This window comes from Saccostrea cucullata, unplaced genomic scaffold, assembly GCF_032062105.1.
Source record: "Saccostrea cucullata isolate Sc308-1 unplaced genomic scaffold, CSIRO_AGI_Scuc_v1 ctg926, whole genome shotgun sequence".
NCBI classification, from domain to species: domain Eukaryota; kingdom Metazoa; phylum Mollusca; class Bivalvia; order Ostreida; family Ostreidae; genus Saccostrea; species Saccostrea cuccullata.
In genome coordinates, this window is record NW_026940428.1 from 1 (window position 1) to 72,089 (window position 72,089).

Consider the following 72,089-nt stretch of genomic DNA (forward strand, 5'->3'; position numbering starts at 1 on the left):
GGGTCAAATACCACTGAAATTCTGAGCAAAGAAAAAATTAATTTGGTAATATATAAAATAATAGGGGCATTAACATGGCATTAGATAAATAAAGTGAGTGAGATTTATAGACTTTCTGCCTCAGCAGACCTTGACTGGCTGTTTTATTACACGGCTGTCGTTAAGCTGCCAATATGCAGCTTCTGTTAAACCCAGAGTTAGCAACCAGGTATAATCTATCAGTAGACCACAGAAAAACAATGGTCAGAATCACATCTGACTTGCAGACAAGAATACAAGATAATATATCTGTCTCTTTCTACCAAATGTTGATCAACCTTCATTAATCCTGGCAAATTATTTGGAATTTATAAACTCTCTGGATTTCTTGAATGGAGCCTTTATAATTGGTTTACTCTTTGTTTTGTCTAGAAGGTCAAGTTTCTAGTTTTATTGGTGTTCATAATAAGAAGGTTATACTGTATTTCAGAGCAGGTTTGAATTTTCACATCAGTCGCAAGGAATTTGAATCTGAATTTTTATGGAGTTTGACTGTGTTCTTTACATATAGATCAAGTGCACAAATGTTAATCCCAAGAAAATTATAAATAATTTTATTTTGTAGTAATATTTTATGATAAATTCTGCAACACTGCCAAAAATTAAGAGCTTCTTTATGCTCATTATTAATTAGTACATAATTAAGAATTATTAATGACCCAGAAACCTGATGATTGTTAATTTCATCTAATGCATGCAAAACATTCCACTTTATATGGGTATATTTATATTACCTTGACAAATAACAGAACAGTGTATTTTGAGATGAGCTGGCTCTCCTTTAAGACTGATTATGAGCTCTCATGTTGTGACCTTATGCTTTTTCTCACATTGAATTGCTTCTAGGGTTCCCCCTTCTTTGTGACCCTGAGAGACTCGTTAGCAAGGTGTGCTCGACTTTTAATTGTTAACTGCCTGTTAATTCAGTCGTGACAGTAAATTTGACAATGTCATCCACAAAAGATATGGCGTTTTAGTGGAAGAATTGACATGAAAGACATTTTTTTGTTCTGTTCATATGTTACTGTAAAGTACATCTGTGGTAGAAAACGTGGAAGAAGTGTTTGAAAGAGGTAGGATATAAATCTAAGTTAAATTAGGAATTCTGGAAATAGGTTAATTTGTAAAATGTATTTTTTCTAATTTTATTATACATGTGTAGAATTTAGTAATTTAAGATCATGGTCATGTAAGAAATATGATAAAAATTAATTTGATAGAAGATACTGGGTGAGTATAATCTTGTAATTTTTTTGAGTTTTGATATACTGGTAAGTAAACTTCTTGGGAGGTATACACAGTTTGACACAATAATCCTTTCCGTCAGTGCTGGATTAGTATAGACTAGGGATCATTAGACCAAGTTTAGGCTGAAGTGACTTATTAGGGATTATTGGGCCAGTCAGACCTAGATTCAATGTCTGAAGTCTCACACCAGCCTTAGGACAGTCCGAGTTCACCAGAGTTCCTCTAGGGAGTCTCCATACTATACACTATATGACTAGCCTATCAGTGGGGCTTTATTTTTGTTCATTCATTCATGATTTTTTTTATCAAAGCTTAAAAACTACACTACATTTCCAGACAAAGATCTTAATTCATTGCAGGCTCGGTGCTGTCATTATGTGATATATACGTAGGGGCTCATTTGTTTGATTTTCCGCGGTAGGGACGTATGATTGTCATATTTTGCATTAGATATTATAAATGTTCATAACTACCTAAATATAGATTTTGAAGATAACAAAGTTTAAATAAGGTGTGTGCTGGTAAAACTTGAGACTTATGACAATAGCCTGGGATCCATTGATCAATATATCCTCAGTGGTTCTCATGTTCTGGCATTACTGAGAATTATATATCATTTATAGAAGGTTTTATTACCTCTCCTAACAAGGTAAGTAAAAATTATGTTAAATGATCACCTGTATCTTACCTGTAGGTTGATGGTCGGATGATAATGAAACTTGATGAAAGTTACTTATGTTTGTTTAGAGGGAATGGAAAAGTGGTGGATGTTAGCATATTAAGTCATTTTATTTCAATGTGCTCTTGTAAATGGTTAAGGTAACTAATAGTCCACCTAATTACATTGAATATAATTCATCAAATTGTCAATAGTCTAAGTCATTTTTTGCACTGAGTTAAGTAATTAGTGTATTGTGAACTAATGCTTCTTGTTAGACATCAGTTTCAATCTTGAGATTCATATATTGCCTCTCGGTAATAGAGAGATTAACTGAAAAAAAAATTCCGAGGTGGGATCAGGTGCCCTGGAGGAGTGAGTATCCCTTGTTGTCCGGTCACACCCACCATGTGCCCTGAATGTATTGATTAAGTAGACAGATTATTCCATAATCAAATTTAGTACAAAAACAAGGGCCTAACAATGATATGAAGCAAGTCAGCCAAAAATGTAGTCCAGTGATAGGTTAATCTGATAATAAAGGCATTATTTTGGCTGTTGAGTTTAGAATGCTGACTTTGTAATCCTTGTACCATCAACTTAACTGTCAGTAGCCTGCCTCAGATTGAAATTTGTCAGTACTCAAGGCAGGAGAAAGATCAGCATTGGAATATCAGTAGACATAGGGAGGTAGACATACTCAGGTAATTCTTTGTCAGTATTTCTAATTGGGTATAGATCTGATCAGTTGGAGAATTGATTGTTGGTATTCTGACCATGGCTTTGTTTTGTTTTATTTGTTTCATCTTTAAGTTAGTATTACACCCTTTGGATCATTGCTACATCAGATTAATAAAATTAGGAGTCCTTAAGTTTTGGATGTGTATACCCCAGGTATGATAATCATACATTTGCATCAAATGATAAATTTAGTTGGTAATCTTTTTAGACCCATGTTTTTCCATGTTTTAAAACTTGCATGTCAGAAATCTGTTTTATGGTATTGTGCTACTCAACATTTGCACGGAATAATAAACCTTCTCGTGGGCCTTGAAATGTTTGAAGTTCTCAATGGTGCATTAGTGGGGCAGGTTTCTCATTCAAAAGACATAATTCACAACCGCTTAGGAAACCAGAAACCATCTGGGTCACAGATTTCTCTTTGTTTGTGTAAAGCAATACATGTTTGTCTAATACGTGTATTAATGCTTCCAAATGCAACAATTTATAACATATATGTAATCCAATTTATGAAGGAAAACAAGAGTAATTTTAAAGTTCTTGAGACATAAGGTGCTTACATATATGTATGGTGTATAATCTACTTGTAAAGGTTGTGATCTCAGGTTTGTATATATGTGTATTGATTTATTTTCAATGGATCCAACTCATTGCTGAATGGGTAAATATCAAGAAAATCAGGAAATTTTTCAAAGTGAATAAGATAGTTGATATGAATTTTGCTTGTAAGTAAAATTTCCTCCTTTGCCTTTTGTAAATATTGCAAATTCTAAATCTGAAATTGTGTCATTTCTAATTTTATTGACTTTAACATTTCCGTGTCTTGTTTCTACACTGTTGACTTTTATGGAGCACATATTTTTGTTTCATGACATTGTGTCAGAAATTGGAGTTCTGGCAGTTATTGACAAAAGTGTTTATTATTAAACTGTCATCTGGTAAATGTAAACATTTTAAAGTTTTCTGAATGTATTCAGTATGAATACTTTGACAGACTTGCTGCTCCTAATGATATTTACAAACTGGAGGTGTTAGATAGGTAGTCTAGTACATATTAAATGATGTTTTGGTCTCAATGTTGAATTAGATTTAAAACATTGGTGGCAGTTACAGATCTAATCTAAAGAACATCACAATTTAGAGGTAAGGCATTTGTGTTTCCTGAAATCATATTGAAATTCTATGTATGAAGTCATTTGTGTTATACATTCATTAGTTTGACATTTATTACCAAGGGAAATATGCTTTGATAATTTATCTAATGAACAGTAAGCATTAGGAGTTGTTTTATATGTAACACATAAAGAACTAGTGCTAATTGTAACGGGAACCGTTACAGATGTTCCCCAAACGCTCCCCAACTTTCTTTCGGTGCCATATCCCCTGTAAGCTTCATTAAATAAGACAAACTCTGTGCATTTTTGACTTTAACAATGTTTTCCCAGAAGGATATCAATTATATTCAATTTTTAGCATTGCACCCAAGCGCATGTGAATGCATGTGCGTTATGACCATATTATCTTGTCTACACTATTTATATATTTCAATATACTATATATTAGAGCATTCAGTCCAAAAGTAATAAAAATCACTCATTCTAGAGTATTTTTAAATATACTCGTTTCAAATGCACGCACGTGCATGCACGTGCATTATGATAATACCTTCTTGTAGGAGTCCCTTACATCTATCTATGTTCTAAATCCCATCCTGTTTGGTTGAAAAACAAGGGAGTTATAGCCATTTAAAGTTTCAGCCAATCAGATTTCAGCACACGTGCATGCGCGTAATTTCATGATTTTTTAAATATCATTTTGTAGGATATCCTAATGCATGACTATATTTTAAATTTCAAAGAATTTCGTCAAAAAACAAAGGAGAAATAGCCATTTAAAGTTTCAGCCAATCAGATTGCAGCACACGTGCATGCGCGTGATTTCGTGATTTTTTTCTATATCATTTTGTAGGATATCCTAATGCATGACTATATTTTAAATTTCAAAGAATTTCGTCAAAAAACAAAGGAGAAATAGCCATTTAAAGTTTCAGCCAATCAGATTGCAGCACACGTGCATGCGCATGATTTCATGATTTTTTTTCTATATCATTTTGTAGGATATCCTAATGCATGACTATATTTTAAATTTCAAAGAATATCGTCAAAAAACAAAGGAGAAATAGCCATTTAAAGTTTCAGCCAATCAGCTTGCAGCACGCGCACATGCGCATGCTTTCATGAAAATTCTTATATATCATGTGGTAGATCTTCATAATGTAGGACTATGTTCAAAATTTCAAAGGATTATGACAAGAAACAAGAAAGTTATTGAGACTTTAATTTCAGCCAATCAGAGCAAAGCGCACGTGCATGCGCGTGAGATCTTGCTATTTTGACCATGCTATCTTGTCTATACTACTAATGTATCCTTACATTATGAGTTTCAAAAAAATTCATCAAAAAATAGAAAAGTTACGGCAATATCCATTATATTGGTAATTTCACATGTTGCACGTGCGCGCTCTTGCAAGCACGTGCGCGCAAAATGACCTTTGTTTGGCAACTCTACATAACATGCCTACTGACCCTAAAAAGGTTTCACCTAAGTCGGATGTGTAGTTTACAAGATCACTCGTGGACAAAATTTTCCCAGGAAGAAGAAAAATAATAATAATAATAATAATAATAATAATAAGAAACAGAGTAAAAACAATATGTTCCCCAACTTCGTTTGGGGAACTTCGTTTGGGGAACATAATTAACAGCAAAGCATAGTATGAGAAGCATTAATTCTGATGCTTTTACAAGGGATTTTTTGGGTTTTTCACAAAGAGGGCAATTAGGATGCATAGATTTTACTAGAGCTGAGTAAAAACGGAGAAATCTTTCTGTGTTTTCCAGTACTTTTTTTGGGACTTATGGACAGTATATAGCTACATTTTGAGGTAGGCCATTTGTTAGTTTTTGCACTTGAAAACAGTTTGTTAGATATATTGGTCAGATAGATTCATTGGTCTACTGAGGTTAAATTGTAATTGCTCTGTTTGGTACATGTAAAAAACAAAATGGAGTAGGATTTTCAGAAAGGGAGGGGTTTGCTAAAGAACTAAAATCAAATGAAATTAGTCCAGGGTTTTCCTCTGTGTCTAGTTAAATGTAACCATCATGGTCTAATACCACAGGTGAGTGTAGTGGCCCAGGGAACTTAAGGTACATAGGACATGTGGTCTTTAACTTACTGATTCGAGAAATCCCCATCTGTTACATACTGACAAGCTGTATCAACATTCTTACCCTCTGTTCCATGGAGTCTATTCCTCCTAAACTTAACAAATCACGAATGGGTGAGTAATTGTTTGATATATGATTTATATTTAGGTAGAGGAGGTGTTATATGGTTTAGATCATGTGCTGTATCTTCTTCATCAGTCATTTTGTGGAAACTCCTCTTGTCCTGTACCAGGAGTATTCTACTAGACTTTTTAAAAAATAAGAATTTTATACTTAAAATGATTTTTTTTCAGAATATCAAAACTTGATTCTTTTTAGATTAATTGATAATTTATTTAGGGATGATTGTGGTAACACATTTCCTACCTTTTTATGCTTGTTATAAACAGGTCACACTCAGTGGGATCATTATTTTAAAAAGTTTTCTTTGAATTGATCTCAGTTATTAGATCAATTACTCAATAACACCTGCTGCTACTTGCATAATATTTGAAGCTTTTGAAATATAATTCCAGTGGATATTTCTGATAACCCAATGATTCAACTTCTGGTCAAATCAGCAGTAACCTCAGGATGATGTCTTACAAAAAACTTCTGTGGTTCAGTTTTGACTGCCTTTTGATGTGTTATCTCCCTGCTTCGACAGGTGGTTGCTCTAGGTTGATGTGGTGCCGTGCTATAGGTGGGTGTCTGTTGGTGAAATATTGAGGTAGCTAACGGAGATTGCTGACTGACTTAGCGTGACTCCCAGTGCTCCGCTATATCTGTAGGGAACCCCCCTATCTGACCAGTGTACCACATCTTGGCACCGTTTGGGGAGGCACCCACTGATTTATATAAATTATCAGGAGCCTTCTTCTATAAACAGGATGCTGATTTCTTGGGTCTTCATCAATCATATTTTTTACTTATTTCGTATCAGCAGGAAACATGGATTTTTGGCAACCTGATATAATTAGTAAAGAAGTTATCTCCCTTGACACAGTGTTGAAGAGTTTGCATGTTTGCTCAATGAATGTTCTGATGACCAAATTGATAAAAATGCTGGTGAATTTTGTAGGAAAAAAAAGAATAAAAGAAAAAAAGAACCTGTCAGAACAGATGGCCAGATACAAGTGTCCTGTATTCCGCATTCTTTACCATGGGAGATGTAAACTATTTAGAGTATACTGGCCGTTTTTATTTATTTTCATTGATCTGTTATATATTATCCTTACACAGATTTCCCTGGGGAGGTAGATTAATCCTGTATAGTGTTGTCCAGCTCTTTATGATCTCTCTATTTATCTGCCCTAACAGGACATTATGAGGGTCACAGCCATCTGAGATTTGATTAGATTTACTCCCAGTATTGTCACAGAGCCGTAATGAACATCAATTTAAATGTAAGGGGGCTGTTTGAAGTGTGATTGATCTCTTGTATTTTCTAAGATGTATATAACACAAGTTCCTTTAGAATATTTAAGAAAACATTTAAATTATTTGTGCCTATATCAGAATCTCAAGATTTCAGCTGATCAAAGAGATATGGAATATTTTTATAGTTCTAAATATAACTTTAAATCCTTGAGATTATCAATCTAGTTTCAGCATCAATGAGTATATATAAGAAGTTTATGATGCAATCAGTTCAAAAAATTGGAATTGGGAGATTATTTCATTTGATGCATTATGCTCCCTGGGGTGTTGGTGTTTTGAAACCTGTCGGAGTCGATGACTGATGATCGGAGATAAAATCCTCCAAGATCTGATCACAAGGATCTTAACCTATTCCTCCAGACTCCCCTGTCATTGATAAAAAAAAACTGCCGAATTCCATCTTTTCAGGCAATTTTTTACTATTTACGGCCGAGCTTGTAAATTGTGAATTAATCAGGTGATTCTAATCGTAGGATTTGTTATTCAGAAAAAGATGTCAGGCATTGTGCTGAGAGATGTATTATTTGACAAAGTGTAATTTATTTGTGTAAGAAGTGATGGAAAAAGTAAATATTTGGAGTAATGTTGATTTGATGGGTTGGACAGCATGGTACACCATACACAAGACACCTGGGCCAGTTTTTTCCCTGGACAGCTGATTTTTTGTATTTAATGCATTTGAGTGGTAAAAGAAAGAAGATCTTTGATGTAAAATTATGGACAGGAGGAAAGGGAGGAGAAAATTGGAGGAGATAGAACAAAGTTTGTTAAGGTAGGAGGAGGACTTCTAAGGGGAGGTAACTCATGTCATTGATTTATTTTTTATTGGTTTTCTGAGTGCCAGAGGAGCACCTGTGATTTTGGCATTATAGGTCAAGAAAAAAAAATCACAAGAGAGTATGAAAACTTATACATGTATTAATCAAGTGAGAAATACATGTTAAACAAAAGTAAGCAAGGTGGAATTTATTGAATGAATTGGGACATTTTTTTGGAATGTCTGATTTCATAGTCTTTTTTTTTTTTAGTTGTTATTGATATAATCTTTAAAACCTTTAAATAAAAGATTAATTGTCTCTTATTCAGATCATCATTTGAGAATTTAATCAATTATAAAATAAGTTTATTTGATTCACTGTTTAGAAGAGAACTGTATAGGTTATGGCCTGTTTAGTTATAGCATGTAATTCTATGCTCCTCTTTAGTTTTATAAAAACAGGAGAAACATCTGCCGTATGTTGATGTGTCATCAGAAATATTATAAATTACATGCATTCATATCGAGCTGTTGAAGCATTATAAAACATTGATTATGTTGAACAATAAAATGTTGTTATTAAATCAATCTCTGGAGTTTGACTGTTTGTTTCAGTCCAATGGACAGTTTTGACAGACTTTTATCAGCTCACCTACCGGTAATCTGAAAGTTCAAGTGAGCTTTTTTGGGTACATTTTGTCTCAAGGTTCTGTCTTTCCAATCGTCTGTCTCTCAGTCTGTCCATTTCTCCGTTTGTCCATCTTTTCACATTTTTGATTGTGACTTTTTTACTTTATTGTAGAATTGCATTGGAGAGACAACAGGTGATGACCTCCACTATCTGTCCGTCTCTCCACCTGTCTGTCTGTAGACTTTACACATTTTTTATTACTGTTTGTTTTATTGTAGGATTGTGTTTGAGAGACAACAGGTGATATCTGTCCATCTCTCTGACACGCACATCTAGACATTTTTCACTTCACTTTGTTTTCATTCTTTTTATTTTATTTAAGAATTGCATTGGAGAGACAACAGATGATGGCCTCAACCTATCTGTCCATCTCTCCACCTGTCTGTCTGTCTGTCTGTAAACTTGACACATTTTTTATTACTATATGTTTAATTGCAGGATTGTGTTGGAGAGACAACAGGTGATGGCCCACAAACACATACCCATAGAAACCTGGCTGGAGGCCCTGGGGCTAAGAGAATACGAGGAAATATTCACCGGCTTCAGTGGGGTGGAGGTAAATACAGGCATTAACTATAAACTGTATACCGTATTATCCCTATTAATTGCCCTGGGCGCTTAGAAAATTGCAGTAAGGGGCGGTTATTTTGGTATTCTCTTCATAATAATTAAGGTCAGATGATCATATATCATAAGGTCATATTTCTTATATAACCCTTATGTGTAATCTCCTAAATGTCTATAACACAATTTTTGGTGTACTTATGTTTAAAAACATTTTGAAAACAATGTAGAAATCACATGAGAATGACAAATGTGAATAATTTTTTCATATAATACCAATTAAGAGATACAAAACATATATTTGAGGAACGTGTCGTCTGACCTTAATATCATATTTTAACTTCAAAAAATATCTTTAAAAAAAATTCAAAGAATCTCTAAAATATTATAAATGTCTAACTTAGTGTTTTATATCAAGATAATCCACCCAAATTATGCTAAATGAATCCTTTTCCATCAAGAAATTGGATAATAAACAAGTTTCATTTTCACTTTCTTTGGCAAACTTTTTATACGATTCTAGATAATTTTAATTACTATACAGGGGGCCCTTATTTCCTGACAATTGAAAAAGACCTAAGGGGGCACTTATAGGGGCAGGGGCGGTTAATAGGGATTATACAGTAGATCATAAAGCAGTTCAGGCACTACATCCACTCATCAAAAGTCCAAACATTTCCTCTATATATCTAGAAGGCTAAGTTGCTGAACTTGTGTCAGATCCTTTTGACTTTTGTCAATAAAAGATGTTTAACTAAATTTACTGGTACATGTATTCGTTTTCTTCTTAATCATATATTATGCTTTAAATGTTCATTTTATGGACAGATTCTTTACAATTGTGTTTATTTATGAGGCTATATATTTGGAAATATCAGCTAGTTCAAGGAAAATCTTTCTTAGATGTGGTTAAAGTATTATTACCGCTACATGTAAGAGAATTTTACTGTCAGCTTTGTTTGTAAGAGTACAGTACATTTTGTGCGAGAGAGAATATGGCACAATAATTATATGGTTCTACATTTTAGAAAGTGTATATACATGTATGCTGTAATTTTCTTTTACAGGATTTGCTGAATTTGACCGAGGCTGATGTCCGAGACCTAGGGCTGAAGAACAGTGCACACAGAGCCAAAATTGTCTCCAGTCTGCGCATACTCAAAGAAAAATATGAACGAGGTAACAATTAATCTTCATATCATTTTTAGATGTCTCTCTATGGTGAACTTTTCACTAATGTGCTGGGTCAGATCATTAGTTTTGTTAATGGCCAGGTTACTCAGTTAATAGGAGAGCACATGTCTTGGAGGATATAGGGCATCCAGGTTTGAATCGGACTCTCTGGGCTGACATTATTTTCCCTTCATTATACACATTATATTTTCATAAATGATATTTTTGATAGTATTTCTTGTATATTAATTTTAGGCTACCGTAAACCTCGGGTAATACAAAGAAGTCACAGTGCCTCTGCTCAGTAAGTAACTTTATCCTGTTTGAGTTACCTCCCTTTATGCATTCACCTGTACCTCTGCTATAAGGACTTTTATATTCTTCTCCTAACCATTCATCAGGATTAAATCTATTGTTTGATGTGAAAAACAAAAGAAGTGATTGAATATTATGTTATTAATCACTCAATACAAAAAAATTAACATATACCTGGTAGAAAGAAACAAAAAGCATGAGTGGTATTGAAAGCCCACGGAACAAATGACTAATTAACTACTAATTAATGCATCAATAGCTCAATAAATAAATCACTCAGGGATTGACAGCTGTTGACACAGTACTATACGGCTCTGTAGATCTGATCTGTGACTAGTGTAGGTTACAGGTAAGTTCTGACCCCTCGTCTTTATTGTGGTATGTTAATTAAGTTGTATTGTCTCAGTGTGTTGTCTCTGTGTGTTGTATGAGATTCTGACTCCCGACTTTTCTGTAGTGGTCGCCGCTGGCCCAGCATGTCGACTTTCCCCGTCTCATTTTGTAATCCCAGGATTCAGTGAGTAGCCTTTACTGTGTGTGGTAGCATTTGATGGAGAAAAAGTAAACTTAAGGCACTTGTGTTACAGTGTTTTTGTTTTGAAGTCTGATTTTCAAATTTTGTGTCACATTTGATCATTTTATTTTTTCAGTGTTGATTTATTCTAAATTGTTTTGATTTATCACCCTTTTGTTTTTGTTATGTTGTTTCTTTTGCAATGTTGATCGATTTGTTGAAATTTTGCATGCACTACTGAATTGTCTATTAATCTGTGTGATTTTGAAACCACAAATATTTGTTTATATCAAGAAATATGTGTATGATCAAGTTATGAAATATTCAGTACAATATAAATTTAGATCTGAATCAATGTAAAATTTCCTTTAATTTTTCCAGAAAAGGACTGACATAGATATAGTCTACTTGATACTAAATATTGACTGAGTTTCCGTAGAAACATACTTATTAGGTTATTCACTGTCCCAGGAAGTATTTAACTGGATCGTAATGGAGGCGCGTGTGGCTGTGGTCATTCGAATCTCTTCATACGAGAAGTATCCCTAACCATCCCTTGTACACATAGTAACAAACAACTTACAGAACGACCACAAATACCTCGCAATCTTATATAAAGGGGACTCCTTCATATGTACATGTACATATTATATATTTATTTCATATTCAGAAAACAAATTCTTTTTCAATATTAAAGATGCCATGTGTTATTTTGTAAGTACAATTTTTATTTTGAAAAAAAAAATTAGTTATTAAATAAAATTTTACATGTGCAAATTTTGATGGCAGAAATTACGTCAAAAGGTAATATTTTTACCTTACTCGTTTGATATTATAATAAATATTCAGATATTCGCAGTAATCAGATTTCCAGATCTGTTAATATAATACAGAATGGAGCCCGCTCTGTGCTATGAACACTGGACCGTAAAATCACAGCGTGACAGGAATATCAAATTTTTCTAATTTACTTCAGGTTATTTTTAAAAGAATCCTAAATCATGCGAAGGCATTCATTTTAATCAGTCATTTAAAATCCATGTCATTCATAGTTTCGATGGGCAGAATAGAATTAAGGTCTGGAGAGTCATTGCAGGGGAAAATTCTACCCAATGTTTATGGATATACCTCGGTTGTATTAGGATCTTCAACATAATGTAGATAACCTGGGACATATTTACATAGGTGTTATACTTATATGGAGTGCATGTACGCCCTTTTGACTGGATCTTAAATTGTATGTGACACGCACTTTCTTATAACGACAATGACTTAACAAGTCCCACTTGTGCATTCTTCAGGAATTCTGACATTAGATTGGGGATTTTACAATTAGATTAGTAAGTATTGGACAATTCTCAGGTTTTATTTACATGTGGACAATTAACTGGACTTAATTACCTGTATTATATACCTGAGGGTGCCCTTGATAATGGAATGTTCTATTATAACCTGTTATCTACCTTGACATAATTCCTGCTATTTCACACCTGACATTTAATTACTACACGGAGTTTTTCCTGGCATGTTTTAGTGACATTACACAACTGTTGGCAGTGCCTTGGTGTGATACAGATAGGAGACATTAAATCTCTAAGGTCAACAACTTCATTTCTATTAGTGTGGATACTTCATGCATAAAATGTGTTTAGACTGTCCAGAATAAGTCCCTCATTGTGTACACGGGAGAGAGGTGGTGTGCATGTGTTTTATATCAGTGCAGTAAGGTATTTCAGGGTAAGGTCAATGTGTTTTTCTCCTTTTACAGAAATAATTTGATACCTGCTCGTGTTGTTATCAGTAGCCTGGTTTATCTTGTGTGTCTTTGTTTACCAGACTTATAAGGTGACGGAGAGTTTGTGACATATTTCTGGTAAGATTATGTCCTGTGATTGATAAGCCCTTTAACACTTGCTCACTTCCTACATTACAGGCTCTCCTGCTCACCGAATAACAACTTTACGGACTATCAAGTGGTGAACATATCTCCGGAGCGATTGGAGCACGATTTAATCGGAGAGCTTCAGGCCGACCCCTCGGAGCTTAGACACTGGCCGTGGTATCATGGGAGTGTAAGTCGTCAGCACGCAGAGAAGACCCTCAGTCACAATGGAGACTTTCTGGTGAGGGACTGTATCTCACAGCCCGGTGACTTCGTACTCAGTTGTTGCTGGAGAGGTGTTCGTTTACATTTTATCATTAATTCTCAAATCACAGAGAGGGACAGTCATATTCCTGAGATCACATACTCCCTGGAAGAGGATAAATTCTGTTCAGTGCAGGACCTTGTGCAATTTTATATGTCCCATAGGAAGTGTGTGACTAAAACATCAGGTGCTTTTTTGTTAAATCCTATTGGAAGGACAATGCCATTAAGTTACTATGACAACAAATATGGATATTCAGGAGGAAGTCCTGCGGGGGCATTGTTGACTCCTGGACATGGTGCAAATGAAAGGGGAAGTCCCTACAGTTCTCCACACACATCTCCGAAAGGTAGTCCTCGATTACAGAGGAAACCGCTCAGAACCGGCAGCCAACCAATACTCAAAATGGACAGTGCTCAAAATCCCACTGCTGGGAGTATAGACAGGTCTGAAAGTACCCCCAGTATTAAACAGTTGTCCCCTGGTCCTGGGGGTAGCATGTCTCCAGCCCCTCAGATCCAACATCAGAGGTCAGGGAGTGAACCCATGATGAACCCTGATGGTAGTGTGTCCCAAAATACTCCAAAGTCCCATTATCTGTCTGTACAGCCTCGAATGGCTCCCTCAACATCAGACAGTCACCTCAACAAACCCCCACCCCCAAAACCCAGCAGGATCCCCTCCGTTAAATACATTGGAAAAGACCGTCCGAAAATCAGCATCCGAAATAAGGAATTATATGAGGACGATGACAGGGATTATTCTGATTACTATCAGGTGAGGGAATCACCGAGCTGGCTCAAGAAATGTCAGCCACCCACATATAGCGGCAATCTCAACAATAATTACCAGCCCTCGGGCAACGAAGGGGATTATGACAATAATTTTAATAGTGTTCATTTTGAAAACAAACATGCAAAGGACAATCCGGAAACACTTACCATAGAGTTACCCGAAAAAATCAAGAAAAAGTCTGAAAGCCAGTTTTCTGGATTGTGGGGTAGGGACTATGCTGAAATTCCGTCTCCCCTCACCCCAAAGGGGAAACAGATCGAAGTGATCGGGGAGGAGGAGGTACAGATGAGGAAAAAGACAATAAAGGTCCCAGAAATTGACACTCACACAAGCTTAAAACCCACTGAGTTCAAATCCTCATTAATTCAATCGGACAATAAACCCTTGGAGCCATCCGTTCTGTTAAAAGTGAAAGAGATACTGTTGGATAATAATTCTCATAGACTGGCGGAACACATGACTAAGGTGGATCTGGATTATCTGAAGGTCGTCAATGATTCGGATCTCGGATTAGGTGTAGTGTCTGGATTAGAGTTGATTACTCTACCTCAAGGGAAACAACTCAGACAGAATGTCATTGAAAGGTACATGTAATATTATGTTAAATGTTAACTTTAGCATGCTTAGAATAAAAATTTTAAATATTATTCATATCTTTACCAAGAGACAAGATTTTTTCATGGATTTTAAGGTAGGAATATAAATTTCAAATATCAATATTTACCTAAAAACAATTTTCTCAAAGGTGCTACTGTATGAAAGTGTTTGTCATGGTGACGACCTTGACATGCAGCACAGTGACAGAGCGAGCTAAAATACTGAGTCAGTGGATACAGATAGCCGTAGATCTGAGGTCAACATTTGGAAACTTGTTTGGCTTTGCCAGCGTTATGGAGGGGCTTACTTCAGAACATGTAAGTAACACACTAATAGTAATTGTTCAGCACCTCAAGGCTCCTAGGAGGAATATTTTTGTAAATGCCCTTAGCTTTCATAAAGGACATGTCAAGTATCAGTTATATAAGGCGAATTCTTGATGAAGCAGATTGAAAGATGTGGCATTTTTTGAAGACTATTTACTCCAGCATACACAGTACATTATTGTCCTTTATATTATGAGTAATCTACTTGTTTTTAAGTACTTTTATAAGCAATTATAACTGTGCCAACTTTTTCAAATACAAAGAAAGAAAGCTGCTATCAAAGACTGCTACATGGAAAATTGCTTACAAACACCATTATAATAATTAAAAATTTTGCTTTAACTGACCCCACCCCCATCTGTTATATAATCTTTTATGAATCATGGTATGTGAATTTTAAATATGATTTGTTGTTCTTTGTACACAGTGAATGCTCCTATTCAAATGCCTGTGCAATAGTCACCTAAACCTTCTTACTCTAATTTTTCCAGATTTCCCGTCTGCGAGACACCTGGCTAATCCTGCGTAGGAATCACACAAACAGTGCCTTTCAATTTGACACGAAGCTGAAGTCCGCGTACAAGTCCCTGATGGATGGCAGCGGGCTCCTCCCACTACAGAATGTGTCTGTTCCCGACATTGCACCCCTCGTGTTTCTCCTGGAGCGGGACGAGACCAGTCTCACTAGTTACCTCCCCTGGGAGTTATCGGACCAGAACAGTGGGTTGGACATTCTACTGACACATTTAGACACGGCCCGCCTGATCACCGCCCAGTGTGGACTGTACAAAGTCACGGCGCAAAACATGATGAAGTCTGGGAAACTGGAGGACATTATCACTGATGTCTTCCAAACGGAATTCCATCTGAGGATGCTGTGGGGAGCTAAAGGTGCTAGTGTGGAGAGGAAGGAGAGACAGAATAAATACGAACAGTTACTGTCAGTGTTGTCTAATAGGGCAGAGCCGTCAGGGGACGACGGAACTGCCGTATAAACCACAGACAGACAGAATAAATACGAACAGTTACTGTCAGTGTTGTCTAATAGGGCAGAGCCGCCAGGGGATGATGGAACTGCTGTCTGAACAACAGACGGACAGAATAAATACAAACAGTTACTGGCTGTACTGTCAAATAGGCAGAGTTGCCAGGGTACAACGGAACTGCTGTGTAAGCAGCAGCAGAATAAATACGAGCAATTAACTGGCAGAACTGTCTTGATAGGGCAAGCTCCTTCATGGGGACAACAGAATTGCCTTATAATCAAGAGACGTACATACATGTACTCTGGTTTTACATGGTATCACTATAAGCTAATCATCCAAAGAATTACATAATCGTTATGTATGCAGCAAATGTTAATGTTTGTTGATTTGTATTTTTCTTGTAATAAAGTATACAATACAATTTTTCTCCCTCATTTACAACACATTTTACAAAAAATCTCTTAGTGTATTCGAATTCATGAATCAAGATCATGACTACCACAAACAATAATTAGTTTCCTAGGTGTTCCTTCATTTCTTGAACATTGTGGTGATGTTACTGTAAATACATTTGGCTGTGTATTATATCTAGCTTTTTTGGCAGAAAAAAAACTTCCACTAATTCTAGTACAAATGTCTCGCACATTTAAGGAATGACTCTAATTCTTGACCAAATTATTTGAGTATAACCTGGTTTGTGTCAGTATATGCTTTATAATTCACGAAGAACCAAGTAAACATTTTATTACATATTTTTCTGGCTGAGTTGAGTTTTTGCAACTGACCCCAACTATTTCTTTAGCTTTCCCCCAAAAAAGTTATTTTTATTTAATAAAACTTGAATCCACAAAACTCAAAATTACTTCAGATTAATTATTTTTCTCAAAATTTTGAAGTTGAATTTGGTTTTTTATTACAACTTATGCAGTTGATAATTATTCTGACATAATGATTTATATATACAGTGGAGCCTCATTTATCCAGACGCTTTGGTTCTCAGTCAATTTGTCTGGATACCTGAATCACCAGTTAAACAAGTCAAAATAACATTAAAAAATTCTGTTCCGATGAAAAATCGTCCGGATACTGAAGCATCCGGATATCTGAAGGTCCACTGTATTCAATATTTAGTGGAGATTGATTTTTAAGCAAGTTAGCTTAGATTTGATTTAGCACATTTCTTAATGTTCTAATTTATGTATCAATGTTTAAAACACTTAGCATTGTACTTGAATTAGAGGAAGTTTCTTTCCACCAAAGAATGCACCATCAAATGTAACATGTTAACAGTAATTACTGATCCAACAGTAAAAATTCTCTCAATCCATCCCCAATCCACAAGGGAGGATTTGGACAGCTCTCTCATCTGAATGTAGAGCTGATAGATCAGTATGGGCCAATCATCCAAAGCGGCCACATGACATAGAAATAAGCCCAGTATGTATATGTAGGTATTTATTAATGACAATTATTGCAATGTACAAAGACATACATAATTTTATACATATTAACAATGTTATAAATTTAGCTATGTACCTGTATAAGTCTGCATTATTGGATTAATGCACGTAAGCATCCATTATTTTGAGGATTTCTGGAACTGGGAATACGGCATCCCCTATGCATGATAACTCTGTCGTTAAAGACAATCAGTCAAGCAGCTTCAAGGTCTGATAAAACTCTCAGTACCCCGTCACACAAATTCTGACCAACTTTAAAAAACTAGTATAAAAAATGGAATTTACAATGTTTTATCTATTTAAAAAAAATCACAAATACAATCATGATAAAACTTTTGATTGTACACTTAGTGTTTGAGAAAATCATTTATGTATTAAAAATACAACTGTTTAAAACAAACCAGGTTTCTTTCTTTGGTATCTAGTCCTATCCAAATTCATTATATTGAGCATTAAAATAGCATGGCAAAGTCCAACCTTTATTCACAAATACACTGAGAAATGATGTCTCTGCTAAGACAGTAGCTCTACAGGTTAACAGCTCAGTGTATAATGTTAACCATGACTGCAACACCCCAAACCTGAGGATTACAACATCAAAGTAATAACTAATGATTGTAAGGATGATGCGAGATATTAAAATGGTCTGTAGTTACAGAAACTGGTGGTTTTAAAAAGGTAAAAGAAAAGGCAAAAATTGTTCAAATACTTGCAATTCAAATAGAAGTTAAAAAAATTGGGATAAAAATTGCTAAAAAAAATCTACAGTATAATCTGAACCTAGGGGACAGACAGTGCGTAACAATTTGCCAATGTTTTATTTCTCAGCACACACACCTTTGAACTGGTCATATGACTAGATGACTTCTTAAGTGCTGGTTGATGTTGGATATACACTGCATTATGCAAACTTAACAAATACAAAATATAAAGTACAGATAATAAATATACATAAGCTGCCAATAACTCAAATACAGCCTGACGAAAACCAGAACAATTGTAGATGGAAAATCATAGTCCCTGGAGTATCAGATTAATGATGTAAATAAGCATGTAAATATTTGATATGAATAATGTACTGTAACTTCTAAAGTTGATGACTTGTTCAAGGGAGATAACTTGTCTAACAATACACAGTCTACAGTGACATGCCCATACGGAGGATAATAACGATGGCCGACGACTCTGTGGAACTGTTTATCTTCTGGTTGCAGCCTTGATGTTCTACAAAATACAACAGCAGGCATTTAGTACACTGGATATTTATATATCACTATATTAAAGACAGGCCAAATTAAAACAATCTTCGCACATTATCTTGATTGAAACAAGATGACAGTCAATTTAAGAAATTGTGTCTCAAAAAGACAGGCACATTGGATATACATTTCCCTTTTTAATCCTGTAAATTCAATGAAAGTGTATTTTTATAACTGTAAAACAAGTTTACAGCAAACTCAATTACTGTAAATGCTTGAATAGAAAAATGTTGTACTCCAGTTGTACAAGTTGTACACGTATAAAATGAAAGACCTAAAGCTTTCCCAAGGTTTTTCGTGTTTTTCTTCTTTATTTCAAGACAGTATATACATATATATTTTTTAGTTGGATTTATCAATTATTAATGGATGATTTTATTAGATAGATAATAATGCATACTTTCTCAACTTTCTGTAAAATACAAATGCAAACATATATTTTTTTTTTGTTTGCATGGCATCACAAAGCGTAAAATACTAAATGTGTGATAGGTAAAAAAGTTATCCAGTTGCTGATTTTCGCAGGATTAAGGGAATTCTTTCAAACTGTAATTAAGTGCGAGTTTGCTATTATTTCGTTGTTTGAATATTCTGAAGAGAGCTTATAGGTTACAATCATTAAATACTAGTTAGTAAAATTTATACTTATGTCGACATACCAAAGAAATGCAACAAGCTTTAAACAACAAATATCAACATTTTTATACGATGCTATTTACAATTTAGCTTAGATTCTAACATTGAAATTAAATATGAAATTTTCAGGCAAAGCAATCAAAATGCTTTATAGTCATTATTTGGAAGCCTTCCCTTTGCTAAGAAATAAGAACTTTTTTGATGGGAATGTTACTGCAACATCTATGATGAAGAGAAATCTAATCTTTTTCTAATTTTTTAATTCAACAAAATATGATGAATTTTATTAAGTGGGCCTCTGAGCTAGGTCCTGTACCACGATGAAGATCAGTCAACCATTAAATTAACAGTGACATAAACTTCAGAATGTCTGCACTAAGTACAAAATTATCCCCCTTTATCTGATTTCCTCCTACTTAGTATGCTGCATTTCTTTTGTATGTCATTGTACATTGAAAATTAATTAATGATAATGCAATTTATCTTAAAGCATTTATATGTCTATAGAATGTAACATTTATTTCTATACATGTACATATGTATATACAAGTTTACACTTATAAGTATTTACAGTTATAGATAAGGATATAAAACAGATAACTGCTAACAACTTTCACATTTAGATACCATATTCATTCCCTGTACAGATGATTTTGTTCATACAACTGTGTTTAAGATAGTTCTAACACATTAGGACACTTGTATGGTATTTTATTCAGTAGAGACTTTATGGTATTTTATTAAATGGAGACTTTTCAATAGTTATATGGTATTTTATTCAGTTAAGACTTTTCAATAGTTATATGGTATTTTATTCTGTAAAGACTTTTCAATACTTGTATGGTAATTTATTCAGTAGAGAGACCTTTGAATACTTGTATACACTAGATGAATAAGTCACTTACACTTGACTGCTTCCATGAAGTGCTACAAAGGGATCATTCATTATTTTATTCCAGCTTTCCCCCAAAAAACCAGGAATATCAAGTTAATAGTGCTATGAACAAAACAAAATATTTAAAATCTAAAGTGGTGCATAGCCTGCTGTGTATCCCTTGCCTTTGGAACCTATATCCAGAAAAAAATTATTTGTTGTTGAAGTAAAACACATCCAACAAAATGATATACATCTACTTACTACTGTATTAAAATGAAAGCCCCCAAAAAGCCCTTAGATAAAGTTTTAATACAGTACTATTCTTATAACTATTTGTGCACAAAAAAGCCTAAAAATGATGAGACAAAATGGCCTTAATCAGTAACTCTGGTGGGAAACTACTGTGAATATAAAGGAAGAAAAACAGTAAAGAAAAAAAAAAACTAGGAAACAAATCAACAGGTCCCAGACCCAGAAAACACCAAACTTACCCGAGTTACTTGCTAAAATAAATTCATGCCAAATAAAATTTAATGAACAGAAACAAAGGTTTGTGTTAGCAGCCACCCCCTATTTATAGATCAGACTGTTTGTGTTAACCACCACCTTCTATTTATAGATCAGACTGACACTGGACATATCATATCCCCTATTTACAGATCAGACGGTGGGTGTTATCAGCCACCCCCTATTTATAGATCAGACCGCCACCGTACCTTGGTGATGTTGATTCCGGTCAGATTCTCCACCACGTGTGGCATCTTCTCCATCAGGGTCAGCACCTCCCCGGACAGTTTGGCAGCTCCCACTTCTCCCTTACCGCTGGACACCATGGTGATCTTCTTAGCACTGCACAGAGGGGCCGAGATTTCAGCAGCCACCTAAAATAGACACGTATAAATACTCAACAGTGCAGAGAGAGAAAAGATTCCATCACATATTAATAGTAACACTCCACAGAGGAACAGAAACTCACTTAACATAGTGTACACACTATGAATTGATACTTAACTTTGCACAAAGGAATAAACACCTCAGCAGCCACCAGTATACTGTCATTACTGGTATCTTTGACTGACAATAAGTCCTACCTTTGGTAGAGTTTCCAGTATATTGTCATTTTTGTTATCACTGGCTGACATAATATGGGCTAAGTTTGGTAATAATTTTAGTACATAATTTCTACCTTTGGTAGAGTTTCCAGAATAATGTCTGGTACCTTTGACTGACAATAAGTCCTACCTTTGGTAGAGTTTCCAGGATCATGTCAACCATAGCAGCGTCCTGGTAATCCTTCCAGGCGTCGGCCTTCTTAGCCATCTGTTCTGCCTCAGCCTTGGCCTTAGCCTCCACAGCAAAGGCCTCAGCTTCACCCTTCACCTGAACAAAAATAATCACGACATAAGTCATCACATTTACATTTAGAGTTCTGCATGAAATTAAAATCATATAACAGGTAAGTTATTTTCCATGCTTATTTCCTGTGTTGAAGATAAACTGAAAGTAGAATTCTGGCCACACCTACCTTAATGGCTTCTGCTTCAGCCTCGGCTTCTAAGATTACTCGTGTTCTGTCAATAAAATATAAAGATTTATTTACAGGGATAAAAGCATTATAAAACACTCTAAAAAGATCCACTTTACATTAAAAGATTAACTGGTAAATAATGTGCCACATTAAGACCATTGGTATCATGTTAACTTCAATTTTTTAATAACATATTGTATTTACATGTTAACCTCAGTAAACCAAGTCTGTAGTTATACTTAACATTTACCTGTTGGCCTCGGCACACATCTCTAGCCTTTACTTTATATTACCTGCTGCCTTGGCACACATCTCTAGCCTTTACATTTACCTGTTGGCCTCGGCACACATCTCTAGCCTATACTTGACATTTACCTGTTGGCCTCGGCAAGTTTCTCAAGCCTGTACTTCTCAGCATCAGCAGGTTTGCGGACTGTGGCCTCCAGCTCTCTTTCGCGGCGGGTGATTTCTTGTTCCTGGAGCTGAATCTGTTGAGTCCTTTCAATGACCTTGACCTGCATGTCTTCTTCTTTGATTGCTTGTTTGGTCTTGGCAGCCTTTAATTGAATGTTTATTGATTGATTATTTATATGTAAACTTGTAGTTGATAGGTGTCAGTATCATCTTATCTACAGAAAATATGTCCAAATATGCAACTGATATATCAATAATCAAAATCCAGCTTATAGGTGAGCACAGGTATGCTTTCTTACCTAAGTAAGGACATACATGTTATCAATATTTCTTAATAAGAACTGACCTGTAGTTCGTAGGCTAAGTCAGACTGGGCTTTCTTGGTCTGAATCTCCATGTCGTAGGCAGCATTCTTCAACTCGAAATCTCTCTGTGACTTAGCAATGTCAATATCTGTTGTGTACCTGGCAGCCATTCTCTTCTCCTCAGCATTAGCTTCCTGTAATACGCAAAATCATTTACTTTAGATTCTACTTTAAAACAACAAAATCTGAAAGGGCTCAAAGATTATCTAGATCTTTACAGTTACTTGAAATTCGTCAAATAACTTGGCTTTTAGAAAAATATTCCGCATTTTATTTCATTTTAAATCCTATATATGGCTTCATCAAATCCCAAAGGCAATGACTTCCAAAAAAAATTGCATGAGAATGCTTGAATTGCCATTGCCAAACAACACTTTGGTCATTCTAATCTTAGGCTCTCGCAAACACATTCAAAATATTTCTGTAAATAAAGTTCTTTTGTGGGACTATAAAGAGTTCGTTTATGATAAATTTGAATTTTTTTTTTACAGAATTTACATGATATGAGGATGCTTGTAATCTAATATATAATTAATAGAAATGAATACAGATTCGGACCCTGATTCCGGCCTCCATGCGAGCCTCAGCCTCCCCCATTCTTGCGTCCCTCTTGACTGTAGCTGTCTGAGCCATACCAAGGTACTTCAGGTAACCCTGCAAAACAGAAATAGATGAATCTTTTATATTTCTACACATATGGTTCAATTATAATAATCAAAATATGCAATCAACTTTATATCATTATCAGAATGATTGTTTATGTAAAGGTATTTCATATTCCTTCTTCTTAGAGAAAGACACACAACCAGTATCCATCCCAAAAATTTTCATATTACAATATAAATATGTGTGAATTTCCTCCTTTTTCTTTCTTTCTTTCCTTTCCCTTTTTTTTTTTGATTAATACAAAATCAAATTATTAGTATCCTTTCTGGATAAACTAATGAACCATGCAGTGATACAAACTGGCACAAATTCTTCTAACATGTATACAAGAAATAAAAATTATGTAATTCCTAAGGATGCTCTACTAGGTCAAACAAACAGAAGAGAAAGAATGGGGTAGGGAATTTTTTTCATTCACTACAATATGAAACTTGGAAAGCAACCTACCCCCACCCCCAGATTTTGGGTATCCTTTCATGTGACATTAATACACATTAATATAATAATAAACCTAAGAAAGAGTGCAACCGAAGAAGGTTATGAAGGATGACTTATCAAAAGCATTTAAGATTTCAATCAGTCACACTTGATTAACAGTATGCAAATGCAACAAGATAAACAGGCCCATGTACCACAATGCTCACTAACAAATGATGAATATGTACATTAATGACACCCTTTTAGGATATGAAATACTGTTAAAAGTATAAATTTTCAACAATTTAAATTTCTTTTATATTGAGCTTGATAGCATATTTAAGGAATCACTGTCTAGTCAGTATAGTATGCCAGGGCATCAACGATAGTGGGAAACATGGGATAATTTGCATAACGGGCTAGGACTCCCATGCAATTTTAATAGCCCTCACCCACTGACATCAAACACAAAGGCAGCCCCACAAGATTTAAATGCGTATTTGGCCTTCTTAGCGTCAGACAAAGAGACAGATGCGCACAAGATTTGCATGCATATTAAGCCTCCTTAGCTCCTGACCTATCGACCTGCCTATTTACATTCTGGTAGAATTATCAAGAAATCAGCTCTGCTAACTTTCAAAGAGTTATCACAGAGAAAAAACTTAGAAATGGAAATATTTTTCAATAAATCATTATAAACAACCATGGCAACATGGTGGGGTTAATTGATGACTTCTAATGCTTCAAACCTTTGATTTTCATACCAATTTAACACAAATTCGCGTTTAACAGTGGGGGTCTTTGTCTTCCGAGGGGGGTCCTAGGTAACCTTTTTCTTGCTTTAGTATATAAATTTAATAATCTCCAAATTCCAGGGGGGGTCTTGACCCCCCCCCCCCCGACCCCCCTCTTCATCTGTGCATGAAAATTTCTATTTCAAGTAGTTATAGCCTTATTACTTGGCAAAAGGAAACACAATGAACGAGAATTACATCTAGTTTACTAAATTAAGTACCCAGTTTCATTGAAATGGGACCAAAACTATAGACCAGTAGAGCTAAAATAGAAGAATAATTAGTGAACAACAAACATGCATAAAAATTATTTTTTTTTTACTGTTTCTGGCTCATTCTGATAGAAAAAATAAAATTTCAACATTATACTAATGTAACAGAATACATGTATTAAGATCCATTATTTAATAAATGATTGAATTGTATCAATATGTTCAAGAACTTAAGAAAAAATGAACATTCAAATCAACAGGCAAGAATACTGAATTGTAATACATGTATATTTAGAATCTTTTAAACAAGGGATACTGAGAAAGCTGCATATGTAGTTAATATCTTAAATATTGTTGTTTTAAAGAAGGGTATCAATACTCTAACCCTCATGTATAAAGGAACTGTCTATACATTATTTCTGTTTGTCTATCAAATATTCAGAAACTGATCTGTTTAACAAGTTTAAACTGAAAGAAGAACGATATATTTCAAAAAAATGTATATTCAGTGATCAGTAATCAATGCTACATGATTATGATGATAGGTCAAACAATTCAAAACTGAACTGGTTTTTTTTTCCACAAACCAACAACCAAATCTAAAAAGCCATTCTAATGCTTGGATATAATAATTAACAAAAATATGCCACAAATTATGCCCACCAAACATGTTGTGACAATCCACTCAAACCTTATCAATGATATACAATGAAAGGGATTCTATTTCTAAACAAAAAGGAAGTTTTTTTGAGTGTGAAGCAATCAATGACCATAATAACAAAAGATATAAGCAGCTACGGAAATCAAGAAGTCTTTGACGACAACAGAACATTCCAGTCATAAGCAACTATGGAAATCAAGAAGTCTTTGACGACAACAGAACATTCCAGTCATAGTTACATGGTCTGGTTCCTGTGTCCACAGAAGCGTAAAGGGACAGCCCACCACAATCAGTGTTAAGACTCTTGTATTACAAATATTTAGTCAGAAACGAGTGAAACTTGGCAGTATGATGGTGGAGACTTACCCTGTCGTCTCGGATGTCCTTGAGGGTGTAACTGACCACACAGATGCCCATGTTGACCAGATCAGAGGAGGCCACTTCAAACACAGCCTTAGAGAACTTCTTACGATCTTTGTAAATTTCCTGAAATTAATTAAATGGCTTATGTGAATTATAAAAATAATAAACTATATATTTCTCGATAAGTCCACTAAAAAGGTGTATCTCAATCTTATTTCCTCTTACTCTGAGTCAAAGATTGGACAATCCTATATATATTTATTATACACTTGCATTCTTTCAGTGGATCAATCGTTTATCTTAGTCCTTAGTTGATACTGTTAAAGTGGATGTACAGAAAAAGTCAAAAATGTAAAGAAAAAAAATATTGACTGACAAACTTAAAGAGAAACTAGGGGAAGGAAACCAGTGTTACCCAGGTGTCATGATAATCCTACCTAAGTCTCTCTGTTAATGCTGTAAATAGATGTCTTAACCTCACCTGTCCTTGATCACTTTACCTCTACTGTCATATTTCCCATGATGGCTCTCTGATGACCTTCAAGGGTCTCCAAGGCCACCCTCTCAATGTCACGCTCTGATTTACCCAAAAACAGCTCACACGCAGATTCCATCATCTCCTTAGATGATCCCTGGATTTTTACCTGTGTAATCAAATATCAATACTGAATAATTCTAACATAATAAATAATCAGAAAATCAAACTTGTGTAACACGTTTTCATGATTACGCTTACAAATTCATACCAAGTACCTGCTCTAAATTTTGAATACGACAAATTATGAACATGTATATAATACATGTGGCAATTTCAATTTGTTTAAAATAAATCTGTTGTGTTACCTGAGCGATTCCTGTGACAGATATTGCCACGCCCAGCTGTGTGTAGACATTAGGACTGTCAATCTGTAGGGTCATTGTGTTCAGAGAGAGCCTGGAACAGAGTATATTGTGTATTTATTTTAATTTAAACAATATTTTATTATGAATAAACAAAACAGGATTGGATAGCAGGCACTGCCCATATAAGTCCTCTCCATGATAATATGATATTATCCATGATATATAGTGTATAACAAACCTACCAACAGAATGTCCCCTCATTATATACACCTGTAGACTGAATTATCCATTATGATTCAACAGAGTCTCAATAATATTGTATTCACATAATTGTATCAAAAGTATCTAAAGAGACTCTTCACTCAATGTGACATTGATTACATTGTTACAATAAATAATGAAAAATAATGTGTCTACTTTTTAAGGTACACATAAAAAAAACTTTAAAAATTGTGCCAAATGTTAAACTTTCTGAGAAGTGTGCATACACCTTCACCTACCTCTGCAGTTTCTGAATGAGAGGCCAAACAAACACACGGCCACCAGGAATAAATGTGGACCCCGAGTGACAGCATCCTGAAATGATACAGAAAAATTAATCTCATCAAAAAGATAAAAACAATATATTTTTTTATTAATTTCATGATGATCTTCCATTGAAAAAAGCATCATTTTCAATATCTTGCAGAGTCTATAAATTATCATCTGAAGCAAAACCTGCAGAAGTGAGTGATAATAATCCGTTTTCACTAGATATATTCATTTAAAAAATCATTTTAATGAAAGTTCAATTACAATTAAAAATTTCTTTTTTCCTAAATGAGTTCTTCAAGATTTCAATGTTTGAGTGGGGAGCCAGTCAAAGCGCCCCCTAATAAAAACGTCACGGTCAAAGCATCCCCTAATTTTAGTCAAAGTGTCCCTTGATTTTAGTCAAAGCGCCCCCTGATTTTGGTAAAAGCGCCCCCTAACATATTTCTATAGAAAAAATACCGCCCCCAAATATTGGTCAAAGTGTCCCCTGATTTTCGTCAAAGCGCCCCCTGATTTTGGTCAAAGCGCCCCCTAACATATTTTTATAGAAAAAAAAACGCCCCCAAATATTGGTCAAAGCTTCCCCTGATTTAGTCAAAGTGTCCCCTAATTTTGGTCAAAGCGCCACCTAACATATTTTTGTAGAAAAATACCGCCCCCAAATATTGGTCAAAGCACCCTCTGATTTAGTCAAAGCGCCCCCTATATATTTTAACAGGAAAAAAATGTTTCGAGTCGATACCCAAGTAATGGTCTAAACGTCCTCTGATTTTGGTCAAAGCATCCCCTTATAGAAATTTTTTCAAGTAACTGCCAAACAATGATAATATTATAAATACAAAATAGTTTTATTCCGTAACATGTTTGTACAAATATATTAGGGGGCGATTTGACCCAGGGAACACTTTGACCAAAATTGGGGATATATATATATATTGCTTGGGGACGCTTCCCACACGATTTTTTCTAAGAAAAAAATGTAAGGGGCGCTTTGACTAAAATCAGGGGACGCTTTGACCAATATTTGGGGGCGGTTTTGTTACATCATTTTACTGTAAAATTCTATAAGGGGCGCTTTGACCAAAATCACGGGACATTTTGACCAAAATCAGGGGACGCTTTGACCAAAATCAGGGGACGCTTTCACGGGACGGTTTTATTAGGGGGCGCTTTGACTGGATTTCTTTGAGTGTATAGATATGTTGGGGTCATGGCAGCGATTTTTTTCCATGGTGATGTCCCATTGGGAAAGAGTCCGGTACCGGTTCAATTGGGAAAAATAACATCGAAGAAAAACAAAGGAGAATTTTCTCTTATTTATGCAAATGCAACGTATTTTGCGTTTATTCCAACTTAATTACCTATTACTGCTTGTTTTAAAGAATAAACAAGTACTTATTGTTTTTATATCAACGTCCCTTGTTTTCACATTGTCATGCTTTCAATTTGTCAAAATATAATATGACACAACGCTGTCTAAACCACTGCTCCCGCCAAATTACAACTTTGTCTACTTTCGATTTAAGCAGAAGTGAAACAATTAGTCAACTTGTACAATGTTTCATTTAACAAGAAATACGATTCCGTCGTAATCTTTTGCTTCACAGTTGAATTGGGAATTTTTAGTCACAGAATTGGGAAAAATTAACGTTTTTTGGCATTGGGAACGGTGCCGTTTATCGGCACCAGTTATATAAGGAAAAAAAACGCTGCATGGATATTGGCCTGGGTAGCTCTGCTGGCAGAGCACCTGACTACAGAATAGTAAAGGGGTTCTGGTTTCAAATCCTGGTCCTGTCATAGATTTTATCCATTCATGTTAGTAGTTACAGGTTTGGTGCTGTTGAACACTCCTGAATTTGCATGTGCAATTACAGCCAAGGGCAAATAAGAATTTCCATTGTCTTCAAGGACAAAGACAGTTTAAGGAGGATGGAGGAATGTAATGGTTTTGGCTGTGGATATTGCCTGGTTAGTAGGTAGAGCACCTGACTACTGATACAAGGGTCAGGGGTTTAATTCCTGGTCCACTCAGTCAAACATTTTTCAGATACAGATATTAAAATGGTGAAATAATTCTAATCAATATTCCAAATTTATTTGCTATAAATAAAGGTAGTTAAATTTTTTCGATTTAATTTTTTGTTAACTTATTTGTTAAAAAAGCCTTTTTACTTTCAAATTGTTTCTTTTTTCAATCATTCATAATAAATTATGAATTTTAGTCATCCAGATTTCTATCCAGCGATTTTGCTTTTCTATGCATCTCTTATCCGCTTTCTGCCTTTCCGGTTGCGTCCATCATCCATGTTAAACATCAAATTGACCCTGCCCACTATCTTGGCTGCCTCATTATTATGCACGAACGACCAGGCATAACTAACTTGATGTCTTCACTGTCTATCCTGATTTTATTATTTCTTAACATATTTTAATGCATATTACAAGTGAATGTTTACATCTTTTGTTACTAAATGTCTAAAACGCAATACAGTTTAATGGAAATATGATAGCTTTTGCTGAAACGCTAATGATATGTATTGCGAATCAAAACGATGCAGTGCCATACCCAAAAGTGCAATTGGTCTTTCATGCAATTACTAGTAAAAAGTGTAAATAATTTTACCTGAAACCACCATTACTTCGTTCGGACCACATGTCTCGAACCCCATCTTTGCTGAAGAAAACTACCTTTCGAAATGTTATTACTCTTTCGCAATGGTTGACCGTTTTCCTGTTTAGATGTTCGAGGTAAATATTTTCCTTGAATATGATTGGTCAATATCAAAATTAGGCAACACTTGCTGGAGATGTGGAAATGTATTCATGGGTGTGGTTGCAATGGATATATTTTATAAACTATTGAAATGTTGTAGATTTTAATTCAACATTCACTTTGATTTCCCAAAAAGTGATTACATTGAACTATAAACTTTCCTGTTAAAAACATATTTTAGAGACATTGAACATTATTCTTGGCATTATAATTAATATTATTACAGCATGCTCTTTGATGCAATTTGGGATTCAGAAGGAGTATTATATCATGAATTTAGATCAGTAGCAATGTTTTAAAAGTGAAATGAACCTTCAGGGAAAAAGTTGAAAAGCAATTAGGCTAGAAAAAAAACTTGAGTATCCTAACTTTGAAATCCTATTGGGTGGAAAGGGGGGGGGGGTGTATTGTCCTGTGCGGAATTAATGAAGACCAAACAAAGGAGAGGGTAAATGACATCCAAATCAAAATTAACATTTTAAAATTAAATATTCGTGAAAATTTGGTAGCATCCTTCATAAATCATAGATATTTCAATGCCAAAACTGTAGTTTAATCAAAGTACTGAGACAGTACTGAAAGACGGGGTCAAAATAATTTTCATGCTAGATTTCACAAATGTAAATTTTTTTAACGAGGTTTGATAATTTTGTAGGATAACAAACTAAAAACAAAACTGTGAATAATATAAATTCGCGTTTTTCATTTAAGTCTAGAAACCTTTTTAAATTGTCCGAATTTCACCTGGTATATATAATATATTGTCCGGAAGTAAACAATGGATGATATATATAATACTACGCAGGAGGGTACTTTGTTTACTATAGTGTGTTTAACATTTAATATTTTGAGTTTACGTTTACAAAATGCTACATTAATTTCATTTATAAAAAGTTCTTATCACTTTCTTCAGTTTGATATAGAATGCTTATATTTTGATCAAAACAATTTCTGCACTCTTTCATATAGCGTAGATTTAATTCATGTGTTATCACCACGGCTTCCTTTTTCATGGCTCTGACAGTAAACTAATAGACGGGGTCACGTGACCCCGTCTAAAAATGTATTTTTGAAAGTTCTGGTGTATTTCTCAATAAAGAATATTAAATTCATATAATTATATGGCGTATTTTCGTTCAGACTAATTAAAATTAAAAAAAAATCTTTCTATTTGTCTGTTGCTTTATATATTAAGATAAGACTTTCCTATAAATTACACAATTTATTGAATCAATATCACTTCATAGATATCACATATTTCCTACAATAACCGATTTATTCCCGACCCGGAATTAAAATAACACAGTTTTAAGACATTTAGACTAATATAAACGTGGGGATATTTAAGTTCAAAATCAAAGAAATTTTGAATTTGAGCGTGAATAACAAATAGCATATAAATCTACACTAATCTCGTATTCGCAATTAATATAGCTTTGTTACAACGCACTTTGAAAAATTACGCACTTTGAAAGATTTTTTCAAAGTGCGTTAAAATTTGGGACCAAGCTAACGCACTTTGAAAAAAATATTTTTTTTTCAAAGTGCGTTAATATCGACCATATTAACGCACTTTGAAAAAAATGTAAAGATTGATCAATATTCCTTCAAATAATCGGTATGATAAATAACAGATCCTGGTTTGATAACTTTTTTATGATAAAGTCACTGTAGGACCTGAGATATTGACGTTTCAAATATTTAAGGTTTTGATAAAATAAAAGGGAAAATTAAAGGGTCTTGAAAAAAAGAGTGACGATTGTTTATGTTCATTAATTCGTTTCTTCTTTTTTTTTATTCAAGTCTTTGATAAGTAGATGTAAAGGTGTATAGGGGGCACTAACAGAGGACAGCTTCAAGCAACTTAGCATTTATCATAATAAAAAGGGGCCAATTTGATTGTTCAAAACTATGAAAATTCTTTCTCTCTCATACGTTTTACTGTACTTAAAAATTTCTAGTTTTAATCTGTTTTAATTAACTCATTTATTATTGGAAGTTTTCAAGGTCATACCAGTTAGGTAAATACATAATTATATGAATGCTTTGAGTATAGCATAGACATCGAGACTGGGCGAAGGGCCAGGGAGGGGATCGGGGGCTAAGCCCCCAACTTATTTTGGAAAGATATATACATCGTATAAGCATTGAAAATGCAGCGTACCCTTTTTAGGTTTATTGCTCCCCTCCCCCGTTTGTTACCGACACCTATGTATTGGAAAGATAAAGATTTGGACTGAGGGATCTTATACCCGTCTTCTCCTCTTTTCGACGGGAGTAAATCAATTCGTTTTTGAGGTTAGGGTTAGGCTTAGTTTTTTGAAAGATAAATAACAAATAAAATCTTTCCATGACTAAAATATGATTTTTTTTTTTCAAAGTGCGTTAAGTGTCTCCATGGTAAAATATATTGATGTAGACTCTTAACGCACTTTGAAAAAAATTTTAAAAGTGCGTAATTTTTTCAAAGTGCGTTGCCACATAGCTTTAATTTTTCCAGTTACTAGTATTTATCATATGGTTCTCTGTAAACATGGTAAAGGTAACGGATCCAAAGGTAACAGGGTCGTGAATGGGCTGTGATCTGCTAGAACCAATACTCAACGGTAAAGTATATCGTAACGTTTAAAAATTGTTAGCTCACTAGATAGTATAGCTACAGAACCGTACGTAGCTCTCCGAAAAAATATATATATTGACAGACCGGTCTGTCAATATAATTGTTCGAAGAGCTACAGTTATGCAGCTATAGATGGTAAAAACTGCAAGTAGCTCAAAGGTCCCCAAGACGAGTTATTGTTCTTATAGTTTACAGTTTGTTATATAAAAAAGATACACAGTTGCTTCTCTTAGTTTATTGTCAATAAAAAGACAATCATGAATGTTTTCTCTGACATAAAAAATGAACAAGAGGCCAATAGATTAATTATCATGGAATAAAATCGTTAGAAGAGAAAGCTATCCTACCAAAGCTACAATGTTGTATGTGGCAACGCACTTTGAAAAAATTACGCACTTTGAAAAATTTTTTCAAAGTGCGTTAAATTTTGGGACCAGGTTAACGCACTTTGAAAAAATAATTTTTTTTTCAAAGTGCGTTAATATCGACCATATTAACGCACTTTGAAAAAAAAATTCTGCATGGCTTAGTCAATATTCCTACAAATCTTAGGTATGATAAATTATCATTTGAACCTGATTTGATACTTTTTGTCCCCAGCACGAAAAGTGGGATATATTAATTTGGGTCTATCTGTCAGTCTGTCCGTCTAGCTGTCCGTCCATCCGTCTTTCTGTAACGCTTTCGTTTCCACACGATATCTCGCCAACCCTTTGAACATTTGCAATGAAATTTAACATAACAGAATCCATGTGGCCTTAGGAAGACCCCTTTTGAATTTGGGGTCAAAAGGTCAACATTCAATGTCGTAAAGAACTACGAACGATAGTATTGTTCTTCCGCCTATCTCTTAGTCAATTCTCAAATGTTAACATATTGGAATGATTCTAAAAAAATTTATAGATATTTATATGAATTTTCATAAAACCTTACTTATTTGGGATACCAAAGAGAAATAACTCTATAATTTTGGCAAAACTTGTGTTTTTAAACACCTGGAGTTTAACAGAGAGATTATCAGATATGGTATCAAATTAACATCGAAAAGCAGACAGGTACTGTAGATTCCTTAATATAAGCAAGGAATTAATTTTTGCGTAATTTCGCGAGAAGTATCACTCGCAAAAAATATATTTCTCGCTTTTATTTTTCTGGTGCTTTAATCTATGTAAAATCTGTTAATAAACCGTTCATTCGCGAATTATAATTCTAGCGATTTGACGTTTGAGAGCCAGTTTGCGAAAAAAAACACTCGCAAAAAATAAGGAATTTACAGCTAGTAATTAATATTCTGATTTTCCTGAAAATGATCATAAATAGACTTTGAGATTTAAAAGAACAAAATTTCGATTTACTACAGACTTCCTTGTACAGTTCTTATACTGTATTTAGAATGCTCTTTTTTCAAATATCATTGACACTTAAGGTTACGAGTTATAGAAATAGATATATCTGGGTGGGAATGATAAAGAGTTGAGCTGATAGACCTTAATTCAGCCAGTCTTTTCTTCGTTTTCCGTTTCTTGGTTTTCTTCAATCTATCAGTTTTTAGAAAAAATTCACATAAAAGTAAGGGCACCGCAAAGCGGAGTGTTCCTTCCCAAAAAAGATCCCGATACAAATTACGTCAATTCCACACAGAAAAAACTAACATACACATTAAGTAATAACACATATAATCGCATCACTACAATGTATATCCCATCATACGCTGCAAGGGGATAATACTGTTGTCTATTTCTAAAATGTAAGTCTAATTCCTTTTGTTTCATGAAAATTTTTTCAAAGTGCGTTAAATGTTTACATGGTGTAAAATTATGATGTACAGTTTTAACGCACTTTGAAAAATATTTTCAAAGTGCGTTGATTTGGTCCAAAATTCAACGCACTTTGAAAAAATTTTTCAAAGTACGTTAACCTGGTCCCAAAACTTAACGCACTTTGAAAAAATTTTTCAAAGTGCGTAATTTTTCAAAGTGCGTTGTAACAGTTGTATGTATTATTGTGGACAAATCATTTCATCAACAAACTTCCAAACTCGATTTTAAAACATTGCCACATATTACTTTATCTGGTCATAGACCCAAAATGGTTCCATTTAGTTCTATGTCTATGCTATTGCAAAAAAATGGAATTATAATGCACACAAAATTGCCGAAAGCAGCTTTGAGTGAGGAATGTATGTTCTGGAAGTTCGCGAACAAATTTTAAGATAGAATAGAACCTAAGCCAAATCGTAAGCTAAAAGTCATCCCAAGGTGACAGTGTCCATGGATAGATTTTAGAGAGAGTATATCTCGAACACGGTGCAATGTAATGTCGACTGAGACAATAGAGTTCATCAGAGTTTTCCCGCAGGAATGCAGCAATGATACCAAACCCGCTCCTTGTCAACAATAGAGTATCACAGCGGGTCAAAATCTCGTGTTCTGTGAAGGACTTTTGTTGACCTTGACATAGTTCTCCACTCTTTGAGAGGTCCATATGAGTGATTGGCCCTGGAACCTCCAGCAGAAAGTCTCGGAACCGTGTACGTGCTGAATTCATGATTTCATCAGAATCTGTTGCAATGAATATTTTGTGGTTTGGAATCTGGTATTGAGATAAAAACTGAAATATGGTTTCCACATCTCTTTCCCCGACATCTGTTGAGTCATCATCAGGTAACGTTTGGCTCCGGCCTTGCCGCACATGCGCACACACTAATTTATTATTCTTCACTTGCTCCGAGAAGATTTCATGTATATGTCTTTGTAATGTGTCTGTGTGTTTCAGTATCATACGTAATATACCTCTGTATATATCAGGTCTAGGTAACTTGAGAAGCCATGGAAAACTTTCACCAATGTTTGGCCTTTCAGCAATCTCATTTAAAAAGTCCCAGTTCCCGTGAAAATAAATGACATCTGGCTTGTGAACAGTTTCCAGATTCGCGCCTCTAAAATGATTCCTGGCAACCTTTACCCCTACACTTGCGTAAAAATTCTGATGGCTACGACTTTCTAACTCCGACCCGTTAATCTTCCACTGGACCAAGTTTTCACTAAAAGAATTTTGAATGTCACAGGGATAGGTGTCGAGAATTCTGAACTGACGTTTTGTGAGCAATGAGAGCATGTAGGATGAAACTATTGTCTTCATTCTATCGCTCCAGCCGCCGCACCGCAGGCCACGTGACCTCCCCGTACAGGTGTACACTACATACTTATCAGGGGACAAGTCCCTCAACAAAAACATGGAATAATTCAAACGGGATCCCGTCTCGATTAACTCAAATGAGCTGCTTCTTGCTGAAGTTGAGAGCTGATGGTAGTTTGTTTCCGGTGCCTTTTCTCTTTGGATCGGGTCATTGAAGAAATACAGTATACCCATAGACGTCATGAACAGACACAGCCACTGGAAAAAAAGACCACACATTGGGACAATAAATATTTTGGATTGAGAATTTCAGAAATAACCAAATACTTTTTACCGCGTACTGTATGTAGACCTTTGTCAACACTAATTCCTTCTTTGCACTTTTTGGCTCATAAAAGTTTATATTTTCATTATTAATGAGGAAGTTTAAAAGGTGAAAAAACTTTATTTTAATTTTTTAATAGGTATAACAGTTTTGTACTTTTTGATAAATGAATGCAAAAAACTTACTTTTACTGAAGAAACTGGTCTCCACATGGTATCTGGGTCTACATGTATTACTGTTGCCTCGGTGCAATAGTGTATCACAATTAATGGTTAATTATCGGACGTAGATTTACCCTGGGCTGTTGTCCACTGCATAAGGTAAGTGTTTTACTCAGGGTAGACAACCCACTTTATGCAAGAAAACATATGTCTTTATTCAATGAGATGCAACAGTTATTAACAGGAAGTAATATTTGTTTGCCAATCTTTGTAGGACATATTTCTGATATTTTATTTTTCAGAATGATACAGCAAATCAAACATTATTTATTGCATTTTAAAAATATCAACTCTTGCTTCCGAATTTTGTACTAGGTGTTTTTTTTTTTAATTCATATATATATGAGTTTATATATATGATACAGGCAGACAGATACGCGGATAAGCGATAAGGATCATTAATAATTTAAAATTAATTTTCCTTCTGGCTCTACTTAGCAAATTTTACCATAAAATAATAATTTCCTAATTCAGTAAAGACTATTTTCAAAAAAATATTAAATCAACATTAATTCAATATTGATTCAGTTTAGTTCGGTAAAATCCACTTTGTTTATGCAGATGATTTGTTTAAAGGCGTGAGATGTGTGAACTAACTATTATCTGCCCTACCTTGGAGATGTTAACTGTTAATGGACCAATATATTTATAGTAGCGCGTTAAGTTTTTTTTTTTTTTAATTTAATATGCTTATAAAAGTTGATAGTTTTTGGTGCAGGTGTCAACTACGAGAGCAATTGATAGAGCAGTTAGACATATTTTGATATCTAGCTATTTTGCAATTGATAATTGTAGGAATTTAGAGAAATTAACCAAGAACCTAGAGCAACTTTTTGTGCGCAATAAATAAACATTTTTTCAATGGGTGGCACATTTGCTCTGTGGTCGTCCATTCCATTTTTTTTTTCAGACTAGAGAGCTACAGATCTGCAGTTATAGGCCATAGGGAGTTCCGGTATAAAAATTCACTGCAAAAGCTCAAATTAAGGCTTCTCGAGATATTGCGCGGAAACGAAAGTGTTAAAACCGAGTTAAATGAATTTATGACCTTTGACCTTTTGAACTCATTATCAATAGGGGTCTTCTTTAGACCGTAAACCCAGATCTTTTAAAGTGCCCTGACCTAGATCCACGCAAATTCTAAGCTTTTTTTTTCTTAAGCAGGTGACATAGATTCTGTGAATTAGCTTGTTAACCCGTATATAGTTCCCTGGCTTTACCAAATACTTTTTCTCCTTACAATTAATGGATGAAACATATGGATATAACGAACAGTATTCAAGATCAAAAGTCCATAAAACAATACAAAATAGGAGCAGAGCAAACGCGCACCTCCAAAACATCAGAGGTGGGATCAGGTGCCATGAAGGAGTGAGCATCCCTTGCTGACCGGTGACACCCACCGTAAGCTCCTTGTAATGATCGGGAAATAGCGTATAAACCCTTCGACAATTCAGTGTATAAATAATTGACTAACAATAAGTATGAAAAACATCAGTCAGCATTTGACTCTATGATAAATTATATTTGCTGACAAGGTCATTGTGTCAACCATAGATGATTGATTAATTGTATATTGTTTAACGTCCCTCTCGAGAATTTTTCACTCATTTTTCGACTGCCACCACTTGCCGATGGAGAGCTACAAATGTTGTCCTATACTTGGCACTCAGGGCCTTTGAACAGGGAGGGATCTTTTTCGAGCCAGCACCTACTGCGACACGGGACCTCGGTTAATACGGTTTCATCCGAAGGACCGGTCTCCACGTCCCACAGTGGGGTTCGAACCCGCGACGTAAGGATCAAATCCTTACTCCGCGACTCTAGAGCAGACGCTCTAACCACCGCGTCACGCGGACGACTAAAACTTACGAAATGATGACTTTAAACGAGACTGCTGATATTCTTGTTTCATCAACTTTTTGTCAATATAATTAACCTCGTTTTATAAATTGTTCATACATAGAGCATGTTCTTGCTTATCGAATCAACTGAGATATATTAACTCCGTATGCAGGTGAGGTGATGAAGGTATATTGCCGCATAAGTAAGGGAATTTGACGATTGTAAAGTTAAAGTCATCACGTTTATCATAAAGCTTGGTTGTTAAATTACCATTTTCAAGTTGTGTCAGACTCTGTGGTATCTTTTATCTCAAGCTCATCGGGATATATCGTATCGACATATGAATGGAAGTTACCATTGTTAATTGACAATACGTCGTCGATATACCTAAATGTCGAGTTGAAGGCCACAGCAAGTGTTTTTTTTTTCACGTATAAGTTTGGACATTTTCTGCTTCATGTGAATACAAAATAGGTTTGCAAATAACGGGGCGCAATTGGTGCCCATGGGAATTCCTTTAAATTGATGGAAGACCTGGTCTCCAAAAACCACATAGGTATTTGTTGGCATTTTTTGATGTCAAATTTAGAGTACTTGTGTATGCAATCAGAATGTTTTTTTTATTTTTTTTTTTACAAAATTGCAAATGCCAATGGATATTAGAAACTAAGATAACAGACAGATAGACATCAATTAATGATCAAGACACGATTTATCTTACAGTTCTTGTAAGCCAATATCCTACATGGAAGCACCCCAAATTTTAATTCAATGTACGACATAAAAAGCAAAACAATAGCAAAATGAATGAATAAAAATCAATCCAAAACTAATTTGAGAATGATTGAGTCAAGTAATTCAGCATAGAATCAATTTAAACGAATTTCAGAGAAACTCGTTATGTCAAACACTTTGTTTGCTACGTGAAATGTGTGAAAAGGCTATTATTTATCCTAATTTGGCTTTTACAGCTGTATAATATAGACTCAAATTACCAGTTTATGCTAAATTTACATGTTAATTTTATTTGTAAAAGATATGACTGCATGTGGTATTATAAGTACGGTATCATTAGACTCTCCATAGACTCTTGGCTTTTCTTTGTTTTTACCTCAGGAGCTACGAGTAAGATTAAGATGAGAAGTAGGTGATGTTGTTTTAGAGACTGTTAAAAGTTCCAAACTACCTGGTGTACAAATAGATGAATATCTTACCTGGTCTGTACATATAGATTCTTTATGTAAGAAATTATCACAAAAATAGGTATTTTACCGTTTACAAAATTTTATGTCAAAGAAGCACTGCTAACAGTCTACAACACTGTTATTTTTCCTCATTTTAACTATTGTTGCACTGTTTGGTGTTCAGCTAAAAACAAGAGTTTTATTGGTATATTATAGATTACAGAAAAGGGACGCCAGAATTATGATGAACGTGAAATGAAACATATGGAGACAACGAACAGTATTCAATAGGAGCAGAGCAAACAGGGACCTCCAAAACATCGGAGGTGGGATCAGGTGCCATGGAGGAGTGAGCATCCCCTGCCGACCGGTCACACCCACCGTAAGCTCCTTGTAATGATCGGGAAATAACGGGAAAATCCGACATCAATTCAGTGTATAAACAATGGACTAATAAGTAGTACATGTATGAAAAACGTCAGTCAGCATTTGACTTAGTGATAAATTGTATTTGCTGACAAGGTCATAATTTAACTCATTTTAGAAATTGTTCATACGTAGGGCATGTTCTTGTGAAACTCAGTTGATTCGATTCACAAGAACATGCTCTACGTATGAAAAATTTCTAAAATGAGCTAAATTATTGACAAACAAGTTGATGAAACAAGAATATCAGCAGTTTAGTTTAAAGTCATCATTCCGTTAGTTCTATGGTCGATACAATGACCTTGTCAGCAAATACAATTTATCACTAAGTCAAATGCTGTCTGACGTTTTTCATACGATCATGACAAGGATGCTTACTCCTCCATGGCACCTGATCCCACGGCACCTTTGATGTTTTGGAGGTCCGTGTTTGCTCTGCTCATATTTTCATATTTTTTATTGTTTTATGGACTTTTAATCTTGGATACTGTTCGTCATCTCCATATATTTCATTTTAACCACCGACCATGTATCTTTGCTGACAGTCTCCTCGAGGATACTTGCATTGTCGTTCGGTACCTATTCATTCATGAGTACACAGAAAAACGAAATGATATTAGCAGGCGCGTCGCCCAGTATAAAAAGGCGTCACTCCTTTGAGTCTATGAGGGACACAGGCTAAAGGAGTTCATTCGGTGCCCTTCGTGTAATCCTCAGGGATATTAGACGTATGTCTTGTACAATCTTCAGATTTCCAGTTTAGGTATAAAACCAACAGCTCATACAAAAATTAAAAGAATGTAAGGTTTCTTATATAAGAAGATTCCTTTTCCGATCCTATGTCTTCTATATTTCAAAATGCTCAGTGAAAAAATTAAAACCCTGTGGCATTTTGGTAACTAGGAATTCTTTCACCAGTAATCTTACTTGATATAGCTTCTATACCAAAACTTGGAAAAATCTGAACTGCAAATCTTCTAATGTTGTCTACGGAATAGAATGTAATCTGTGTGGACTTTTTTATGTTGATGAAACCAAGGGATCACTTAATAAAGGAATATCAGGTCATAGATTTCAAATAAATAACGGGACCCAACAGCTTTTATAAAATGCCTGATCATTCCGTTTTGTCAATGAAAGTTAGAATTCTAGGAAAGATTTACCGCCATACCAATAGTCTTTCACTGCGTACACCTCTCCGTAGACAATGAGAAGAGTTTTAGATTAGAAAACTTAAGAGAGCCTTTCCCTACGGATGTACGTAATGACAATGTCGATGGTGTTGGAAATCTTTCCAGTCCACAGTGCAACAAATTAAATGTGATGGGTCTTTTTAACCATACACAGAGACGTAAGCGTAGTCATTGGCATCGGTCTTACAATAAACCTTCTAACACGATGCCTCATTTGATTCATTACTACCTTATGTATCAACAGTTAGGTCTACATCATATTTGCACCCAACTTTTTTCTGTCCCCTTGAACCTTTAAAATAGGCTTCTTGAATAGGTTAAGGAAAGTCCCTTTTTTATTCCTTGACACCAGAATATAGGCTCAGATCTGTGATTATAGATATTGCAAATCATAGGCTTTCTAAACCACTACGATTTACCGAAGAAAATGCGGCTAACTAAATCCGTCTTTTTCTTAAACTTCAATATACCAATAAAGGAATTGACGCGTTTAATATAAGTAATATCCTTAATCAAAAAAGGTCCAGTCTTGCATTCCACCATATTTCAAGTTAAAGACTACACCTTGTATTTCCTATTAATGTACATCGACTATTGCTTCTAAGCTTTTTAATTACAAGAAAACTTTACAGGGCTTAGACATCGAATATCTGAAACATAAACCTCCATCGTGTTCATGTTCTTCACCCTATAACTGAAGACCAGAGTGAGTGCTGGACACATTATTACAGGTGACACAAATATAGTTAATGATGAGGAGCTTAAGTCAATAATGCCTAATAATTTTAAAAGCGTATCAATAAAAGGAACCCCGATCCTTCAACTAGAGTCGGAATTTCATAAATATTATGGATTCTGTAGAAGATTACGCCAGACGATGGGACAAATATGAAAAAGAAGACGTTGACACCTTGTCAGAATGGATTATATATATCAGATCCATATTAAAGTCAAGATTGAGGGGCAATATGAAAACCATCTATCTTTCTATATTCAACAATCCAGAAGTGAAACATTGTCTTCGTTTGTAATGCTCATTATATAAATTGTATTTTAGAAGAACTTGGATTTTATTCTACAAGTGGATATCCAGCTATTACTTTTAGTTCCCTTTCTAAGGAAGAAATTCTTCGAAATCATGTCAGTTTTGAATATTTTTAAGATCTCAAAGAACCAAAATGAATTTGAACTAACATATCAATACTGAATTTTGAAACTCCATAAAAATCCTTACAAACAAAGATATATGAAGAGTTCCAGTAATTTTCAACAAAGCCTCTTTCATTACTCTCACTAAGATATCAACAAGTGTGAAGGTGAAACTTCATGAGTACAGTGCTACAATACATTCAAGAATTTGTGAAGATCAGATGTCGATACTTAAAAATTCCAAGGGACAATTTGAAATCACAAGATGTTAACCAAATCAACAGCTTAAAAATCTACGATTTTCAACTTTATACACTCCCATTCCACACGATAAATTAAATCTAGGCTTTTTTTTATATCATTGACAGCTGCTTTTTCAATAAAAAAGGAACTCGTAAATTTTCTTACCTTTTCATTGGTCATTTGCAAAATTATTTTGTTAAAAACATTCTGATTGTATACAAGACTTAATACTCTGCAGCTGACATAAAAAGATGCTTGAGTTTCTGATTGACAATATCTGTGTGGCTTTTGGAGATCAGGTCTTCCAACAATCTATTGGAATTCCCTTGGGTAAAAATTGCGCCCCGTTATTAGCAGACTTATTTTTGTATTCATATGAAGAAGAATTTTTCCAAAATCTTATACGTGAAAAGAAGAAAAAATACTTGCTGTGGCCTTCAACTCGACATTTGGGTATATCGACGGCGTATTGTCAATTATCAATGGTAACTGCTATTCTTATTTCGATACGATATATCCTGGTGAGCTTGAGATAAAAGATACCATAGAGTCTGTTTCATATTTAGATATTTTGCTTCAAAAAGACGTTAATGGTAATCTAACAACCAATCTCTATGATAAACATGATGACTCAAACTTTACTGTCGTCAACATCCCTTACTTATGCAGCAATATACCTTCATCAGCTGCATACGGAGTTTATATATCTCAGTTGATTGGATACACAAGAACATGCTCTACGTATGAACAATTTCTAAAACGAGGTAAATTATTGACAAAGAATTTGATAAAACAAGAATATCAACAGTCTCATTTAAAGTCATCATTTCGTAAGTTCTAGTTCTGGTCGGTACAATGACCATGTCAGCAAATACAATTTATCATTGAGTTAAATGCTCTCTGACGTTTTTCATACTAGTTGTTTGTCCATTGTTTACACACTGAATGCTCGACGGATTTAATTCCGTTATTTTATCATGACAAGGAGCACACCGCGGGTGTGATCGGTCGGCAGGGATGCTCACTCCTCCATGGCCATGGAACCTGATCCCACCTCTGATGTTTTGGAGGTCCTTGTTTTCTCTACTCCTATTTTGTATTTTTAATGGACTTTTGATCTTGAATACTGTTCGTTATCTCCACATGTTTCATCTCGTGATTGTATAAGATTCCTGTCTAATAGCTTTATAAGGTTTTTTTTCCCGAGCACTGTTAATGGCCTCTAAATGACATGCTTATGACAATTTGTGCACTGAGAAATTTGAGATCTCTGCGACTACCTATCAGAAATGAACCTTGCCTTTTGAAATTTATAGATACACATTTATCTGACTGGTTCAACTTTTTAAACTGATTTACTAATGTAGACACAATACAGTAATTTGCACTTGTTAATTTTCTGAACGTTTGGTTGAATGTAAGAATAAAAAGATTATGGATGTTAACGAATAGCTATTTACGCAAAAAAAGATAGAGAGAGAGGACTATTCGACCATCAGTTCGTGTGTGGAAAGACGATCGAATAATGAAACGACATTCGAATATCAAATAAATGCAAGAAAAGGAGGTGATAAAGAAACTCTCATCTCAAAATATGAAAAAAGTGTGATTCACAATTTAAACCATTTATGTATTCCAAAACGTCCTCGGATTAAATAAGAGCTAGCTTTCAAACACATTCACAGTTGATAAATAATTTTCCACGTTGTACTTTTATTTTTGTTGTACATGTACTTATGGAAAGTCATTTCATATTGCGATAATATTTTTCTCAATTACTGACCTTTTTTGTAATTGTGATAAATTATGTAGCGCTATACTGGACTTTAAATTAATTATTAATTGGACAAATACCAATTATAAACTAAAAAATTATTACCAGTAAGAATGTTCAAATGCTATGAAACACCATAGACGTAAAGTTTTGAAATTTCGATAATTATTAAAACAATAATCTTACAAATTGATAAATATAGGACATTTTGATAGCCGGGTAATCTAATTGTATTGAACAATGAAGCAAAATTTAACCACAATATCACCAGAGGTGTGGATAGTGTGTGTTTACCCCACCCCTTTTCTAATTTATTTTAGTAAGCTTTAAAAACTTTATAGGCCTACTATAGAATGAAAACTGACTGTACAGACCGATTTATGAATGTGATTCACGAGAATTCATATATTTTGGAAAAGTACTGGTATAAATATATTTCATTTCAGCATTTACCCCTACTTTACATGCTATAGGTTCCTCTGAACATTGGTGTGTAATATAGACGTTTGATGTTACTTTTTACATAAATTTATGAAAAGGATTTTAGAGTTATAAATACACTACCTAGGAGATCAAAAAATGTTCCGAATAGTCGACTATCGTTCGAATAGTGCAATCGAATGTTCGACTAAAGAAAATAAATATTTTGACATCCCTAAAAAAGATAAAAAAAAAAAATTAAGACAGCGGATGTGAAATAGTCGACAAGGGGATGCTTACTCCTCCACGTTACCTGTTTTGCCCTGTTCCGGGTTCATTTTTTCTACTATATTTATAAAATTGATCAGTGTTCTTTTTCTTTATTTTTACATTTATGAAAAAAGTGAATATGATATAAAGTAATGTACGAGAAGTAACATTCCTTCGTCAAGCTCCTGTAAGATTTTTTCAGATGAATCTTGAAATCAAGACCTTTGTCACGACATGCTGTAATACGATAGTGTTCATTGCTACTAATGGTCCTAAGTGCTAAGTAAAGGTCTAAATATGATGTCCTTCACCGGTAAAAGCATCGTCGCAAACCATGGCCAAAATGTACGATCCTCTCCCATTCTGGGAGAGAGCTAAATATGCGGACTCCGGACCGTGGCTTGAGACGATGCGGTAAGAGGTGACGTCTCTCTTTCTCAAACGAGACGAAAAGAAACGTTTTATCAAAAAATAAGTTTAAAGCATCCTTTTCTGTAATAACAAACGAAAATGCGCGGTTTCCAAATTCCATTTCATAATATGTACTAGTACATTACTTCTATTCTTTGCAATTAACCATCAAATTATATTAACAAATCATAATAACCATGATAGAAATCGTTAGGTACACATTGTACTAAAAGATTATTTATTCAAAATCATTAAAGAAATAGGACATGCGTACTAACAATAATTAACACCTTGAAATATAAAAAAATATCTCAAGGGAGCCTTAATTACTAGTATTTTCGAAACAGTTTCAATAGATCTGAAAATGTAAAATACAGTTAAGTCAAAAACAGAGCTGCTTTTAACATTATGACCAAAACAGTTTATTGATCCTCAAAATATTTAACTTTATCTACTGAGTATTTAAAAAAAATAATTTGCGAGAGTGTTGGCTCTTCAACTTTGCCTACCTCTTGAATTATCCGCCTGTCATTTCATATTACTTAAGTGACACGTAAGTTTGGTAAATTGCTAGTAATAAACATATACAAAGCAGCAATCAGATGTTGTTATTTAGATTAAATCTCACAGAATGACAACTTCTGGCTATATAATGAAACGTTACTGTTAGAGACTCTCTACACATAACCATAAAACAGTCTTAAATAGAACCGCTGGTTAATCTTATAAGGTCCGATAGTAATGCGAAACCATAACCAAAATATGAGCACTGAAGTTATACAAATTATAGGAATGTTAATGAGGGAGTTCAGAATTTGGACGATAGAGAAGTCATAGAGTCGTAAAACTCTCACAAAATAAAGCCCAGATTGGGATATTATTAGTTTTATGCTTTAGTAATTCCCCTAGGCGTCCGCCGGTTCCTTTAAATAGTAAGTTTAACTCCCTTTCTTATCTCTGGTTTCCTGTAGGTTCTACCAATGACAAAATAAAAGAAGTCTTACCGCCAAAAGCATAGGTAGCATCTCAAAAAACGATACTGTTAAACCAATGAGATAGTTTGATATATATTTTGAATGAGAGATTTGATATTTCAATAATTCAGGAAATAATCGATACCCAGGAAATAAAAAAGATACCTTTCATTTTTTTAATTGTGTTGCATTCCATCGCGTCATATACAGAGGCCAAGACATTTCTTCATCCAAAACATAGATTGCAAAACAAAAAATGCATATCTAATCATATATAGTTGATAAATAATTGTTTTTTTATAATCCCAACAGTCAAAATGACTTTGCATTACCATGCAAATACTACATAAAATCCTTACAATGAAATATATTGAATACAGGCTCTAAAGTCCATAAAACAACAAAATAGTAGCAGAGCCAACACGGACCTGCCAAACATCGGGTGGGATCAGGGATAGAATGCTCCTTATCATGATCAGGAAATGTGTAAATAATGGACTAAAATTAGTATGAAAAATGTCAGTGTCAGCATTTGACTCAATGATACAAAAGGATATATAGCGGGGTGCAGTAATTGTTATATCAAGTTCAATTCTTCACTCCTCTATAAAACACTCAGTGTTAATTAAAAGCGGTGAAGGAAAAATTTCTGGATACAATATATTTGAGAAGTGGTGAAAATTAGATGTGGATACTTTAAACTCTAAAGAACTTTAAGAAAATTTGAAATCACAGATTACTAGTATAACCAAAACCAATAACATCAAAACGCATGGCTTTCAACACTTTACATATATACCGGTGAAGAAATATAATTTTTACTCGGCACTCATGGTCATTGAGCAGTGAGGGATCTTAATCGTGCCAACGCCCAATGTAACAAGGGCTCTCTGTTTGTAACGTCTCATCCGAAGGACCCCCAATTATAAAAGTAGTAATATTGTTGATATCCAATTGCAATCACTTGATACGAAATATTTTCGATTTCCAACCTAATGAATGACTGTATAAATTGGGGAAAAATCGTACATTTGGATGTTATTGACTTTGGAATAGTAATTTTAAATTTTTCTGAAAGATTTTGTTGTTGAGTTTGATTATTCGTATCTGATTCGTACCACTTCTAGAATAAATACAGCATGGAATTTCTCCTTTACAGCATTTTATCAAAGGGTAAAGATAGGGGCTTGGAGGAGCATTTGCTGGACTAAGAAATTTGTCTTTATTTTTAAGAATTTTATAAAGTTTAGGAATCCAGTATAGGTAGGGTAAATCGAGCTTACCTTGATTAACTAGAATGATATAAAGTTGATAACATTTAGAATTTCAAGATAACAGCAGTGATCAATCTCATAAATAAAAAAATAAATCCCAAATACATAAAAAGGACATGACCCTATAATAAATTCTTGTGCCTCTGGAAACACCAGAGATGGGATACCTTGCCATGGTGAAGTAAACATCCGCTGTTGGTCTGTCGCCGCCCAATCTATTGATCATGTATAGACACAATCCCGAAGTCAAGTTAAGTATAAAAAGCAATTGCTTCTTATAATTGGTATGAATATCAAAGACACGATCAAACGATAAGCTTTATTTATGAAAAAGTTCATTTTAACGACTATAGGCTTTTTAGAAAAGCGGGGTTGTTGAAATTCTTGTAACATAATTTATTTTTTTGAAGCTGTCTTCGATTTAAGAATGGATTGAAGTCAGAGCATGCTGTTGCGTATAAATTCAGCTTGCGATGTTGGAATTTTACTACATGAATAAAAATATTACTATATACACATGTAAAAAGTTTACCATGGAAAAGCTGAAGTCATTCCGTTATGTAAATATATTATGCTGTTTATTTTATCCCTATTTCACGAGAAATATATAAGGTGGCACTTTTTGTAATTGGCACCTCTATATAAAAATATGTTATCTATTAATTTCAGTAATGTGAAGATATATTTACATCGACGGAATGTATCTTATGACCATCCGTAATGATGGTTTCTTTTAAACTTGTGGACGAAAAGATCTATCATACAATATTTCAACAATTTTTATTCTGTCTATATGATTTTTTAATATACATATAAATAAATTGATAAAACTATGTCTTTGATTCTGAGTATTGAGAATAATCATTGCAACATTTGCAGAGAAATACATAATCTACTGGAAAAGATCATGTATACTTTCTGCATTAGTTGTAACTTTAATTTTCGCATTAAAGAACAAATAAATACATTTTCTTGTTTATTAGAATAGCTGGACACAAAAGATTAATGACATTTATTATGTCTATTGTTGAAAGGAATATCACTTTCAAGATTATTTTTATCTTAAATATGATACCATCGTGGGCCTTTTTAATTTTGTTCAAACAGTTATAATATTGATTATTGTTTCTTCAAACCACGATTCCTGCGTTTCTTCAAACCACGATTCCTGCGATGACCTGTATACACTAAATACACATTCTCCATGTAATTGAAACTCTCCTTTTCCCAACAGGTTACATATTGTGATAAATAATATTAAGATCAGGTGCCATCAACTCTTTAGAATAAAAAACAATTTGTTTTTTTCATAGGAAATGAGGGGTTAACTGTTCTTTGTAAAACGATTCCTAATATTTAATATCTAGATAGATAAATGAAAGATCTTCCACACTTGTATGAAAGCATGACAGCTCCTAACAATAGAAAACCTAACAAATGACGAACTTCGTTTATAGGAAGTGTATAGCATGAACATCGATTTGAAATTGGAACTACGCGTATAATTTCATCCCTACACAGATTTCTATAGAACATTAATTAGGAAGCGATCTCTAAGCTTGGCGCATGCGCTGTAAAGATTGCCCCAATTTGACGTAGTTTGCTTTTTCAACTCCTTAAAACTCGTGTTCTAGTAGAAACGGTTGAAAACGGTGTTATCCTTCGGTATTCTTCAGAAGGTGAGTTTGAAGTGAAATACTTGTTTTTATCTATAAGTTGTATTTTTTTATACCCTTTTTAAAGCAGATGATACACTTTTAAAAAATATATACGTAAGATATAAAGAAAAATAGTCACTTAAAGATAAAATGAAACAATACTTAAACTTTAGGAAAATTGACTTGGAAAAAAAATCATATTTAAAGATAAAAATCTTTAGGTTTCATTTTTAAAAAAAAAAAAAAAGCCCAATAACTCTTAATTTTGTTTACTGTACTTACATGTTAAAAATTTCTAAATATGATAGAACTAATTTCTATATTGTAGAGGAAATAATAACATATCTGTCTGTCATTGGATTTCTAATATTTTTCACGATATAATGTTTTCTGAATTTTTTCTTTTGAAGGATATATTAGATACAGAAATAAACGATTGGTGTGTAATTTTGGTGCAAATAAAAGTAAAACCTAATAAAGTTGAAAACTAGAGAGTTTCCCCTGAAAAATATGATTATATAAACAAGATTTGCTCACACAAATGTGATCAATTTAATGCATTTATTAAAATAAGGATTTATTATAACATCATATGTTACAATACTATAAAAATAAAATTTAAAAAATGAATTGAACGGCTATGCGTGAATTGCTTTCTGCCTCTTTCTGACTAAATAAAATAAATGAAATTTAGCGGTGACTACATTTTTGGTGGGTCAGTGGTGTATGAAAAACTTTTTTGCTTCTCAATATTACTAAAGACAATGACTTTTTAAAAACGTTTTAAACAATCATAATCTTAAGGAACTTTTTATTGATTCTTAAATTATAAATAATGGATTTAAATTTATGAAATTTTGCAATCAAAGTACAAGTTTTTTAAAAACATAAACTCATTAAAAAGTGTTTATTCCTCCTCTCTAACAAATGGGCCAAAACTTTTTTTTTGTTTTCCTGTCAATCTGTATCTTTATCTGACTATTCTACCATATATATAAGGGAAGAAAAATATTCTATAATCATTTAAAAATGTAAAATTTCCCCCAATTGTTAGAGAAAAAAGATGAAATTCAGATGTCATGTCAATTTGGTCTGATAGGTCCTTTACGGTTATGCCTTTTTGTATAATAAAAAAGAAAAAAACTTTCATCTTTTGAAAAAGAAGGAAAAACAGTAAATTTTTATTCTTAATGTCAAGAAAAGAAGACAATGACCTTTAACTAACATTGCTTTTAAAATAAAGCGGTCAAAATAAATCTTATTGATACCATAACTTTAATAGGGGTTTTGTTTCTTGAATCTATGAAAATTTCATTGATTTTTGAATATATGAAATTTGATTAAAAAAAATCCGTTCTTAACAGTCCAAAATTAATTTTTGGAAATAATTTTTATATTATCAGCGCATCCTCATCGACTGCCATAGTTTTTTTCTTAAAAAATATATCTATATAATTGATTTCTGTCGCTACAGTTGCCCATTCATTGTGACAGGAAATGTCTTGTAATAAACCACTGGACATCCTTGTCGAATAGATACTTTGAGACTATTCTCTTGTTTCTAGTGAAATTGATATATAACACCACAATTCAGGACAAAGATGGCTACCAGGAGAGAGTAGATTAAATATTAGGTGTGCGCTTATTTCTGTGTATTATCTACATAGAATTGAAAACGATAGGGTCAACAACATTTCAGAACAAATTAATGCTGCTCTGCTCAAGTGCTTGCAAACAATACAACCCAAATGAAATATGATATATACATGTATACGCATATTTTTTATAATAGGAGAGAAGATTTCTGATTGTTTGAGACTGTTTCAGCAGCTCCCATTATCCTGTACTGACTCGCCTCTCATTCAAAGTTTTGTCCAGAGTTAAAGAATATCCTGACCGTAGAAAATGTCTTTTTGAAACTATAATTGTTTCTATGATGGCTGAGATTACTTTTATGTAGTAAGAAGCAAAAATGCTTACATACAGATATGTTAAAAGGGATAAATTCCGCATACTACTCTATCCTTTTAGGTTTATGTACCGGTCTCGATTAAAAAGTGCACTGTTTTTTAACGGAATGAGATTTATGTAGCTGCAATAATGTAGCCCTATCTGATTTTTTAAATCTAATATTTTCTGGGAGAAAAAAATGGGAGAGGTTTCCATTATTGCAGCTAGGATTATTGCAGTGCTATTCATTACACTTCAAACACACTGTTTTTACTATTTTTCGGTAAAAAAAAAATTGTAAAACGGTGGAAATTTGCATTCAGATCTGTAGGCTATTCCATTGAAAATGGACACCTTTTCTCACCTTTAATTTTTTCTTTTGGCTGAAGCAGAGGATAACTCGAATAAACGCGTCATTTTAATCTCTAAAAACTCCCTAAAAACTGATCTGACATTTTAAAATTAGAATTATTTTGTAATTAAGATGGAAGTGGTATTTCAGGATTCAGAACAAGAAGTTTTTTGTTTTACTACTGAAGTAAGACCAGGTGTTAATTAAATAAAAAAATTGGTATTTCAGAATTCAGGACAGAACTCTTCACTGACAGATGATGTCTTCTTAAAGCAAAACTCGTCAAAAGGATGCTAACTTCAAGGCAGTAATAATGATGATTAATTTTAATTGGTTAAAATTGGAAAAGAAACATTTGAAAAATAATTATACCTAAAAATAAGGAACTTGTATCTCTATTTGACATTTAGACACCGCTTCTTAAATAAAAATGGAGCTCGCAAATGTTCATTTCTTGTCAATAGTCCTTAAAACATTACCGTCTTATAAAAACCATTCTCAACGTACACATTCGGAAGTTATATCAAAATAGATGTTGTTCTTTATTGGCAATATCTTTGTAATCTTTAGTGATCATGCATTCCAACAATCTTTTGGAATTGCATAGACACAAATTCTGCCTCTTAATTAGCTTACTTATTTTTATATTTTGATAAAACACATATAAAAAAAATGATTCTACATGAAATATTGAGCTTACGAGTAGATCTTCAGCTTTAAAGTACAATCAAACAATATAAACCGTGAGCAGAGCAAAAAAGACCTCCTGAACTTCAGAGGTGGGGTTAAGTGCCAAAGAGGAGTAAGCATCCCCTCCCGACCGAAAAGATGCCTTTTGCCATGGTCTTTACTTTTTCTTTCGACATTAAAATATTTTATCGAGGTATTTTTTTATTAACATTGATAGAGAGAGCTTATCTTCCCAATTTAATCGATACGCAAGAGTTTTTGTTCTACACAGTATACACGAAAGATTTCTAGTTGATATACCTAGGATTTCAGCAGTTACTTTCATTTCGTAAATTCTGTTTAAGATACAATTCTCTTGTCGTTAGATTAAATGTTGATTAACATTTCCATACTTAATTGTCTACGGATTCATGAAAAGAGGCCTACGACAGGTGTCGCCAGTCGACAGAGGAAGTTTACTGTTGTACGGCACCTGATCCCAATGTTGTTAGAGTATTTTGTTAATCTTTAGTCACAATTCTCAATGTAAACTAGAGGTATTAATGTGAACACTGAGCTCACAAAATGAGTCCTCCGCCTCTCATATGATTATAATGGCAAAATCAATGTTTTGATATAGGTTACCCGAAATAAATGTCAGATCAAAAGGTAAAATAGGAGATGCACAATGGCTTTATGTCATTAAGAATCTGTGAAAGTATGCTGAAATTTCATTCTGTAATTTAGAAGTTGTGGATAAGAAATAGGTACCACTCAATGTTTAAAAAAAAAATGGTGTTGTCCATGTTTTGCTATTGGAATCCAAAATTTGTGTCCGATAAAAGAATAAAATAAGAAAGTGTACAATGGCTATATAACAAAGATTCTGTGAAAGTCGGGTTAAATTTTATTCAGTGGAATAAAAGGAGTTTTTACTAAAGATGGGTATCCCAAAGGGTAACGGACGAACAGACTAACGTACGGAGGGACGGATGGGCAAAATCGGATGATCTGGGTTTTTTGGCCAAAAAATCTCTTTACTATAAACAGTTTATCAATGAAATAGTGTGATGAAATTCATTTGAAAATGAATCATTCTTTAGACATTGTTTCTATGCTGTTTTGTTTTAATTTTAAGTTCATGAGCACGCTATGCGGGGAAATGTGTACTACTATTTTCAGCAATAAATGCTGCTTGTGTCGTATAAAACTGGAAAGTTCCATTTTTCGTAAGTTTATTTGTAAGGTAAAGTCAAGTAAAATAATTATTGTTACTATCAATTCCAAAAAAATAATCTTTAGTACCATATTACACACCAAAAATTGTGTATATTTTAAATTCGTTTATGTCAAAGTAGTTTAGTTTCATCTCGTCCGAAGCATTCCTTGCTCCGGGTATTTTGCTGGTTTAGTAGATTTTGCACTTTAAAAAAATAAAATATAATCGGAATTTTTAAAAGTAGTTCCATGTAAAACAATTTGGGGCTGTAAATTACAGAATCATTATGTGGTTTTCGTGAACTTCCCGGGAAGAAATTCTTTTTCTACATCCTTTCTTTTTACTGTTACTCTGGTGTACCGATTATTAACTCATTATACAGATGTACCAATGTAAAATGATTTTCATGTCATAGATCTCGGCAATTTACATGCAGCAAGAGAGATGATTTTTTTCCCTTTCATAAATCATTCAGTTAATTGGAAATCGCCGAAACGAGATATTTCTTATGACTGGATCAATTTAGACCTATGGTTTCTGTGACTATATTGGCTTCCCACTGCTTCATGAGATGTTTAGGTTTTATAGGGTAAAATCCCTATCATTCTTGTAAGAGGGAAACCATTTTATTTGATGTAATCAAAGTATTTCATTTCTATGATACTGAGACATCTTGCTATCTTCTAGAGTCTGACAACTGTGATTTACCTTTAACCACCTTTACTGATATAGTTTAAAAGACATGGTGTTTAACATTAAAGGGTTTACTTGAAGCGTGCTTCTTTTAATAAGAATACCATTTTATAATAGAAAATTTATTTGATTTATTTATATTTAAATTTCATTTAAATTATTATTTTTACATTTATTGTCTTATCTGTAAAATTTAAATTTTTGAGCAGAGGACACAGGGACCTCTAAAACATCAGAATCTGGTGCCATGGAGGTGTAAGAATCCCCTGCCGATCCTATGCTACTGTCATTGGGAAATAACGCAAAAATTCGTCTACAATTCAGTATATAAATAATGGCCTTACAATTAGCATGAAAAAGTCATTCAGCAATTTACTTAATGTTAGATTGTATTTGCTTAAGACATTGTATCAACCATATGAAATTATGACTTTAAACGAGACTTGATATTCTTGATTCAGCAACCTTTTTTCAATAATTGACATCGTTTGAAAAATTGTTTATGCGTAAAGCATGCTCTCGCGTATCGAATCAACTGAGAGAGATAAACCCCGTTTGCAGGTAATGAAGGTATATTGCCTTCTGATGTATGTTTTGAGGTCTGTGTGCTCTGCTCCAATTTTGTAATGTAATGGACTTTTGAGCTCGAATATTGTTCGTTTTCTCTTCTTTTTTCAATAATGAAAAATCTAATGGACTGTATTACTTTGTTTTTTAGGAACATGAATTGGGGATCATGTGTTCTACTACTGACAACTTTAACATCTGTGTTCACGTGCACGGGGGCGGTTGAGGGGGAGGGATGGGAAAACACAGACTACTACTCACAGGTGAAACTATTAGAGCAGCTAATAAACAGTGAAATAAACAAAGAACTCAAGCAGAGACAATTCGAAAAGGATTTAGCCCAGATCTTAATGGATTCCACCGAGGACCTCCCACCTACACCGCAAAAGAAGAGCTATCTCTGGTTCCAGTCAAAACCGAATCCCATTCCCATCCAAACCCGAGTTTCTATAGGCCAGTCTTTACAGCCACATAGGGAGGAGATAAACAAACCTGCTATAGGCGTATTTCGATATGGAAGATAGATAAATTTTACATACAGACATCCTCGCCATTTTAAAATTTATGCATTCTTTCTTCATATGAATATAGATGAAAACTGAAACCAACACTTTAGTGACTATGAAACTATCTTCTATAAATTATGTGCATTTTGATATTGAATGAAATATAAATTAAGATTACTTCTTCGAAATTCATCCTGTATTAAAAACTTCTATTTGAAAATGTTTCTATAAAAATGCAAAATAAAATTAAATTAATTTACTTATTTAAGATTCATTTTACTCATTACATATGAAAAGGATCTAGCAATAGGCACAAATGCCTATTATTGCTCTCTTCACAGGTCAAGATATCTATAATGGTTACATTGCGGCTTTTTGAATTTATCTAAGGAATGAAGCTTATTTCAACTTTTGTTATACGATATAACACGACTTGGGGCAGTTTACGCTTTATAAACCGCGAAGATCTCTGGGCTGTATTTTTAGGCTATGCTTTAAACCAATTCTTAGGCCTTTGTATCAATACGAATGCTCTGTTAATGTCATCACATTTTATGAGAAGAAATAGACACTTAGAGTAGGATGATACTTTTGATCATAATTTATCATGAGAATGTAAGAATCTTTTTGAAAATCTGTGGAAATTAAGTTGGGCTTAAGTTTACTTATGTAAGCAAAGTGACCAGTGGGTCTCTCGGTTTTGAAGAATCTGAAGAGGAAAAAAAGAACTGCATTTTGATAATAAATTTTGTCATTAAAAGAGAGAAGGATGACACATTTGTTTTTCGTAATTTGATGGATTTTTACATTCTCTTAAACATTTATGAACTTGAATTCTTATTGTCCCTTACTTGTAGTCAAAGAAATACAAACCACTGTACAGAGGTGAGATGAACATATTGAGAAAAACAGGAAGCAACTGCTGAAACACGTGATTTTTGTTTTAAGAGAAAGGTATTTTTGTCAACTCTTTTCCTTAGAATGACTCTGCTCCGTTTGATTTTCAATTAATTAAACTCGAACACATATTAGAATCGAAATTAGTCATTTATTAGCAAAATTTAAAGATCAAACATCTTTTCTCAATTTTATTTAATTGCACTGTTTTGATTAAAGCTGCCCCAAGCGGTGAAGTGCCTAGTAAAACAACTGCTGCCACCTAGTGGTGTTCCAAGGGCAATAACAATTGAAGATTGCCAAAAATGCATTTATTTCTATAAATGTATATACACGCAATTAGTGAAGCCTGGACTGGAATAAATACACAACCTGACAAAAGAACCGCAGCTATTTCGACTGATAGATTGGGATACATTATAAATTACGTGATCATATACTTAGTAGTAAATACACCGATTCTGCACTGTGCGATACGGGTGACTCACAATACCCCATTTATCCTGCAACTACCCCTTGCATTGACCTAATAAAGGTAACCTAATAAACCATTTTTAGCTTTATCCAGTCACTACCATAATAATTATAGCCTCGTGCATGTATTCCGATGTTCTAAACGCATTGTGAAGTCACGTATACTGCAATGTTTACGCCATGGCGTCATAGTTTCAACTGCAGAGATGTGTCTAAACCAGTCGAAAAAGCTTGTTTTGGACGTTCAAATGTAAAATTTTGTTGCAGGATAAACAAAATACATATATATCTTGAAATATAAATGTTTGGGCGCTGAAAACGTAAGAGGGCTCGGCAAGCCTCGCCCTCTATACGTTTTGTACCCTCGCCCAAATATCGCTTATATTTCAAGACAGTAACCATGTATTTTATATATCAATGACCGATGTAATGTTGATATTTGACCCGGGTTGAAAACTGACTCACTAATTGTGCTCCTTTATTGGCCGACCTGTTTTAATATGTCTATGAAGCAGAATCAAAATATATTTTAAAAAGTTTACGTTTTAAGAAGAAAACACTTGTTTTGGGGTTCAACTCAACATTTAGAAACACCGATGACGTATGAGTTACTTTAGTTCATATACATCCCAGTGAACTTTAAATTAAAGTTACCACTGAATGTGCCACAGCTGTTTCATGTTTGGAAGTTATACTGACTATGGAAGATGAAGACCAATTGAAACTATACTTTATAAGAAAAGAAATGATTTTTTCATCTTTTCAAAATTGAACTGTCCGTATTTGTAAAGTAATATTCCGCTATCATCTGTTTTTGGTATGGCGTATGGAACGCCGTCACTGCCTTATAGCAGGACACTGCTATTGCATTGTGTCAACCTTCCATTACATTATGTCAACTCTTTATGACATTAACCTACACTACTGTTGCATTGCGTCAACCTTCCATTACATTATTTCAACTCTTTATGACATTTACCCACACTACTATTGCATTGTGTTAACTTTCCTTTACGTTATTTCAACTCTTTATGACATTTACACATACTACAACTATATTTTGTCAACTTGCATTTCGTTATGTTTACTTTTCATGACATCTTATATTTTATTAACTGGTGTGACAAGCTCATGTCATACTGTGCGCACTCTTCTACATTGTGTCGATTCACTATTACGTTATGCGAACACAGGTATCCTCGGCCTTTATATGAGCATAACGTATTTTCCGCGTTCCGCAAGCACTAAAAATGGGGGAGATAAAACTGTCGTAGAAGAAATTCTCAGCGATTTGGGAATGGCATCTTTAAGGATTTCCATCCCTAATGGGACCAAATTCTCTACCCTTTAAGTACACAATACTCTGATATTATATTAAAGCATTTTATAGTGGAAAAGGATTGACCGCGAGAAATTTTCAAAAATTTCATTAATTAAACAGTAGTTAATTAACAAAGATTGCATTGAAGTCTATGGGGAAAAACGTTTTTTTCAAAATAAAAATTCAAATAATTTGAATATCAATAAATCAATAAACATGTAATTCCTATTTAATTGAGTTTACAACCAGTTCTAGTTTTGTCATATTTCCCAGATTTCTTGATCAGTGGCTGTTCCATCAATGAAACGTATAAAGACTTTCGCATCATTAATACAATAATTAATCTTTTTAATCCTACTCTAAATTATTATTTAGACCGATATAAATTTAAACAATAACATGTCTTTCTTTGTTTATTATTACTGGAATTAACGGTCGCAGCTATTGCAGAAAAAATTACATAACCAGCTTACGCGGGTTATGTATTTTTCCTGCAACAGCTGCTTCCGATTTATAAAGCGGTTTATAAAGCGTAAACTGCCCAACCCAGTTTATACTGTATAAAATGGGTAGCTATTAAATTCATTCCTTAAAAACACTAAAAATGTTAATTTTACGATCATACAAGTAGTACGAAACTGCCAATGTACTGTGACTGCACTAGAATAATACACGCTGAATTCTAGTGCTGAGATAACCTCTCTTGTTGCGGAGTTAGCAAACGTTTGCTCGTCTATTCTCCTACATACTAATTGTCAGACATGAACAAGACAGATAGTTGCGGGGAATAGACAGCTAAGTGTTTCATACTATCCAACACGCGTAAGACCTGAATAAGGCAGTCACCTGGTTGTAGAGAGAGGTGGCATACCACAGATAAAGGTGGGGGAAATGCCAAGAGACAGTACTATTGTAGTTGCAGGGCCAGAAAGAAACAAAGAAACAAAGTCAACAATTTTAAAAAGAAACTAGAAGAAGAGTACTTAATAAATTTGAATGAATCATTGAATCATTTGAATTGTACAAACTCAAAATCTTATTGGCAAATAGCAGATTATTGAAAGGTTCGAAACCATCACACTCGATTCCACCATTAAAAAATCTTGAAGATCTTGAAGATAATGCCTATGTATATACAGATGACGAAAAATGTGAATTATTGAATGCATATTTTTGTAAAGTTTCCTCTAATGACAATACAAAGACCTCCCCGAATTCGAATCGAAATTTTAGATTCTAAAAAAGCCTCCGGTCCCCACAATTTCAGTAATATTCTAATAATAGAAACAAGGAAAGAAATTGCTGTCCCGCTAGAAATACTGTTTAATAAATTCCTGAGAACTGGGAAATTTCCATGTGTTTGGAAACATGCAGGTGTAGTTCCTGTTTTTAAAAAAGGTGAGAAATCAAATCCATCCAATTACAGACCAATTTTCTTGTTAAGCTGTATTGGAAAGGTTTTTGAAAGAGTAATGTTTAAATACATTTATAATCATTTAGTATCACATAAACTATTATATAACCTACAAGCTGGATTTATGCGTAACCATTCAACAGTGACCCAATTAATAGAAATGTATCACAATATCTGTATTGCTCTAGACAATGAAGAAGTCACGTGCTTTGCCTTTTGTGATATAAGTAAAGCATTTGACACGGTTTGGTTGAAAGGTTTAAAATACAAATTAGAAAAATATGGGTTTGTTGGAAAGGTTCTTGCATGGTTAAATGATTATCTTACAAGTCGATCACAACAGATGTAAAATATTCCCATCCTTCTATCCCTCATCTATTGTCTTTACAGTTGTCTGTCATCATTGTATATAAATTTCCATTTCACTCCATCTTTCTGGGAAATAATTTACAGATGGAACATACTATTCTTGCAATGACCATCCCTCTCAGACAACTTTATTTGATCCATCACTTATTTATTTTTTATGATTTAACAATAAGAATATTATTTTTGCTCTTTTAATGTTTTTGACTGCGAAACTTACTCAGTTAAAAGTTTATTTCCCATTAGTACCTTGATATATGATTGTTTTCTTTCTTTCTTTCGTCTTCACAAAAAAATTGGGTGTAGAACCATTCCTGTTTCTACTACATACGGATCTACATGTGCAAGCAGTTTTAAGCTAAAAAGAAAAATCCGTTAATCAATAAAATTAGAAATTTTGGATCAGAGCAAGCAAGGGCCTCTAAAACATCAGATGCGAGATCAGGTATCATGGAAGAGTGAGCATCTCCTGACGACCGGTGTCGCATAATATTCGTTCCGGGTGTTTCGCGTTCCGGCCGGAACCTTAAAATCATAATATTGATTCCGGATTTTACTGTAATATAGGTTCCGGCCATGAGTTCAATCTTTGAATCGCGGTATCTGTCCAGATTTCATTCCACATTGAGTCATGGAAGTAGTGGGTTTTTTTCTTGAGGTTTTAGCATGACGCAGCGACATTCTACATGTATTTTCGTGCGTCGCACAATGTTTTGTTCTTACCAATTTTAAAAAATAGATGAATAAATAGCCTGATGATACTCTTTCTGATACATATGACTTTGGTCGCATTATAACTTATAATATAAGGCTTTGTTTATCTTATGTATACAAATCGGTTATCTACAACTCGATTCCTTTTGTTTATTTAGTGCATGCCAGGTGTGAATCTCTGTGAATCTCTCGCTTCAATGCACGCAAACCCGTAAAGACAGGTAAAGAACATGGTTAGGAGATAAACAATTTAAGACCGGGATTACGAAAGACTAACATTTAAAGAAACACAATGTCAAAGAATTAATTAATTGATAATTTTTTTAATTCAGAATTCGATGAAAGTAAAGAACAAATATTGATAATTATATTTTACGGAATTAAATTCTCTGTTTAAATTATAGTACACGTTTTGACATTTCACCGAGTCGAGGCTCAAACACGGCTTCCATTCCTCATAATTAAAGATTTTTTTTCATAATTAGATATTATTGATGAAATGGCATGATAATATGGTTTATATTCCATCTGAAATATGTATATGATTCACTGTTGAAGAATGTTACGTATATGGTTTATTTTCTTCTTAATTAATCTTCATACTTACATGTAGGTACAGTACATGTATTTCATGATGATGTGATTTATTCTTTAATGAAATAAACATGAAAACATAAGAATATGAGTATGGTTTATTCCCTTTAATACCAAAAAAGCCAAGCACGTGTAATTAATAAAAATGATAATTTTTTTAATCGTCGGAAGAAAAAAAAAAGTAATTGAGATATGAAAAGTAAAGACAATATTACGACGGCGTATTCGTGCCATTTAAACAATGTAGAAATATTTTTTTTAAATCGTTTGTACGATTTAATAAATCGTTTGTACGATTTCATAAATCGTTTGTACGATTTACTAAATCGTTTGTACGATTTACTAAATCGTTTGTACAATTTACTAAATCGTTTGTACGATTTAACAAATCGTTTGTACGATTTAATAAATCGTTTGTACAATTTAGTAAATCGTTTGTACGATTTACTAAATCGTTTGTACAATTTAATAAATCGTTTGTACGATTTAATTTATTAAATCGTACAAACGATTTATTAAATCGTACAAACGATTTAATAAATCGTTTTAACGATTTAGTAAATCGTTCAAACGATTTAGTAAATCGTACAAACGATTTGTTAAATCGTTCAAACGATTTAGTAAATTGTACAAACGATTTACTAAATCGTACAAACGATTAAGTAAATCGTACAAACGATTTAGTAAATCGTACAAACGATTTAATAAAAAATTTCTACATTGTAAAAATGGCACGAATACGCCGTCGTACAATATATGTTAACTGGCTCGGCTTTTTATTTAATAATCAAGTTTAAAAAAAATCATTTTTTTTTTTTATTTTCTTTTTTTTTTTTTTTTTTTTTTTTTTTTTTGCAAAAATAGACATAATATAGACATCGTGCATTGGGGCGTAGGTTTAAACCCCCCCCCCCCCACACACACACTTTTTCAACCGACACGTTGCAGTTGAGTTTTAAAAATGGGGATATGGTAGTGTTTGGAAAAAAAACTGGCACTGGAAGACGTTCTATCATAACCCCCCCCCCCCCACAACCCCAACCCCCACGAAATAGAATTTTCGTGTATTGACAATTGACACATTTTCTTTTTTTGCTTGTCAAGAATTTTTTTGTAGGTTTAATTTTTTTCTTTCACTTAAGCCCCCCCTTTCAATTTGCTTCTGACGCCAATGTCATTATGTTGAAATAATCTCAACTGCTTCGGAGAAAAATATTAAATAAATACATGAAGGTTAAAAAAATGCACATTTACACAGGTACATGTAGGTTAAAGGTAAACTGCAATGATGTTCATGTAGCTGGGCTACGTGTTTTAAAAATCTCACCCCTTCTCCAATTTAAAAGAAAATGGAGATTATATTTCAACAGCCCCACAAAGTGAAAAGTTGTTTATCAATATTCCAACATTTTGTTATGGGGAAGTTTCAATTATAACAGTTGCAAAAATGTAAAAGTTTTATTTAATTTTTAATCATTAATTTGCAAAACATGGAATAGGGTTCTATTTATTTTTTCTGGAGCATCACTGTTGTAGAAAAGAAGAAAATTACGTAGCAGGATCATGGCATATTGTAGATGTTTGTCTGCACAAATCGTGGCAATTGAAGGTAAGACGGGACCACAATTTATAGGGAATAAAATTATATTTTTTAATTAAAATATTATACATGCAGAACAAAATGGATCCGTAGAACCAACTGGGATAGCGGAAACAAGTGTCTAAGGGGAGTGATTTTTGGGAAAACAGAAGCTAACATGGAAATACAAGTGTAAAGAAAGAATGTTTTAAAATGTTCTCATTAATACCCAAGGTCATGCAAACATGATTTATAAAACAAGCTGATTCAGAGAATCTATGTCCCCCGCATTACGGAAAAGAAGAGCATGCACGAACCGAAAGGGGGGGGGGGGGTTAAGACGGGTGTGTATTAGGGAGTTATGGTATGACATTTCATTGCAAAATCGTTAACGCTTCTTGAGATACCGTCCATGGCCAGAAATGAAAGTTTTACACCCAGAAAGAATATACAAATACATGTATATGATTTAACGATGTTGACCTTTGAAATTTTGACCTCAAAACCAATAGTTTAGAGGCCTTCCTCATAAATAGGACATAGGGAGTTGTGGTATAAAATTCCACTCAAAGGCTTCTCTCCATATATATCGCGTGGAAACGAAAATGTTAAAAATAATTTATGAATTCATAACCTTGACCTTTGACCTCAAAATCTTTAGGGCTTTCTTTAGGCCATAGGAGGTTTTTAAAATTTCTTTCCTATAGCTCAAAGGTTTTTTGTCTGTATACCTCTATTTCGGGCTGTCTGTCTGTCTTTTACAATCTTTGACTATGATAACTCAGACTGGAACCCAAATTATGGTCACATTTCTGGGTGACTATTACTTAGAGTTATTTTATTAAAATCTTTTGCTATTTTGACGTTTCTTTTCCACTTTGTGTCGAAGATAAGTTAGCCCGGAACCAAAATTATGATCATATATAACGTTCCGGGTTGCAATTACTGAGAGATATTTCATATATTTTAGCTACTTAGCTGTTTTCCAGATTTTGACGAAGCAAAGTTAGCCCGGAACCAAACATTATGGTCATAATAAACGTTCCGGGTTGTACTTACTGAAAGATATTTCATATATTTTAGCTACTTAGTTGTTTGTTTTCCAGTTTTTGATGAAGCTAAGTTAGCCCGGAACCAAAAATTATGCCCATGATAAACGTTCCGGGTTGCAATTACTGAAAGATATTTCATATATTTTAGCTACTTAGTTGTTTGTTTTCCAGTTTTTGATGAAGCTAAGTTAGCCCGGAACCAAAAAGTATGCCCATAATAAACGTTCCGGGTAGCAATTACTGAAAGATATTTCATATCTATTTGCTACTTAGTTGTTTCATTTCCAGCATTTCACGAAGTAAGTTAGCCCGGAACCAAAAATTATGCCCATGATAAACGTTCCGGGTTGCAATTACTGAAAGATATTTCATATTTATTTGCTACTTAGTTGTTTCATTTCCAGCTTTTGACGAAGTTAAGTTAGCGCGGAACCAAAAATTATGGTCATAATAAACGTTCCGGGTTGCAATTACTAAAAGATATTTCATATATTTTAGCTACTTAGTTGTTTCTTTTCCATTTTGTTACGAAGCTAAGTTAGCCCGGAACCATAAATTATGGTCATAATAAACGTTCCGGGTTGCAATTACTGAAAGATATTTCATATATTTTAGCTACTTAGTTGTTTGTTTTCCAGTTTTTGATGAAGCTAAGTTAGCCCGGAACCAAAAATTATGGTCATAATAAACGTTCCGGGTAGCAAATACTGAAAGATATTTCATATCTATTTGCTACTTAGTTGTTTCATTTCCAGCTTTTGACGAAGCTAAGTTAACCCGGAACCAAACATTATGGTCATAATAAACGTTCCGGGTTGTACTTACTGAAAGATATTTCATATATTTTAGCTACTTAGTTGTTTGTTTTCCAGTTTTTGATGAAGCTAAGTTAGCCCGGAACCAAAAATTATGCCCATAATAAACGTTCCGGGTTGCAATTACTGAAATATATTTCATATATTTTATTAGCGACTTAGTTGTTTCATTTCCAGCTTTTGACGAAGCTAAGTTAGCCCGGAACCAAAAATTATGGTCATAATAAACGTTCCGGGTAGCAAATACTGAAAGATATTTCATATCTATTTGCTACTTAGTTGTTTCATTTCCATTTTGTTACGAAGCTAAGTTAGCCCGGAACCATAAATTATGGTCATAATAAACGTTCCGGGTTGTACTTACTGAAAGATATTTCATATATTTTAGCTACTTAGTTGTTTTCCAGATTTTGACGAAGCAAAGTTAGTCCGGAACCAAAACTTATGCCATAATAAACGTTCCGGGTTGCAATTACTGAAAGATATTTCATATATTTTAGCTACTTAGTTGTTTGTTTTCCAGTTTTTGATGAAGCTAAGTTAGCCCGGAACCAAAAAGTATGCCCTTAATAAACGTTCCGGGTAGCAAATACTGAAAGATATTTCATATCTATTTGCTACTTAGTTGTTTCATTTCCAGCTTTTGACGAAGCTAAGTTAGCCCGGAACCAAACATTATGGTCATAATAAACGTTCCGGGTTGTACTTACTGAAAGATATTTCATATATTTTAGCTACTTAGTTGTTTGTTTTCCAGTTTTTGATGAAGCTAAGTTAGCCCGGAACCAAAAATTATGCCCATAATAAACGTTCCGGGTTGCAATTACTGAAATATATTTCATATATTTTAGCTACTTAGTTGTTTCATTTCCAGCTTTTGACGAAGCTAAGTTAGCCCGGAACCAAAAATTATGGTCATAATAAACGTTCCGGGTTGTACTTACTGAAAGATATTTCATATTTATTTGCTACTTAGTTGTTTCATTTCCAGCTATGACATGTCCGCAGTCATCTTAAAGTTAGGACTAAGATTAGGAGGTCTCCTAAGATAGGATAGCTTCGATGGCCTCACTTAAGACTAAGATATGTCGTAAGTTCGTCTTAAGAGATGTCTTATAAGATAGCTTCATAAGCATGCCTGCAGGTTTTCATTTTAAATTAAGATTTTACATTCCCATCGAGTTCTAGAGCGGAAATACACGTTTTATCAGAATTAAAGTGAAACGTTTTCTTCTTTTCCAAATAATTATAGTTTTTGAAAGTTCGTAAAAAAAACCCATTATATCTATAGGAAAAGTCATTCAAAGATGTCTTTTGAAAAATCAGGTAGGCGATAGAACAAACGTTCGCGGTTGCCTTCCCCACTAAGACTCCTTTGTTTGTTGAATACACTCAACAAATTGTTAATTAAAATATAGAAAATTTCATACCAAGCAAATCAAGTTTTTTGTCTATTGTTCACTGCAGGGGAAGGGGGGGGGGTGAGCAGACTTCACATTGCTATTCATATAAATAGTAAAATACAGATCTGTGTCTGTAATACATTTCTTCTTCAGTGTTATTTTTACAAATGAATACAAATGTACTTGTACTTTCGTGCATAAATAAAAATGAATTAAATTTTATTCAAAAGTTTTTAGCCGTGTCATTGAAACATTTCCAAGTTGATCATGTGCATGTTTTGTTGACATATATATAACATTAAAATTTAAATTAAAAAAAAAAAAAAACTTCACCTGACGTAGAAAAATAATCAACAAACGGGAAACACTGTTCCTTCGTATTAAATGCTTAAATTATAAATTCCCTTTTTAGATCCGGCATGCACTCCTTTCCCATTATGTTCTTGTATTTTAATTTATTAATATAATTATTTGGTTAAAGAAAACGCAACTACATGTATGGGTGTTTAAAAAAATTGTAAGGAAATTAAAATATTACCTAATAATTAAAGTATTTTATCGTAAATATAATTAATCTATCAACATTATCATCTGATCAGGGTGGTCATGTGTGCTTACGGCGATTCACAAGATTGCGCAATTATTCGTATCTATAGAAGCCAAGTGTGTCGTAAAACAGCACGATGGGGGTAAACAAGTTTCACACCTTCTTTTGTTTACAAAGAATCAAAATAATCAACTGGAATTTCGTGGATTAAAATATTTAAATCAGAGGCATCAATAAATATATAATGTCTCTGGTAAAAAGACCGCATATTCTGACTTGAAATGTAAACATATATGTTGTCTTACGATTAAATCCTGCTGTATCATGTACGAAGGAATAAAAGAAAGAAGAAAATTAAAATTAACAGCCAATATTAAATATAAATAGAGAGTTTAATAGGGTGCTAGGATGCCCGGAACGTTTTTTACGGCCGGAACCAATCTTACGCGGGCCAGAACGTTTATTATGGTCCGGAACCAATATTATAGGTATTTAGCGTTTCGGCCGGAACGCTAAGTTACCCGGAACGTATATTATGCGACACCGGTCACATCCACCGTGTGCTCCTTGTCCTGATCGGGTATATGGATTTTTTTAGACAATTTGTAAGAAGGCTATACAAATCTTGTAAATTCAAATTCAAAGCATCATGCAGAAGCAAATGCACTTAATTAACCGGCTACATCTGAAGAAATTAACTGATATTTTAAAATATCAAAATCATTTCCAGAGTTTGAATTTCCTTTCATTAGCATAATAAGACAAAATAGGCCCATCGGGAAAAAAGATTGAATATCAAAAACATTACAAATAATGATACTGCTAAAAGTAATATTTAGAGGGACGCTATAAGATGGATAATGATAAATATTTCTTTGCCAAAGATATACCCAACTGTTCATCAGCTCACTAATCGAGCATTTAAACTGTTAAGTGACCATCCTGCCTCAAAAGAATGCCTTAGTGACAATTTATGCGTGCTAATGAGAATTTATGTTCGTACATCATAAATCTGTGTAGGACAATACCGGAAGATCCTTGTCAGATCTTAGAATGTCCCCTAGAAAAGACTAAAAACTGTCATCTAGTTAATATGTTCAAATTTAACTTATAAAGAATAATCTTTTGTGATGGATTACGGAAAGATACATATCACTGTGCTATTTCTATTCTCCCTTATAGTACAAGATTATGTAACAAGTTTCGCCTTAATACGTTTTTTAACATGTTAAACATTATTCAACATACTTAAAGCAGCCTGATTCTGAATCAGGTGAAACAAGTCGGCATGGAATGCCCACTCCTTCCTGGCACCTGATCCCAGCTCTGATGCTTTAGAGGTCCGAGTTTCCTCTGCTCCTGATTTGATTTGTTTGAATGGATATCTGGGCTTGAAAAATGTTCGTTATCTCCATTTTATTTATTTCACTTGAAGAGTTTCCTTCTTAGAAGGGAGTATAAAATAGATAGACACGAATCTCATTTTCTCTAAAATACAATTGAAAATTTATGTGCATACACTCAACAGACTAGCTGTTAAAAAATTCAGGGATTTTAAATGTTCTTCAAGTTTTAGGATCCACATAGTAGACTGAAATCTAAAATTGACTAAGTGGAATGTTAGAAGTTTGAAACAACTGAAATGTATTGAAGAATTTAATCCTTGGAAAGAGAGCTCTTAATACATGTAGGATTTTCTAGATGTAAAATTAAAAACTAGTTTTTCCAATATACAACAATAAAAATGAGCCTTACAAACAAAGATGCAAGAGTTACCAGCTTTGCCTACTGAAACCAATACCTATTGCTAAAGTCTCTCTAATTCAATCATCACATCTACATGTAATAAATGATTTGAAGTCCATATGCGCTAACAGTGAGGAGTTCTCCTCTTGGACAATAGTTGTAGGGTAAAGAAAACATGAGCATGCTGGAGGCTTGTGTTCAGGTGGGAGATATCTAAGCACTGCAGATATACTTGTAATTAAATGTAGTCACTATTATATATATTTTTTTTGTAGGAAATACAGGGTGTTAATTTCAAATTAAAATATTGTGGAATACGGATTAAGAATATTAATAATATTAACATATGATGTATTGAAGTTTAATTAAGGGAAAAATGGATTGCTTGGGTAAAATTCTCTTCCGTAGAGAGAAGCGATTGAAAAAGTATGAATTCTAATATCCATAATAATTACACACCCGAGTCTGTATTCTGGTGGCGAAGAATCTAAACAGAATACATGAAATACTATTCTAAAATCAACATGCTTTGTCACCAACACTCTTATTAATCTAACGCCGTGCATTTTAAAGACATCAGGCACACGATTATTACATTCGTGGTCGAATGTGGATAACATTGCTACTACCAGAAATATGCATTGAGATATACAAATTTAAACAAATAACCTCATTCATTATTTATCTCATACTGAAGATTTATTCAACTTTTAAAATTTCTTTCCATTAAAAAAAAAATTAATAAAATAATAATTTGATAATCTAATGCAATCAACAAATGGATTTTGCTATTAGAAAATTTTCTGGAGGTGGTTAAATGACAAAATGAAGTTTTATTTGACAGAAACATAATTGTGTCTGGATATTCTCGAGCAGGCGTTTTGCTGCACTTTCAGAATGTCGTGGATTTAATTTGGAAACGACTGAGTGCCAAATATGGGAGCATTAGAATTATAACATGTCGTGCAAAACAAAACGAGGTTACATGATAAATATTTCAAATGAGAGAGAGAGAGAGAGAGAGCATTGTTGTATTTAATCTTGAAATAGTTATTCAAACTTTGAATATTTTGACAAGAATATACATTCTATTTATGTTATTTAGTATAAATAACATACTCTAGAAAAACAAAAAAAAAATATTAAGTCTGCAATGATTTTTATTGATTAAACCCCAATTTTTATTCCCTTGATCCAGACGAATCAGAAATACATGTATAACAGATTCGTAGGCTTTTTTTTTGCTGTTTGCAGACATTCTATTTTTTATGCAGCAAAATGTTCAGGTAGTGGATCAAATAATATAAATGCCGGAAAATGACTTTATAATTCAACAATAATACTTCCTTCTCCGGTTTTATAAATCACGTACACATTTCATCAAACTCTTTGTCACCAGAGGATATTGTGGTTCCCAGAATAAATTTGTTTCAAGGTTATAAAATGTTTTACAAGCAGATAATGGCCCTAAAAAGTTTTTATTTGATTTTGATACGGAAGGGAGCTTCATAAAGTCTTTGTGTAGTAATTGCTCTGATCAACAAGTAACATACTCCGTTGTTAAGAAATCATTGCACCTCATTTACCGTTCTTGGCGAATTTATTATTCTATTTCCGTTCCAAGAGAAATAAAATGTCGGGGAGAAAAAAGAAATAATTGTTAATTCTCATCTGGAAAAAAATCCTGGATGTCAACAGGATAAATTAAACAAAAATTTAATTTAAGATCTTGTTTCATGTCCCAACATACTCAATAAAAAGGGAAAAAATTCTATTAAGGAAGAGATTGTCAAAATGATTTTAAAGGAATTCCCACGTCAATATCGACATGAACTATCACTTTTGGGAATATCATTTTTCATAATTTGGAGACATGAGGGTGTGTTCAGTTGAAACTTTTTTTTTACAATAAAAATAAGCAATAATTAAATTGGACAGTTTGGCAGCAATGAAATTTTGACATCATAGCTCCTTTTCCATTTAACGAAATGTTACGAATGCTATTAAAATGGTACCAAATACTCAGTAATAAAGATTTTGTGAGAGTCTTATTAAAATTTTATTCAGTGGTATAGGGGAAGTTGTGAATTAACAGATGGGTATTCCTCAATGTTTTAGAAAGAATGGCAGACTGAGAGTCTATGATTTGCTATGGTAAATCCGAAATATGTGTCCTGTAAAAAAGTAAAATAGAAGTTGCACAATGGCACTATGTAACAAAGATTCTGTGAAAGACTCAAACTTTATTCAGCTTTATAAGAGGGGTTGAGGATAAGAGTTGGGTAACCTAAAGCTTAACGGGCGGACAGACATTTCGGACATTTTGATCACTATATACATCCCCCGCTTTTCAAGCAGGGGATGTAAAGATGCAATGTGTGAAAAAGTTATTTCTAAACATTCCTTTATTTTTTCATCCCTCTCCCTTTAAGTTTAACAGACAAATATACACTGCTGGTAAAGTGCGAATCGAGAAAATCTTGGTTTCGGACACCAGCTACTATTGGTTTACATCATTGAGGCAGTTTATGTCAACTTAACTATCAGAAATGATAGAACATTTGATTATGACGTAATTATTAATATACAGTATGGTTTCATGCAGTAGCATTGCTTGTTGGTTGAATACAAATAAGGAGCAATCCAGTAACTGCTTTAGATTACACCCGTTCAATGTATTTTACTAGATTATTCATAGTTGCTTTTAACGTGTTAAACTCGATTAACGCTACGTTATTTGTGTTAAAAGTGATATGAGTATATACTATATGAATCATTTATGATTTCCTGTTTCTTTTATGTTTCACAAGATTAAAACTTTTGATGTAATATAAAGTTTTCTGATAACATTGCGAATATGGTTGCTGTATGTTGACACGTGTAGTTGCTACGACTGGCTTCTGTTCTGTTTCAAGAGGTGCGACGTTTTACTGCTGTATCATAAATTTATTGTTATCCGAGAAATACGTTTAAATTTAATATCGACACATCAGATAGTGCAAATTTCTTGAATAACCCCCCAAATATATACCTCCAATTCGAGGATTGGTTGCTTCTATTAAATATTTAAAATGCATCGCATATATAACCCCCCCCCCCCCCCCCCCAACATAAATTGTGAAAAAAAATAAAGGATTGAAAAATGCAAAATTCACTCTGGTTAGTTTATATTGGATAACATTCTTAAAAATCATGAACTTGCTTTACTAAAATTATGTTACTGGAGTATTTATGTTCATTAAGTTTTCCAAAAGTTGTATTTGATTTTTGACTATCTAGAACTTCAAAGTTATAAACTTTCTATGCATGCAGAAGAAACAAAGAAAAAAGAACTTGACCCCCACCCCACCCCCAAGGAAAAAAAACTGACCTCTCTTTAATGAGATTTACATGTATTTGAAGGGAATAGACGTTGATACATGTAAGAGTGTTTTACTTTTACATCTTCTCCATGGATAGTTTTATCCTTTGACTTGGAAAGATGGCATTAAGTATTTCAGATAATTAACTTGTATGGAATATTCTAATATCTCAACAAAATATTCTCATATTTGAATGACATAAAGACACCGGTCTATTTATTAAACATACAGACCCGTGACATTATTTTTCAATGTATATGTAGGAAGGATAATTGATTGACAACCCAACAAAAAATGTCCAATCTCGGGAAACACAGCTCCAGAACTGTAGTGTTAACTTATGGTTTCATGTTTTCATCTTTGACTATATAAAGACTTAAAAGAAAACCATAACGCTTCCGTTCTGCAGCTAGGAAGAACAGTCCTATTTTATCCTGTGTTGGGGACCTTTCTCTAACTATTCCATTTTTCCACAACGGCCATCTTTGCTAAAGGGAAAACTTTCCGCATAAACTGAGGAGAGTAGACCCTTGGTCAGCGAAGATGATTTTGCAAATCTTACGGTTAGCTGCAGAACTGTATCTGTCCGAAGACGGGAGAGCTGGAAAAAATGTATACCGGTATTTATTGTGCATGAAACTCGGATTCAAACTGTCATATTCTAAAAAATATTTCTAACTGTTTTTCCACTTACTATTTCCACAACAAATAACTGTTGT

The 72,089-nt window shown here is 33.8% G+C and overlaps 3 protein-coding genes across 9 annotated transcripts; 1 reads left to right on the forward strand and 2 right to left on the reverse strand.

The window, feature by feature from the left end:
* The first annotated feature begins 1,829 nt into the window (after positions 1–1,829).
* LOC134255403 (breast cancer anti-estrogen resistance protein 3 homolog) lies at positions 1,830–16,623 on the forward strand. 6 transcript variants are annotated; one of them, XM_062737918.1, is made up of 8 exons: positions 1,830–1,936; positions 9,222–9,339; positions 10,415–10,526; positions 10,776–10,824; positions 11,293–11,352; positions 13,283–14,875; positions 15,037–15,205; positions 15,706–16,623. In XM_062737918.1, exons 2-8 carry the CDS (start codon positions 9,247–9,249, stop codon positions 16,207–16,209), a joined length of 2,580 nt encoding a protein of 859 aa, XP_062593902.1. In that variant the 5' UTR covers positions 1,830–1,936; positions 9,222–9,246; the 3' UTR covers positions 16,210–16,623. The 6 variants fall into 6 exon arrangements, with proteins under 6 accessions (XP_062593902.1, XP_062593904.1, XP_062593903.1 ...); XM_062737920.1 differs by lacking the exon at positions 1,830–1,936 and adding an exon at positions 3,273–3,291; XM_062737919.1 differs by lacking the exon at positions 1,830–1,936 and adding an exon at positions 6,011–6,029.
* Positions 16,624–17,638: 1,015 nt separating this feature from the next.
* Positions 17,639–29,979, reverse strand: LOC134255402 (flotillin-1-like). Of its 2 annotated transcripts, XM_062737914.1 has the most exons (13): positions 29,856–29,979; positions 27,196–27,271; positions 26,696–26,786; positions 26,353–26,496; positions 25,856–25,975; positions 24,939–24,953; positions 23,298–23,393; positions 22,721–22,873; positions 22,336–22,517; positions 21,958–22,003; positions 21,675–21,812; positions 21,149–21,313; positions 17,639–18,884 (listed from the first exon to the last, which is right to left on the reverse strand). In XM_062737914.1, exons 1-13 carry the CDS (start codon positions 29,899–29,901, stop codon positions 18,858–18,860), a joined length of 1,299 nt encoding a protein of 432 aa, XP_062593898.1. In that variant the 5' UTR covers positions 29,902–29,979; the 3' UTR covers positions 17,639–18,857. The 2 variants fall into 2 exon arrangements, with proteins under 2 accessions (XP_062593898.1, XP_062593899.1); XM_062737915.1 differs by lacking the exon at positions 24,939–24,953.
* Positions 29,980–34,674: 4,695 nt separating this feature from the next.
* On the reverse strand, positions 34,675–35,999 carry LOC134255405 (uncharacterized). Its single transcript, XM_062737922.1, has one exon. It carries the CDS (start codon positions 35,995–35,997, stop codon positions 34,867–34,869), a length of 1,131 nt encoding a protein of 376 aa, XP_062593906.1. The 5' UTR covers positions 35,998–35,999; the 3' UTR covers positions 34,675–34,866.
* Between the last annotated feature and the right edge of the window lie 36,090 nt (positions 36,000–72,089).

What these genes read in the sequence shown, in the direction of transcription:
- LOC134255405 (XM_062737922.1), bottom strand. Translation starts at nt 35,997, where the DNA reads ATGGGTATACTGTATTTCTTCAATGACCCGATCCAAAGAGAAAAGGCA.
- LOC134255402 (XM_062737914.1), bottom strand. Translation starts at nt 29,901, where the DNA reads ATGGGGTTCGAGACATGTGGTCCGAACGAAGTAATGGTGGTTTCAG. An exon ending in CGAAGTAATGGTGGTTTCAG is followed by an intron (nt 27,272 to 29,855) that starts GTAAAATTATTT and finishes GTATCATTTCAG; the next exon opens with GATGCTGTCACTCGGGGTCC. An exon ending in TCCTGGAAACTCTACCAAAG is followed by an intron (nt 21,314 to 21,674) that starts GTAGGACTTATT and finishes TGTCTATTTTAG; the next exon opens with GTGGCTGCTGAAATCTCGGC.
- LOC134255403 (XM_062737916.1), top strand. Translation starts at nt 8,052, where the DNA reads ATGGACAGGAGGAAAGGGAGGAGAAAATTGGAGGAGATAGAACAAAGT. An exon ending in CCGGCTTCAGTGGGGTGGAG is followed by an intron (nt 9,340 to 10,414) that starts GTAAATACAGGC and finishes TTTCTTTTACAG; the next exon opens with GATTTGCTGAATTTGACCGA. An exon ending in AGTCACAGTGCCTCTGCTCA is followed by an intron (nt 10,825 to 11,292) that starts GTAAGTAACTTT and finishes ACTTTTCTGTAG; the next exon opens with TGGTCGCCGCTGGCCCAGCA.